The following is a 72,089-nucleotide window of genomic DNA, read 5'->3' as shown; positions in this document are numbered from 1 at the left end:
TGCGTTTCTTAAGAGTTGACTGCGCCAAGTCCTGGAATATGGTGATAGTGTTTTCCTCCCACTCAACAGAGCTAGAATTTCTAGCATTCGCCAGTATGGCTTCTTTTACAGGGAAGTGTAAAAATTTACATATTACATCTCTGGGGGGCTCATTCGCTTGTGGTTTAGGCCTGAGAGCTCTATGGGCCCTTTCAAGCAGTACCTCATGTGCAGATTCAGGCCCCAGAATTTTCAGGCATATCTGAATTATTGTTTCAGGAATGTCCATGGTTGAGATAGTTTCCGGAATGCCTCTAAAGCGCAAATTGTTGCGCCTGCTTCTGTTGTCCTGATCCTCCATGGCTGTGTATAAGGAGTGAATGTGGCATTGAGCCAGGGACAGGCAAGATGAGACTTCTGACTGGTGCTGCAGGATCGCGGCCTGGGTTTCCTCTAAAGCCTCCACCCTCCGGACTATGTGCTTGACGTCCTCTTTTATTGAGGAGATATCCAAACTAAGGGGACCCAGTGCTTCTGCTAAGGCCTCCTTTAGGAAAGCTTTAGATAAGGGCAAGCAGTCCGCATCGCTGGGATTATCCCCTACCTTGTCACCGCCGGACGCTGCTGATAGCTTGTGTGCTGAGCGTGGTGTGCCGGGCGCCATCTTGGGTTCGCGGCTCACTGCCGCAGCGGCTGTCTTTTTAACATATGTCTCCATTTCCCCAGCTTGATTCTGGGAGCGATTGTTGCCCGATTGCTCTGTGGGCTTCTGGCCCCCAATTTTAACCATTGTGGGATCCAGTGGGCTTATAATATGGTGCTGTGAGGGTTATGCAGGCAGGAGAGCTGTCCTTCACACGTCCATTCACCTCAAGCATCGGCTCCGCCCCCCAAAAAGCCCTTTTTAGGGCTGGTACATCAGTCTGCTTTTATTTATTTTTTCTATATATATATTGCAGTTGCCTGCCCGTGTGTGAGAGGCCACAGGCCCACAGACTGTACTGTGTGCACACCACTCATATAGGGTGGCACAGTACCTTGCAGATAAAAAAGTCATACATTTTTTTCTCTGTAATATAATTGCAGTTGCCTGCCAGTGTGTGTCAGGCCCACAGACTGTACTGTGCCCACTGCCCACCACTCATATAGGGTGGCACAGCACCTTGCTGTTAAAAAATTCATTTAATTTTTCCTCTGTAATATAATTGCAGTTGCCTGCCAGTGAGTGTCAGGCCCACAGACTGTACTGTGCCCACTGCCCACCACTCATATAGGGTGGCACAGTACCTTGCAGATAAAAAAGTCATTTAATTTTTCCTCTGTAATATAATTGCAGTTACCTGCCAGTGAGTTTCAGGCCCACAGACTGTACTGTGCCCACTGCCCACCACTCATATAGGGTGGCACAGCACCTTGTTGTTAAAAAATTCATTTAATTTTTCCTCTGTAATATAATTGCAGTTGCCTGACAGTGAGTGTCAGGCGCACAGACTGTACTGTGCCCACTGCCTACCACTCATATAGCGTGGCACAGCACATTGCTGTTAAAAAATTCATAAAATTTTTCATCTGTAATATAATTGCAGTTGCCTGCCAGTGAGTGTCAGGCCCACAGACTGTACAGTGCCCACTGCCCACCACTCATATAGGGTGGCACAGTACCTTGCATGCATAGTACCACTAATCTACAAAAAAATGACAGGCAGAGGCAGGCCACCCCGCAGGGGCCGTCGTGGTCGTGGTGCTGTGATTTCCTTTGGCCCTAGAATAATGCCCAGTGTTCAGAGGCCACGTACCCTGAACTCTAAAAATTCTGAGGACATTGTTGACTGGCTTACACAGGACACCCAATCTTCTACAGCTTCCGCTCGGAACCTTGAAGCATCATCCTCCTCCAGCTCAGCTTCGGGCACCTCTCAAGTTACCACTCGCCTGCCTGCCGCCACCACCAACACTAGCACCACAGCCGCTTCACTTGATCTGTCAGAGGAGTTATTTACACATCAGTTGGAAGAAATGAGTGATGCGCAACCATTATTGCCAGAGGATGTAGATAACAGGGATATGTCTCAGTCAGGCAGCATTACACACATGGACGTACGGTGTGATGATGATGATGTTGTACCCGCTGCTGGTTGCTTTGCTGAATTGTCAGATACAAGTGAAGCGGTTGATGATGACGATGTGTCCGTGGATGTCACGTTGGTGCCCGCTCAAAGAGAAGAAGAACAGGGGGAAAGTTCAGATGGGGAGACAGAGAGGAGGAGGAGACGAGTTGGAAGGAGGGGAAGGTCATCGCAAGGAGCTAGTGGCACAGTCAGACAGCATGTATCGGCACCCGGGGTCAGCCAGACAGCACGCCAATCAACGCATGCTGGTGCCACCACCAGAATGCCGTCATTGCAAAGCTCAGCAGTGTGGCATTTTTTTTGTGTGTCTGCCTCTGATAACAGCGATGCCATTTGCAACCTGTGCCAAAAGAAACTGAGTCGTGGGAAGTCCAACAGCCACCTAGGTACAACTGCTTTGCGAAGGCACATGATCTCACATCACAAACGCCTATGGGATCAACACATGAGTACACGCAGCACACAAACTCAAAGCCACCATCCTCCTCATGGTCCAGCATCTTCAGCCACGTCAACCACTGCTGTCCTCCTTGCCCCCTCTCAACCACCCCCCTCTCCGCCTCTCACCTTGAGCAGTTCCTGCTCATCTGCCCACAGTCAGGTGTCTGTCAAGGAAATGTTTGAGCGTAAGAAGCCAATGTCACAGAGTCACCCCCTTGCCCGGCGTCTGACAGCTGGCTTGTAGGAACTCTTAGCCCGCCAGCTTTTACCATACAAGCTGGTGGAGTCTGAGGCCTTCAAAAAATTTGAAGCTATTGGGACAACGGTCAAATTTTTCTTTCACAAAAGGCAATCTCCAACCTGTACTCTATTGTGGAAAAGGAAGTCATAACATGTCTGGCACACAGTGTTGGGGCAAGGGTCCATCTGACCACTGATACCTGGTCTGCAAAGCACGGTCAGGGCAGGTATATCACGTACACTGCGCATTGGGTAAACCTGCTGACGGCTGCCAAGCATGGAATGCGTGGCTCTGCAGCGGAGTTGGTGACACCGCCACGACTTGCAGGCAGGCCTGCTGCCACTTCCTCTACTCCTCCTACTCCATCCTCTTCGCTAACCTCCTCGGCTGAGTCCTCTTCTGCTGCTGCGTCTTGCTCCACATCAACTGCACCCCCCCCAGCTCCCCAGGGGCTATTACACATCCCAGTGTCACACTGTCTTGGGGTTGACTTGCCTGAAAGCAGAGAGTCACACCGGACCAGCACTCCTGTCCGCCCTGAATGCACAGGTGGATCAGTGGCTGACCCCGCACCAACTGGAGATCGGCAAAGTGGTGTGTGACAATGAAAGAAATCTGTTGGCGGCATTGAATTTGGGCAAGTTGACACATGTGTCGTGCATGGCACATGTGTTGAATATGATCGTACAACGCTTAAGTACCCAGGCTTACAGGACGTCCTCAAGCAAGCCAGGAAGGTGTGTAGCCATTTCAGGCGTTCCTACACGGCCATGGCGCACTTTTACGATATTCAGCGGCGAAACAACATGCCAGTGAGGCGCTTGATTTGCAACAGCCCGACATGTTGGAATTCAACACTCCTAATGTACGACCGCCTGCTCCAACAAGAAAAAGCCGTCAACGAGTATTTGTATGACCGGGGTGCTAGGACAGCCTCTGCGGAGCTGGGTATTTTTTTGCCACATTACTGGACACTCATCTGCATGTATCCTTTTGAGGAGGTGACAAACCTAGTCAGTCGCACCGAAGGCACCATCAGCGACCTCATCCCATTTGTTTTCTTCCTGGAGCGTGCCCTGTGAAGAGTGCTGGATCAGGCCGTAGATGAGCGTGAAGAGGAAGAGGAAGAGTTGTGGTCACCATCACCACCAGAAACAGCCTTATCATCATTGCTTGCTGGACCTGCGGCAACGCTGGAAGAGGAGTCAGATGAGGAATGTGGCTTTGAGGAGGAGGAAGACCAACCACAGCAGGCATCCCAGGGTGCTCGTTGTCACCTATCTGGGACCCATGGTGTTGTACGTGGCTGGGAGAAGAACAGACCTTTAATGAGATCAGTGAGGATGAGGAACGGGACATGAGTAGCTCGGCATCCAACCTTGTGCAAATGGGGTCTTTCATGCTGTCATGCCTGTTGAGGGACACTCGTATAAAAAGGCTGAAGGAGAACGACCTGTACTGGGTGGCCACGCTACTAGCCCCCCAGTATAAGCAGAAAGTGGCTGAAATGTTACCGAATTACCGGAAGTCGGAAAGGATGCAGCAGTTCCAAAACAAGTTAAAAAGTATGCTTTACACAGCGTATAAGGGTGATGTCACAGCACAACGGGAATCTAACAGGGGAAGAGGTGAAAGTCATCCTCCTCCTACCACTCCGGCAAGGACAGGACGCTTTACAGATGTGTTGTTGATGGAGGACATGCGGAGCTTTTTAAGTCCAACGCATCGTCACAGCCCTTCGGGGTCCACCCTCAGAGAACGACTCGACCGACAGGTAGCAGACTACCTCGCCTTAACTGCAGATATCGACACTCTGAGGAGCGATGAACCCCTTGACTACTGGGTGTGCAGGCTTGACCTGTGGCCTGAGCTATCCCAATTTGCGATAGAACTTCTGGCCTGCCCCGCTTCAAGTGTCCTGTCAGAAAGGACCTTCAGTGCAGCAGGAGGTATTGTCAATGAGAAGAGAAGTCACGTAGGTCAAAAAAGTCTAGATTACCTCACCTTTATTAAGATGAATGAGACATGGATCCCGAAGAGACTGACAGTGGGGGATGCATTTGACTAAAAAAGGCCTAATGATATGCCTTGGGCTAAAAATGGTCCCCACACTGCTGTATTTAATCTCTGCATGCCGGATAACTTGTGTGACTTCTCCGCCACCAACTAGGGTTCAAGCCGCAATGTTTTAGTACACTTGCAGCGGCTGCAACAATACCTAATTTTTCAGGCATGTGTACATGCCTAATTTTTCTGGCCTCTGGTGCTGCACTGTGACTGAAAAAACAAAGCAAAAAAAAAAGGCACATACATGTGTCAATTCCCCTTCGTGATCGTTACCTTGTTGTGGTGAAGGGGCTTGCGTATCACAATGAAGCGATCACCTCTATGAGTGTGTTGGCACACCCCAGATGATAAGGTCGTTGCTTCATTGTGAACAGACCAAAATCGATCGGCTGGATAATTTTTCATAGAAAAATCATTAATTTTCTTTGTGATCATCTAAGGTGATCATTAAAGCCTACTAGGTCAACCATGGGCCCACACTGCAGAATCATTGTCAGCACGACCATAGGCTTTGAAAAACCGCCATCGCCTGCAATCTCCCGAACGTGCGCACGAGCAGAGTCATCACTACCCCAAGATTGATGCATAGAGGAATAAAATGTATGTCATGAGTGTGTCAACTATTGACGACAACTCTTTGCGGTTGTTTGCGGTGCGTTAAACGGGGAGTTTGGTCTGTCACTGTGAAGCGGGCGTAACCCTTACACTACCTGATCGATACAACATCATACCTGATCGTATACACACACTGGATGTTTTAAAGCACGTTATTCCAAACAATTTAGGAATGTTAGGTGATTTATGCACTTTATGGATTAAAATCCGACTCTGCGTCAACTACGTAATTTTCCATGGGAGTTTCGCCATGCATCCCCCTCCGGCATGCCACAGTCCAGGTGTTAGTCCCCCTAAAACAACTTTTCCATCACTATTGTGGCCAGAAAGAGTCCCTGTGGGTTTTAAAATTCGCCTGCCTATTGAAGTCTATGGTGGTTCGCCAGGTTCGCCCGTTCCCGAACATTTGCGTAAATTTGCGTTCGCCGTTCGCAAACGGAAATTTTATGTTCGCGACATCTCTAGGAAGCAGGTATATCGTACCCCTCAATCAGTATTTTGTGGAAGCAGGTATATAGAACCCCTTAATCAATATTTGGTGGAAGCAGGTATATCAAATTCCTCAATCAGTATTTTGTGGAAGCAGGTATATCACACCCCTCAATCAGTATTTTTTGTAAGCAGTTATATATAACCCCTTAATCAATATTTGGTGGAAGCAGGTATATCGCACCCCTCAATCTGTATTTTGTGGAGGCAGGTATATCAAACCCCTTAATCAGTATTTTGCGGAAGCAGGTATATCGTAGGCCTCAATTAATATTTGGTGGAAGCAGGTATATCAAATCCCTCAATCAGTATTTTGTGGAAGCAGGTATATCACACCCCTCAATCAGTATTTTTTGTAAGCAGTTATATATAACCCCTTAATCAATATTTGGTGGAAGCAGGTATATCGCACCCCTCAATCTGTATTTTGTGGAGGCAGGTATATCAAACCCCTTAATCAGTATTTTGCGGAAGCAGGTATATCGTAGGCCACAATTAATATTTGGTGGAAGCAGGTATATCAATCCCCTTAATCAGTATTTTTTGGAAGCAGGTGTATCTTAGGCCTCAATCCAGGGGCAGACATAGACAGCAGAGGGCCACTGTGCAAAGAATGTGCCTGCCCTACCCCCCCCCCCCCCCAAGTCAAATTCTCAACATAATCTATTCTGTCCTAACATTACTTATAACAATACAAAACATACAGGTTAAGGCTACTTTCTCACCTGCAGCACTGCATCACTACGCTCTGGCCACCTGATCCGGCAGAGAATGCATGGAATTGGCAGGACACAAACTCAGGCATGCAGTGGTTTGTGTTCCGCTGATTCTCTGCATTTCTACCAGATTGTGGACAATCTCTGCCAGATCCCATTATAGTTAATGTGGCCCGCGGACATTCTGTCTGCATTCAGCAGTGCTGGAGCATTCCGGCAGGCTGTTCTTTGCTGGAATAGCCTGCCAGAATAACTAACTACTCAGATGTGAAGGTAGCCTATTACAGGTCCACATACCTCTTACATCCAGGGACGTCTTCTTTGATGTAGATGTTCTCTGTCCTCATCTTCTCCTTTCAAACCACACCGCCATGATGATTTCTTTCAGTCATCTCTTCTCTCTGCAGGGTTTGACAGACAGACATCTTAGTTTCCTAGTTTTCCATCATCCTCCCACCTAATCAACACCCCTCTAATACTGTGCCTGCTGTGCTCCCTATAAAAGTTACACACTGATAATTCCCCTTCAATAATTATTGGCACACAGTGTCCTAAAAAATAACTGTGCCCAGGAAACAGTGTCCCTGACACTAATAGTGTAAACATAATGTTCCCCAAAAATAATTGTGCTAAGCTGATTCTGTGCCAGGGTGCCCCCCCCCCCACCACAGTAACAGTGCTCCCCAAAATTCCACCAATAGAAATAATTATCTACCAGACAACACGTAGTAGTAATAGTGCCCCTACAGTAATAATGACCCCACTGTGTCCCAGAAGTAATAATGCTCCCATAGTGCTCATACTAGTAATCAAGTTCCTCATAGTCCCTCAACTGTAATAAAGCCCACCATAATGCCCCAGTAGTAATAATTATCTTTATAATGTGTAAATTCCCCCTTATAATGTGCGCCAGTATATAAAACTGCCCTGTTGTGTGGCAGTATAAAAAATACCTCCTCATAGTTCCCCCTATAGAGCCAATGTCCCCATTGTACCCTCATAATGTGTTCCAATGCCCCCTACTGTGAGCCCAATAAACCCTCTTGGTACCCCCAGTTGAGCCAAGGTCCCCATTGTGCCCTATAATAAAATACTCCTATATCGTGTGCCTGTCACGACCGCTATCCCAGCAGCAGTCGTGTCGCACCAGACGGAGGGGAAGGGGGACCCTTATCTATGGATGGGAAATAGAATGGCCACCCCTGACTAACCCTAAGCTGGCACCTGTCTGCCCTGATACCCTAGACGGGGTGTGAACCCGTGCGGCGAGCAGGATGCCTAAACCCTCAGTCGCCCTAACAAGACTGGACTGGGGAAAGGCCGATGGGAGCGCTAGTCACCATCACTCACGTCTAGGAAAACAACAGGGGAAGACAGCAACAAACAAACAACAGCAGAGATAGACTTATCCAGTCACGAGCAGAGAAGGCAATCCCAAACACGACAGTCCACGCCGGACAAGAGCTCCACAGCAACACCATCAAACGATCTCCTTCCAAGGTCAGAGTAGCACTGGAAGTAAGGACTATATCTGGCAATGACTGCAAGTGAAACTGAAACTAATATAGTAGCTGGGAGTGGCAGACAGGACTCACCTGAGAAGGATGCCTACAAACTCCCAGTCAGGACAAAAAGGTTCACAAGGCAAAACCCAGATGACATACCCTGAACCACGGAGCAAACTCACAAGCTATCGCGAGTAGCAAGTCGCTGCAACCTTCTCCTCCCAGACCTGTCTGGATCAGTCACAGTCGTGACAGTGCCCCCCTTGTCCCCATGGTGCCTGACAATGTGCCAGTATAAAATGCCCCCATAATGTGTGTCAGTATATAAGATAGGGTCACCAGTAGATGCCCCCATAGTGCTACTTCCTCTTCTCCATAGTTCCCCCTATGTGTGCTAGCATATAAGATAGGGCCCCCATAGTGCTACTCCCCCTCCATAGTGCCCCCCATGTCTGCCAGTATATAAGATAGAGACCCAGAAGATGCCCCCATAGTGCTCCTATCCCCCCTTCTCCATAGTACCCCCCATGTGTGCCAGTATATAAGATTAGGTCCCCATAGTGCTCCTCCCCCTCCATAGTACCCCTCATGTGTGCCAGTAACTAAGATAGGGCCCCCATAGTGCTCCTCCCCTCCATAGTGCCCCCCCATGTGTGCCAGTATTTAAAATAGGGCCCCAATAGTACTCCCCCCATCCATAGTGCCACCCATGTGTGTCAGTATTTAAAATAGGGCCCCCATAATGCTCCTCTTCCTCCATAGTGAACCCCATGTGTGCCAGTACATAAGATAGGGCCCCAGTAGATGCCCCCATGAGTGCCAGATAGGGCCCCTAGTAAAGTGTAAATAAAAAACTAAATAAACTCACATACTTACAGTCAGGTCCATAAATATTGGGACATCACCACAATTCTAACATTTTTGGCTGTATACACTACCACAATGGATTTGAAATGAAACAAACAAGATGTGCTTTAACTGCAGACAGTCAGCTTTAATTTTAGGGTATTTACATCCAAATCAGGTGAACAGTGTAGGAATTACAACAGTTTACATATGTGCCTCCCATTTATTAAGGGACCAAAAGTAATGGGACAGAATAATAATCAAACTTTCACTTTTTAATACTTGGTTGTAAACCCTTTGCAGTCAATTACAGCCTGAAGTCTGGAACGCATAGACATCACCAGACGCTGGGTTTCATCCCTGGTGATGATCTGCCAGGCCTCTACTGCAACTGTCTTCAGTTCCTGCTTGTTCTTGGGACACTTTACCTTCAGTTTTGTCTTCAGCAAGTGAAATGCATGCTCAATCGGATTCAGGCAGGTGATTGACTTGGCCATTGCATAACATTCCACTTCTTTCCCTTAAAAATCTCTTTGGTTGCTTTTGCAGTATGTTTTGGGTTATTGTCCATCTGCACTGTGAAGTGCCGTCCAATGAGTTCTGAAGCATTTGGCTGAATATGAGCAGATAATATTGCCCGAAACACATCAGAATTCATCCTGCTGCTTTTGTCAGCAGTCACATCATCAATTAATACAAGAGAACCAGTTCCATTGGCAGCCATACATGCCCATGCCATGACACTACCACCACCATGCTTCATTGATGAGGTGGTATGCTTAGGATCATGAGCAGTTCCTTTCCTTCTCCATACTCTTCTCTTCCCATCACTCTGGTACAAGTTGATCTTGGTCTCATCTGTCCATAGGATGTTGTTCCAGAACTGTGAAGGCTTTTTTAGATGTCATTTGGCAAACTCTAATCTGGCCTTCCTGTTTTTGAGGCTCATCAGTGGTTTACATTTTGTGGTGAACCCTCTGTATTCACTCTGGTGAAGTCTTCTCTTGATTGTTGACTTTGACACACATATACCTACCTCCTGGAGCGTGTTCTTGATCTGGCCAACTGTTGTGAAGGGTGTTTTCTTCACCAGGGAAAGAATTCTTCGGTCAACCACCACAGTTGTTTTCCGTGGTCTTCCGGGTCTTTTGTTGTTGCTTAGCTCATTAATGCGTTCCTTCTTTTTAAAAATGTTCCAAACAGTTGTTTTGGCCGTGCCTAATGTTTTTGCTATATCTCTGATGGGTTTGTTGTGTTTTTTCAGCCTAATGATGGCTTGCTTCACTTATAGTGACAGCTGTTTGGATCTCATCTTGAGAGTGGACAGCAACAGATTCCAAATGCAAATAGCACACTTGAAATGAACTCTGGACCTTTTATCTGCTCATTGTAATTGGGATAATGAGGGAATAACACACACCTGGCCATGGAACAGCTGAGAAGCCAATTGTCCCATTACTTTTGGTCCCTTAACAAGCGGGAGGCTCATATGCAAACTGTTATAATTCCTACACCATTCACCTGATTTGGATGTAAATACCCTCAAATTAAAGCCAACAGTCTGCAGTTAAAGCACATCTTGTTCGTTTCATTTCAAATCCATTGTGGTGTTGTACAGAGCCAAAAATGTTAGAATTGTGTCGATGTCCCAATATTTATGGACCTGACTGTACCTCCTTGCTGCTTTCAGCGATGCGATGCAGGCCTCTTCCCGCCTGTGTTCCGCGCTGTACGGCTCAGGCGGCATGATGACGCCATTGCGCCGCCTGCGCCGCCCTCTGATAGGTTTTAGGCCTAGTGCCTGTAGCCTATAAGAGGACTGGGGAAGGGAGACGCCTCTCCCCTGCCCCGCCGCAGCATCCATCTGTATCGCTGTCCTAAGGAAGGCGATACAGATGAATAGAGATGAGTGCTTCCACAATGGAAGCGCTCATCTTCCCCTGCTGCCGGTAAGAAGGGGCCCCCTCCTGCTCTGGGCCCCTGTGCAGCCACACCATCATTAGCTAAGCATGTCATTTTGTCAGGTTTTTGCTTAGTATGACTCAATTGACATAGTACAAGATACAAGGTGTCCCTACAGAGCCCCTGTACTTCTACACAGTTTGTATATGCCATATCTGCCCCTACCAATACTAGATCCTGTTAATGTCTAATATTAGGCAATAGGAGTCAAAGGAAAGAAAATTCTGAAAATCACTTCCTCTTACTGTAAAACCAAATACCACAATGCATCATAAAATACTGCCCCATAAGTGCAAAATACCTCCCCAAAAACTATACTTCTGTGTTAGCCAGTGCCAGCTGCCATGTTCTGTCCTCCTACTCCAGTTGCCTCAGGATCGCAATTTGGTTCAATTCAAGAGTTAGGAGGGGAGCATCAGATCATTACTTACTTAGGCCTCATGCACACGACCGTGGTGTGTTTAACGGTCCGCAAATCGCGGATCCGAAAAACACAGATGGCGTCCGTGCGTGTTACGCAAATTGCGGAACGGCATGGACAGCCTTCAAAATAAATGCCTATTCTTGTCCGCAAAGCGTGGACAAGAATATGACATGTTATATTTTTTTTAGCGGGGCCACGGAACGGAGCAATGGATGCGGACAGCACACGGAGTGCTGTCCGCATCTTTTGTGGCCCCATTGAAGTGAATGGGTCCGCATCCGAGCTGCCAAAACGGTGGCTCGAATGCGGACAAAAACAACGACCGTGTGCATGAGGCCTTAGCTTAGGGCGCAGAGACAGTGGGGCGGAAAAATTAAACTTTTTTATTTAAATAAATCACTTGCGCCCCCGGCCTCTGTGAGAAGGTACGCTGTCCCACCACCCCCGGACCCACCTCCACCCATCTGGGCCTGGCGCTGCTTTCTTGCTGTGATCTCGCGCCGGGTCTCGCGGGATCCTGTGACGCATGCTGTAAGACAGGATTGTGGGAGGCTTCGAGCGAGAGCAACACGGCTGGAGCGGAGCAGTTTCACTCTCGGAGCGAGGTAAGTAATTTTTTTTAGCTGTGCACACTGCTGCCTGGCTTCATAACTCACACAGGGGGGCACCGCACCTGGCATGGCACTATATGGCAGGCACCAACAATTCCTTCACAGGGCCCGGCCTCTGGGGCAAAAATATATGGCACTGGCAATAAGTAAACTAAGCAAAAAATGAAAAAAAAAATATATAGATACAGAGGGGGCAAAAATGAAATATACACTGCGTGCAGAATTATTAGGCAAATGAGTATTTTGACCACATCATCCTCTTTATGCATGTTGTCTTACTCCAAGCTGTATAGGCTCGAAAGCCTACTACCAATTAAGCATATTAGGTGATGTGCATCTCTGTAATGAGAAGCGGTGTGGTCTAATGACATCAACACCCTATATTACGTGTGCATAATTATTAGGCAACTTCCTTTCCTTTGGCAAAATGGGTCAAAAGAAGGACTTGACAGGCTCAGAAAAGTCAAAAATAGTGAGATATCTTGCAGAGGGATGCAGCACTCTTAAAATTGCAAAGCTTCTGAAGCGTGATCATCGAACAATCAAGTGTTTCATTCAAAATAGTCAACAGGGTCGCAAGAAGCGTGTGGAAAAACCAAGGCGCAAAATAACTGCCCATGAACTGAGAAAAGTCAAGCGTGCAGCTGCCAAGATGCCACTTGCCACCAGTTTGGCCATATTTCAGAGCTGCAACATCACTGGAGTGCCCAAAAGCACAAGGTGTGCAATACTCAGAGACATGGCCAAGGTAAGAAAGGCTGAAAGACGACCACCACTGAACAAAACACACAAGGTGAAACGTCAAGACTGGGCCAAGAAATATCTCAAGACTGATTTTTCTAAGGTTTTATGGACTGATGAAATGAGAGTGAGTCTTGATGGGCCAGATGGATGGGCCCGTGGCTGGATTGGTAAAGGGCACAGAGCTCCAGCCCGACTCAGACGCCAGCAAGGTGGAGGTGGAGTACTGGTTTGGGCTGGTATCATCAAAGATGAGCTTGTGGGGCCTTTTCGGGTTGAGGATGGAGTCAAGCTCAACTCCCAGTCCTACTGCCAGTTTCTGGAAGACACCTTCTTCAAGCAGTGGTACAGGAAGAAGTCTGCATCCTTCAAGAAAAACATGATTTTCATGCAGGACAATGCTCCATCACACGCGTCCAAGTACTCCACAGCGTGGCTGGCAAGAAAGGGTATAAAAGAAGAAAATTTAATGACATGGCCTCCTTGTTCACCTGATCTGAACCCCATTGAGAACCTGTGGTCCATCATCAAATGTGAGATTTACAAGGAGGGAAAACAGTACACCTCTCTGAACAGTGTCTGGGAGGCTGTGGTTGCTGCTGCACGCAATGTTGATGGTGAACAGATCAAAACACTGACAGAATCCATGGATGGCAGGCTTTTGAGTGTCCTTGCAAAGAAAGGTGGCTATATTGGTCACTGATTTGTTTTTGTTTTGTTTTTGAATGTCAGAAATGTATATTTGTGAATGTTGAGATGTTATATTGGTTTCACTGGTAAAAATAATTGAAATGGGTATATATTTGTTTTTTGTTAAGTTGCCTAATAATTATGCACAGTAATAGTCACCTGCACACACAGATATCCCCCTAAGATTGCTAAAACTAAAAACAAACTAAAAACTACTTCCAAAAATATTCAGCTTTGATATTAATGAGTTTTTTGGGTTCATTGAGAACATGGTTGTTGTTCAATAATAAAATTAATCCTCAAAAATACAACTTGCCTAATAATTCTGCACTCCCTGTATACACAGAGGACAAATGATTATGGAATATATACAGAGGGGGCAAAATGGATATATACAGGGCCCCTGTATATATTTAATTTTGCCCCCTGTATATATATCCATTTGCCCCCTCTGTATATATTCAATTTTGCCCCCTGTATATATATCCATTTTCCCCCCTGTATATATTCCATTTTGCCCCTGCATATATATCCATTTGCCCCCTCTGTATATATTCCATTTTGCCTCCTGTATATATATCAATTTTGTCGCCTCGGTATATATTCTATTTCATACCCTGTATATATATATCCATGGGATTCTGGTGTTAGGGGGAGTTCTGGGGGGGCACCAAAATGTAGCTTCGCTTGTGTTGGCAAAAATCCTTGCACTAGCCCTGCTTTGATGGTGGCTGTGAGGAGGGCCAGTCCACCCCTGCAGCCAAGGCCAGGGAGTACAGGAGACCCAGCAGTGGGATGAAGCTAAGTATGCTTCCTTTTGCAGTTCTGCCCAGGAGAGGAGGTTGCAAAAACCCCACAAAAGATGTCCAACCCTTTTAAAGATGTAATTGTGCTAGAGAACAACTCTGCATGTGTGACCTCCAAGATGTTGGAGGTTCTAGAAGCATCTCAGCAATCACTTCTTTCTAAAAAGTGGTCAACTTCATGTAATCTAGTAAGCAGCAGTATAAAGAGCTGGATTCACTTTTTAATATTCCTTTGCAGCAGGTGGTTTATTGAGCATGTGTGCACATCTTCACATCATCTGTCTTGTAGAGGTTCAATACCCTTGAACTTTTAGTTTGACAATTTATGTGTATACCACCAGAAATAAATGGTGTCATATCAGAATCTCTAAAGCCTGGGCATATCCTAAAGTTAGATTTTAGAGTGCACAGGCTTACTTTACTAAACAAAAGGTCAAATTAACTTCAACAGGATTTGAAAGATTTCCTTAGAGAAGTCTAACCAAGCTGTCACTGGTGAGATCATGCTCGGCATCTGCATGGTGTTGTGTTCTCAATGATTAATGACCAGGACCATTACGGTCTTTGCATTTGAATATACTAAGGTGTTGACAGTTAAAAGGCCACCCAGATTTACAAAATATCCTTTCCCTACCTGCTCCCCTCCCTGCTTCACAAAGTCTGAATAGATCGCCTGCCACAAAAGTCAAAATTTTCAAGACATATTCATTTCCAACAGAAAACCTGACTTGGTTTAATTCTACAGAACTGTCAGCATGAGAACAAATGAGAATTATCAAGACAAGCACAGAGGCAGTCAAGCATTGCCTGACTTATAACTTAGCCGGAATGTAAACAGTAGTAGACTGATGAATCCTATACATTACAGGTGTTTTCCATTGTAGAAAAAATCCTTTCCATGAAGGGATTACCACTCGGAAGCAGTTTCCTTTCCTCCTAGACATGCATCTTATACTTTCCTGCTGCCTACTTGAAGTTGAACTTTTAGAGAAGAGCGAATTTTTCCAAAATTCGATTCGGAAGGTTCGCCGAATTTTATGAAAAAAATTGTTTTGATCCGAATTTATTCGCGGGGATTCACTTTAAAAAACTGCTATTTTCTGGCCACAGAGAGCCTTTATAGTGGTGTAGAACACTGTGCCTTGCAGTAACACGCATAGGAAGTCTGCTGTGGTAGTGAAATAATACTGTGAGTCAGTATGACATGCAGATGACAGACATCGCTTTTAGAATCACTGCACACTTCACTTATTTGGGCAGTCACGGGGCCAAAACTTACCAAATAACTCAAGTATGAACTCAGCATTACAGGTCGATGTTAGCGTCAAGAAGAAGCGAACTCCTTTTATACCATCGTTATTCCACATAGATGTCTACAGAACCTGCTCTATTGAATGCTTATAAGAGTAGAGCCCCCCGACAGAGTGGAGAGGGTGTAAGCAGTAAGTTTGTGTTGACGTCACTGATTATTTTGCCCTTCCTCTGATCCGTCAGTACAATAACCCCCCAAAAAACTGATCCTGTCTGTGGAGCATCCGCCTTCACTCGTTCAGCATTTGGTCAGTAATCCATCAGTATTGTTAATGCCAAAAAAAAGTGGATCCAAAACAGAGATGACACGTGAATGGAATATTTGAATTTCTTCTGTGTTTTGTACCCACTCCTGCTTTTGGCTACAAAATCACAAGCCAATTCTGATGGGACCATACAGGCCTTACATCTGCTACACAGACAGGATCCATTGTGCGTCTCATTTTTCCTTCCTTCTGACAGATCAGAAGAAGGGTCAAATAAATGATAATGTAAGCCAGGCCGAAAGCCAAAATAGTGGCCTAGTCATGGAATGGGGAGGGTTGGAACAGCATGAGAAGTCCACAGAGTGGCCCAATGACATAGTAGTGAGGTGGAAGCAGCATCAGGAGGCCACAGAGTGGCAAAATGACAGTGTAGAGGTGGCGGCAGTATCAGGAGGCCACAGAGTGGCAAAATGACAGTGTAGAGGTGGCGGCAGTATCAGGATGCCACAGAGTAGCAAGTAGTGTTGAGCGCGAATATTCGAAAAGCAAATTTTTATCTCAAATATCGCAACTTCGAGAATTTGCGAATATTTAGAATATAGTGCTATATATTCGTTTTTCGAATATTCGTCATTTTTTCCATCTGAAGTCATGATTCCTCCCTGCTTAAATTGCTTTTGGGCCAATGACTCATTGGCCCACAAGCAAGAAGCAGGGTGGAATCGTGTTCAGATGGAAAAAATGATGAATATTCAAAAAAATGAATATATAGCACTATATTCTATAGTGCTATATATTAGTTTTTAACTCACGCCTGTATTGATCGCGTAATATTCGCGATCATTACCTTGCCAATTTTCGAGTAAAAAAAAGAATGTAGAATATAAAAAATATTCAAATTCGCTAATATTCTACAAAATATTCAAGAAATATTGTGATTTCGAATATTGCCCCTGCCGCTCATCATTAGTGGCAAGGTGACATAGCGTGGAGGTGGCAGCAGCATGAGGAGGCCACAGAGTGACAAGGTGACATAGAGTAGAGGTAGGAGCAGCATGAGGAAACCACAGAGTGGCAAGGTGACATAGTTTGGAGGTGGTAGCAGCATCAGCAGGCCACAGAGTGGCAAGGTAACATAGAGTGGAGGTAGGAGCAGCATCAAGAGACTACAGAGTGGCAAGGTGACATAGTTTGGAGGTGGCGGAAGCATCAGGAGGCCACAGAGTGGCACAATGACAGAATGAGGAGGTGAAAGCAACATGAGAAGACCACCAAGTGGCAAGGTGACATAGTTTGGAGGTGGCGGCAGCATTAGGAGGCCACAGAGTGGCTAGGTGACATAGTGTGTAGGTGGTGGCAGCATCAGGAGGCCACAGAGTGGCAAGGTGCCATAATGTAGAGGTAGGAGCAGCATCAGGAGACCACAGAGTGGCAAGGTGTCATAGTGTGGAGGTGGCAGCAGCATCAGAAGGCCAAAGAGTCGCAAGGTGACAAAAAAGTTTGAGTTCTGGACCTGAACTTGACCCGAACTTGACCCCGAACCCGAACCCCATTGAAGTCAATGGGGACCTGAACTTTTGAGCACTAAAATAGCTCTAAAAATGTCACGGAAAGGTCTAGGGGGCTGCAAATGCCAGCAAAATGTGGTTAAGAGCATGACTAGTGCTCTGCAAGCAAATGTGGATAGGGAAATGACTTCAAATAACATCAAATATGTAAAAATTAATAACTAATAATCTTGATCTAGGAGGACGAGGTCCATATGGATTAGGAGGTTGAGGAGGCGGTGGATGTGGCGGTGTAGGTGGAAGCGGCGGTGGAGGTGGAGGAGGTAGCCTACACTGCTTTTTTGTTTAAAATTTATTTTTATTTTTTTAAATTCGGGTACACACCAAAACATTGGGAAATATAACTTGTGATAATCTCCTCCAGTCGTGCTAAACACACGTTTAGACAATACACTGGCTGCAGGGCAAGCTTAGGCCGTGTGCCCAATTTGGAGACCCAGAAGTTGCAGGGGGCAGAACCATCAGTCAGTTCGTGTAGACGTGTGCAAACATACTGCCCACCATGTCGCACGTCTCCGTGATGTTCACGATCCAATTGGATATTTTCTCTATCAACTTTCAATGTTCTTTTCTGCGCCTACCATGTTGATCACTGTTAGCGGCGAATCAGGGTTCCACCCTGGAAAGGGAGCGTGAGAAAGAGACCATATCCAAGGGAAATGAATGCATGAAATTTAATTGTGATCGAGCGGAAATGTGGGAGAAGCTATTAAAACGGAAGAATTGAAGGAAAGGAGGGGGCGCGCGGCAATTACCCACTCCCGACTTGGTAGTGACGATAAATAACAATACAGTACTATTAAGATGCCCTGTTATTGGAATGATTAATAAAAAATTATAGGGAATGTCACTATGGTATTTTGGATTTGGAAACGTTAGCCAGGAGAGGCCCGTATGCCGCTTTGTTGACACTAGATAACCTCTGCCTGATCGCACGTCCCTGTGACGTCCATTTGGATATCTTCTCTATCAACTTTCCATGTTCTTTTCTGAGCCTTCCATGTTGATCACGATTATCGGCGAATTAGGGTTCCACGCCGGAGAGGGAGCGTGAGAAAGAGAGACCACATCCAAGGGAGATAAATGGATGACATTTTATTTTAATTGAGCGGAAATATGGGAAAAGTTATTGAAGCGCAAATGTGGGACAAATTATTGAAGCGCAAATGTGGGACAAATTATTGAAGCGCAAATGTGGGACAAATTATTAAAGCGCAAATGTGGGACAAATTATTAAAGCGCAAATGTGGGACAAATTATTAAAGCGCAAATGTGGCACAAATTATTGAAGCGCAAATGTGGGACAACTTGTTAAAGTTTAAGCATTAAATGAAAGGAGGTGGCGCGCATCAATTAAAGAAGAATTTCTGAAATTTTATTCCCTGTCACCTATGCAGAGCAGGGGTTTATTCACGTCCAAAATTGTAAAATGTCAATCCAAGAATGTAACAGAAAAATTAGTGAAATTTATTAACCTGTCTACTTGATAGAGCAGGGTTCTATGACAGAAAAAAATTGTTTAATGTCACCCGAAAATGTAAAAGAAAAATTTGTGACCACAAAGTGGCAAGGTGTCATAGTATGGAGGTGGCAGCAGCATCAGAAGGCCACAGAGTCGCAAGGTGATATAGTGTGGAGGTGGCAGCAGATTCAAGAGGCCACAGATTGGCAAGGTGACATAGTGTAAAGGTGGCAGCAGCATCAGGAGGCCACAGAGTGGCAAGTTGACATAGTATGGATAGCAGCATGAGGATGCCACAGAGTAGCACGACGACGAGAGATTGTGGAGGTGGCAGCAGCATGAGGAGACCACAGAGTGACCCGGTGACAGAGTGGGGAGGTGGGTGGCAATACGAGTAACAGCTGAAGAGAATGGGTGAAAGAAGAAGCACTTGGCAACAGATGTGTGGCATCAGGCGGGTTGCAGCATCAGAAAAGTAGCTGAGGCAGTTAGCCAGAAGAAACTGGTCTCTTTTGTCAAAGTGTTGGTGTGGCACCATGGATGATCTAGTCTGATGCATCAGGCATTGGTGGGTGGAAATTCTGGCTCATCCATGCCTGATTCATCTTGACAAAGGTCAGTCTCTCCACTTTTTGGGTGGACAGGCGAGTACTCCTTGGGGTAACTATGGCCCCCGCCACACTAAACACCCACTCTGATGCCACACTACTGGCCGGGCAGGGCAGCTTTTCCAGGGCAAACTCTGCAAGTTGCAGCCAAAAATCCAGTTTGGCTGCCCAGTAGTCCAGCGGATCTTCAATGTGGGGTTGCAGGGTGCTGTCCAAATATGCCACCACCTGCTGGTTCAGGTCATGCTCTATGTCTAGCTGCTGGTGAGTAGTTTCTTCACTATGCAGGTGAAGAAAGCTGCTCTTCAGCGACTCTAGACTCTAGGCTGCTGCTGATGAAGCTAGTACTGCTCCTGCCACCCCCCCTTCCTCCCCAGCAGCCATGGCAGTGGAACGTGAGCGCAGAGGGCCCCCGGTCAGACCTCCGAAAGGATGGACGATATCGCAGATAAGTAGAAGCCAACTGACTACATAGGATGTCTCTGTAGTAGTTCAGTTTGTCCTCCCTCTCAGTGGGTGTAAAAAAGGTCCCCATTTTGGACCGGTAGCAAGGGTCCAACAAGGTGGAGAGCCAGAAGTAATCCTTCTGCCGAATGGTGACAATTCAGCTGTCACTAAGCAAGCAAGTGAGCATGCATCGGACCATTTGTGCAAGTGACTCGGAGGGACTCCCTGCCTCCATATCCACTGAATACTACCACGGTGTGTCTGGGTCCTCTGCCTCCTCTTCCTCATCGCCCTATAACTCCTCTGGCTGCTTCAGCTCCTACTCTCCTGTCACCTGTGTATAAAATCCAGCAATTTCGCTACACATTGCTTGCGCTCCAATGCCCTCCTCCTCCTCCAGTTGATACCCCACAGGGCTCATGTGGCCGTAAGATCTAGGCGCCAGATCTCCAGTACCCTGACCAGCCAGATTTGCCAGCATCTGTTCCAGGACATGAAGCAGTGGAATTACATTGTTCATTCTGTAGTCCTGGCGACTTACTAATAACTGGGCCTCCTCAAAGGGCCTGAGCAAAAAGCAGGTGTCACACATGAGCTGGGGTGTCTGATGTCACTTGCGACAATGTTGAAGATCAAGTCAACTATTCAAGAACTGCTGGGTTGCTGGTCAAGACACGACCGCTAGCTGACACTAGGAGCTCAGGCCTCTCAAAGTGACCCCTGCTGCCATGGCCCATAACTCTGCTGCTGAACGTCAAATATATTTTTATTTTGCCACCAATACACGCCACAAAAGGCTTTAGAACATATAACTTCACCGCTGAACGGCAAATATATTTTTATTTTGCCACTAATTCACGTTACAGAAGGCTTTAGAACATATAACTGCACAGCTGAACGTCAAATATATTTTACTTTTGCCACTAGTACAGGCCACAAAAGGCTTTAGAACGTATAACTGCACCGCTGACGGCACATATACTTTTCTTTTTCCACTATACACCACACAAAGGCTTTAGAACATATAACTGCATTGCTGAACGTAAAATATATTTTACTTTTGCCACTAATACAAGCCACAAAAGGCTTTAGAACATATAACTGCACCGCTGAACGGCAAATATATTTTATTTTTGCCACTATTACATGACAAAAAAGGCTTTAGAACATATAACTGCACCGTTGAACGGCAAATATATTTTTATTTTGCCACTAATTCACGCTACAGAAGGCTTTAGAACATATAACTGCACAGCTGAACGTCAAATATATTTTACTTTTGCCACTAGTACACGCCACAAAAGGCTTTAGAACGTATAACTGCACCGCTGACGGCACATATGCTTTTCTTTTTCCACTATACACCACACAAAAGGCTTTAGAACATATAACTGCACTGCTGAACGTCAAATATATTTTACTTTTGCCACTAATACATGCCACAAAAGGCTTTAGAACATATAACTGCACCGCTGAACGGCAAATATATTTTTATTTTGCCACTATTGCATGACAAAAAGGGCTTTAGAACATATAACTTCACCGCTGAACGTAAAATATATTTTACCTTTGCCACTAATACAAGCCACAAAAGGCTTTAGAACATATAAATGCACCGCTGAACGGCAAATATATTTTACTTTTGCCACTATTACACGACAAAAAAGGCTTTAGAACATATAAGTGCACAGTTGAGTGGCAAATATATTTTTCTTTTGTCACTAATACACGCCACAAAAGGCATTAGAACATTTAACTGCACCGCTGAACGGCAAATATATTTTACTTTTGTCACTAGTACACGCAACAAAAGGCTTTAGAACATATATCTGCACCGCTGAACAGCACATATATTTTTATTTTTCCACTTATACATGCCACAAAAGGCTTTAGAACATATAACTGCACCTCTGAACGTCAAATATATTTTTCTTTTTCCACTTATACATGCCACAAAAGGCTTTAGAACATATAACTGCACCACTGAACGGCAAATATATTTTTATTTTGCCACTATTACATGACAAAAAGGGCTTTAGAACATATAACTGCAGCTCTGAACGTCAAATATATTTTACTTTTGCCACTAATACACTCCACAAAAGGCTTTAGAACATATAACTGCACCGCTGAATGGCAAATACACTGCTCAAAAAAATAAAGGGAACACAAAAATAACACATCCTAGATCTGAATTAATTAAATATTCTACTGAAATACTTTGTTCTTTACATAGTTGAATGTGCTGACAACAAAATCACACAAAAATAAAAAAATGGAAATCAAATTTTTCAACCCATGGAGGTCTGGATTTGGAGTCACACTCAAAATTAAAGTGGAAAAACACACTACAGGCTGATCCAACTTTGATATAATGTCCTTAAAACAAGTCAAAATGAGGCTCAGTAGTGTGTGTGGCCTCCACGTGCCTGTATGACCTCCCTACAACGCCTGTGCATGCTCCTGATGAGGTGGCGGATGGTCTCCTGAGGGATCTCCTCCCAGACCTGGACTAAAGCATCTGCCAACTCCTGGACAGTCTGTGGTGCAACGTGACGTTGGTGGATAGAGTGAGACATGATGTCCCAGATGTGCTCAATTGGATTCAGGTCTGGGGAACGGGCGGGCCAGTCCATAGCATCAATGCCTTCGTCTTGCAGGAACTGCTGACACACTTCAGCCACATGAGGTCTAGCATTGTCTTGCATTAGGAGGAACCCAGGGCCAACCGCACCAGCATATGGTCTCACAAGGGGTCTGAGGATCTCATCTCGGTACCTAATGGCAGTCAGGCTACCTCTGGCGAGCACGTGCGGCCCTCCAAAGAAATGCCACCCCACACCATTACTGACCCAATGCCAAACCGGTCAAGCTGGAGGATGTTGCAGGCAGCAGAACGTTCTGTCACGTCTGTCACATGTGCTCAGTGTGAATCTGCTTTCATCTGTGAAGAGCACAGGGCGCCAGTGGCGAATTTGCCAATCTTGGTGTTCTCTGACAAATGCCAAACGTCCTGCACGGTGTTGGGCTGTAAGCACAACCCCCACCTGTGGACGTCGGACCTTCATATCACCCTCATGGAGTCTGTTTCTGACCGTTTGAGCAGACACATGCACATTTGTGGCCTGCTGGAGGTCATTTTGCAGGGCTCTGGCAGTGTTCCTCCTGTTCCTCCTTGCACAAAGGCGGAGGTAGCGGTCCTGCTGCTGGGTTGTTGCCCTCCTACGGCCTCCTCCACGTCTCCTGATGTACCGGCCTGTCTCCTGGTAGCGCCTCCATGCTCTGGACACTACGCTGACAGAGACAGCAAACCTTCTTGCCACAACTCGCATTGATGTGCCATCCTGGATAAGCTGCACTACCTGAGCCACTTGTGTGGGTTGTAGACTCCGTCTCATGCTACCACTAGAGTGAAAGCACCGCCAGCATTCAAAAGTGACCAAAACATCAGCCAGGAAGCATAGGAACTGAGAAGTGGTCTGTGGTCACCACCTGCAGAACCACTCCTTTATTGGGGGTGTCTTGCTAATTGCCTATAATTTCCACCTGTTGTCTATCCCATTTGCACAACAGCATGTGAAATTGATTGTCACTCAGTGTTGCTTCCTAAGTGGACAGTTTGATTTCACAGAAGTGTGATTGACTTGGAGTTACATTGTGTTGTTTAAGTGTTCCCTTTATTTTTTTGAGCAGTGTATATTTCACTTTTGCAACTAATACACGACAAAAAGTGCTGTAATTTTAGCACTTCACCACACAACGGCTAATAAGTAGAGTTGAGCGGACACCTGGATGTTCGGGTTCGACGGGTTCGGCCGAACTTCACAAAAAAGTTTGAGTTCTGGACCCGAACTTGACTCCGAACCCGAACTCCATTGAAGTCAATGGGGACCCGAACTTTTGAGCACTAAAATAGCTCTAAAAATGTCACGGAAAGGTCTAGGGGGCTGCAAATGCCAGCAAAATGTGGTTAAGAGCATGACAAGTGCTCTGCAAACAAATGTGGATAGGGAAATGACTTCAATAACATCAAATATGTAAAAATTAAAACTAATAATCTTGATCTAGGAGGACGAGGTCCATATGGATTAGGAGGTTGAGGAGGCGGTGGATGTGGCGGTGTAGGTGGAAGCGGCGGTGGAGGAGGAGGAGGTAGCCTACACTGCTTTTTTGTTTTAAATGTATTTATATTTTTTTAAATTCGGGTACACCCCAAAACATTGGGAAATATAACTTGTGATAATCTCCTCCAGTCGTGCTAAACACACGTTTAGACAATACACTGGCTGCAGGGCAGGCCAACACCTCCAAGGCGTAAAGGGCAAGCTTAGGCCATGTGCCCAATTTGGAGACCCAGAAGTTGCAGGGGGCAGAACCATCAGTCAGTTCGTGTAGGCGTGTGCAAACATACTGCCCACCATGTCGCACGTCTCTGTGATGTTCACGATCCAATTGGATATTTTCTCTATCAACATTCAATGTTCTTTTCTGCGCCTACCATGTTGATCACGGTTAGCGGCGAATTAGGGTTACACCCCGGAGAGGGAGCGTGAGAAAGAGAGACCACATCCAAGGGAGATGAATGCATGAAATTTAATTGTGATCGAGCGGAAATGTGGGAGAAGCTATTAAAACAGAAGAAATGAAGGAAAGGAGGGGGCGCGCGGCAATTACCCACTCCCGACTTAGTAGTGGGTAGTGACGATAAATAACAATACAGTACTCTTAAGACGCCCTGTTATTGGAATGATTAATAAAAAATTATAGGGAATGTCACTGTGGTATTTTGGATTTGGAAACGTTAGCCAGGAGAGGCCTGTATGCCGCTTTGTTGACACTAGATAACCTCTGCCTGATCACACGTCCCTGTGACGTCCACCATCCATTTGGATATCTTCTCTATCAACTTTCCATGTTCTTTTCTGAGCCTTCCATGTTGATCACGATTATCGGCAAATTAGGGTTCCACGCCGGAGAGGGAGCGTGAGAAAGAGAGACCACATCCAAGGGAGATAAATGGATGACATTTTATTTTAATTGAGCGGAAATATGGGAAAAGTTATTGAAGCGCAAATGTGGGACAAATTATTGAAGCGCAAATGTGGGACAAATTATTAAAGCGCAAATGTGGGGCAAATAATTGAAGCGCAAATGTGGGACAACTTATTAAAGTTTAAGCATTAAATGAAAGGAGGTGGCGCGCATCAATTAAAGAAGAATGTCTGAAATTGTATTCCCTGTCACCTATGCAGAGCAGGGGTTTCTATCCGGAAAAATTTGTAAAATGTCACCTGACAATGTAACAGATGATTTTTTGAAATTTATGCTCCTGTCACCTATGCAGAGGTGCCCACGTGACGTCCACCATCCATTTGGATATCTTCTCTATCAACTTTCGATGTTCTTTTCTTAGCCTACCATGTTGATCACGGTTATCGGCGAATCAGTGTTCCACGCCGGAGAGGGAGTGTGAGAAAGAGAGACCACATCCAAGCGAGATAAATGGATGAAATTTTATTTTGATTGAGTGGAAATATGGGCAAAGTTATTGAAGCGCAAATGTGGGACTTTTAACTTGTTAAAGTTTAAGCATTGAATGAAAGGAGGTGGTGCGCATCAATTAAAGAAGAATTTCTGAAATTTTATTCCCTGTCACCTATGCAGAGCAGGGGTTTATTCACGTCCAAAATTGTAAAATGTCAATCCAAGAATGTAACAGAAAAATGAATCTGTCTATGACAGAAAAAAATTGTTTAATGTAACCCGAAAATGTAAAATAAAAATTTGTGAAATTTATTAAGCTTTCAACAAGGTAGAGGAGGGGTATATGACACCCAAAAATTGGTGAAATTGGTAACAGACAAATTAGTGGTTTTTTTTAACTGTCTACTAGGTATAGCAGTGGTACATCACACCCAAAAATTGGTGAATTTCAGCAGAAAATGTAACAAATTAGTGAATTTTATTAACCTATTAGGTATAGCAGTGGTACATCACACCCAAAAATTGGTGAATTTCACCAGAAAATGTAACAGACAAATTAGTGAATTTTTTTAACCTGTCTACTAGGTATAGCAGTGGTACATCACACCTAAAAAATTGTGAATTTCACCCAAAAATGTAACAAACAAATTTGTGATTTTTTTTTAGCCTGTCTACTAAGTATAGTAGTGGTACATCACACCCAAAAATTGGTGAATTTCTCCCAAAAATGTAAAAGACAAATTTGTATATTTTTTTAACCTGTCTACTAGGTATAGCAGTGGTACATCACACCTAAAAAATTGTGAATTTCACCCAAAAATGTAACAAACAAATTTGTGATTTTTTTTTAGCCTGTCTACTAGGTATAGCAGTGGTACATCACACCCAAAAATTTGTGAATTTCACCCGAAAATGTAACAGACAAAGTAGTGAAATGACATCAAATAAAATACGTACAAATAAAAATATTTTTTTATTTATGAGGTGGAGGTCTATATGGAGTAGGAGTTTGAGGAGGCGGTGGACATAGCATTGTAGCTGGAAGCAGCTTTTGAGGAGGATGAAGAAGCCAACACTGGTTTTTGGTTTTAAATTTTTTTTTTAATTAGGGTACACTCCAAAATGCAAGAATGAGCAATTGCGCTGTAGTATAACTATGGCTGGTTAAGGCCAGTATACATGTCTATTCTGCACAAGGTACGGACAAGTCCTGTGGGATCCATGCCTGGTTCATTTTAATGAATGTGAGCTTGTCCACATTGGCTGTGGAGAGGCGGCTGACATTGTCTGTGATAACGCTCCCTGCCGTGCTAAACACACGTTCAGATAATAAACTGGCTGCAGGGCAGGCCAGCACCTCCAAGGCGTAAAGGGCAAGCTCAGGCCATGTGCCCAATTTGGAGACCCAGAAGTTGAAGGGGGCCGACCCGTCATTCAGTATGTGTAGGCGTGTGCACATATACTGCTCCACCATGTTGCTGAAATGCTGCCTCCTGCTAAGACGCTCCATATCAGCTGGTGGTGCTGGTTGTTGTGGCATGCTGACAAAGCTTTTCCACATTTCGGCCATGCTAACCCTGCCTTCTGAGCTGTTGGCGGTGCCCCAGCTGCGTTGGCGACTTCTTCCTCTTCCTCTGCCTTCGCCTTGTTCTTCCACTGTGCCCACGCTGTCAGGTGGGAATGTCACCAGCAGCGCGTCTACCAGCATGCGCTTGTACTCACGCATCTTACGATCACGCTCCAGTGAGGGAATTAATGACGGTACATTGTCCTTGTAACGGGGATCCAGCAGCGTGGCCACCCAGTAATCAGCACAAGTTAGAATGTGGGCAACTCGGCGGTCGTTGTAGAGACACTGCAGCATGTAATCACTCATGTGTGCCAGGCTGCACAGAGGCAACGAAAAGCTGTCCTCTGCGGGAGGTGTATCGTCTGTGTCCTCTGTATCCCCCCAGCCACACACCAGTGATGGCCATGAGCTGGTCTGGGTGCCACCCTGCTGTGAACAAGGTTTCTCCTCCACCATCTCCTCCTCCACCTCCTCATCCTCCAGAACTGTGCCCTGGCTGGAAAATAGTGTACCTGGCGTTTGTGGCTGCAGAAAGCCACCCTCGGAGCCACTTGTGAATGACTGGCCGGAAACCCTATGAAATGATCCCTCTTCCTTCTCCTCCTCCTGTGCCACATCCTCTTCCATTATCGCCAGCAGCGTTTTTTCAAGGAGGCATAGAAGTGGGATAGTAACGCTGAGAAAGGCATTATCGGCACTGGCCATGTTGGTGGAGTACTCGAAACAGCGCAACAAGGAACACAGGTATCGCATGGAGGCCCAGTCATTGGTGGTGAAGTGGTGCTGTTCCGCAGAGCGACTCACCCGTGAGTGCTGCAGCTGAATCTCCATTATCGCCTGCTGCTGCTTGCACAGTCTGGCCAGCATGTGCAAGGTGGAGTTCCGCCTTGTGGGCACATCGCATGAGAGGCGGTGAGCGGGAAGGCCGAAGTTACGCTGCAGTGCTGACAGGCGAGCAGCAGCAGGGTGAGAACGCCGAAAGCGTGCACAGATGACTCGCACTTTATGCAGTAGCTCTGACATATCGGGGTAATTTTTAAGGAATCTCTGCACCACCAAATTCAGCACATGCGCCAGGCAAGGGATGTGCGTCAAACGGGCTAGTTCCAGAGCTGCTACGAGATTTTGCCCATTATCGCACACTACCAGGCCGGGCCTGAGGCTCACTGGCATCAACCACTCATTGGTCTGTTGTTCAAGGCCCGTCCACAGCAACGGTGCGGTGTGGGGTTTGTCCCCCAAACAGATAAGTTTTAAAACTGCCTGCTGTCGTTTACCCCTGGTTGTGCTGAAGTTGGTGGTGAAGGTGTTACGCTGACCGGATGAGGAGCCGGTAGAGGATGCGGAGTAGGAGGAGGAAGCAACAGGAGGCAAACTGAAGCGCCCTGCAATCCTCGGTGGTAGAAGGACATGCGCCAAACTGCTATCCGCCTCAGGCCCAGCCGCCACTGCATTTACCCAGTGTGCTGTTATGGAGATATAACGTCCCTAACCGTGCTTACTGGTCCACGTATCCGTAGTGAGGTGCACCTTGCCACAGATGGCATTGCGCAGTGCACACCTGATTTTGTCCCCCACTTGGTTGTGCAAGGAAGGGAAGGCTCGCCTGGAAAAGTAGTGGAGGATGGGCACGATCTACTATGGAACAACCACTGCCATAAGGCCTTTAAAACTCTCCGTCTCCATCAGACGGAATCACAGAGGCTAGTAATTTAGAAATGCTGGCATTCAGGGCCAGGGATCGCGGGTGGGTACGGGGGGGGTACTTCCTCTTCTGCTCCAGTGTTTGGGAGATGGAGAGCTGAACGCTTTCGTGGGACATTGTGGAGATGCTTGGTGACCCAGGTGGTGGTGTTGCTGGAAGATCCTCTGTTTGCGGGGTGGCGGGTGGCACTGTCACTCCAGAGGTGGATAAAGAGGCCGAGACTGCAGCAGAAGAGAAAGTAGGAGGAGCCAGAGACCTTTCTTGGTTTTGAGGTGTCTACTCCACTGTAGCTCGTGCTTTGCACTTAAATGCCTGGTCATGCAGGTTGTGCTCAGGTTGAGAACGTTTATACCTCGTTTCAGGCTCTGATTGCACAGCGTGCAAACCACTTGTGTCTTGTAGTCAGTAGGGATGAGCGAACCCGAACTGTATAGTTCGGGTTCGTATCGAATTTTGGGGTGTCCGTGACATCGACCAGAACCCGAACATTTTCGTAAAAGTCCGGGTTCGGGTTCGGTGTTCGGCGCTTTCTTGGCGCTTTTTGAAAGGCTGCAAAGCAGCCAATCAACAAGCGTCATACTACTTGGCCCAAGAGGCCATCACAGCCATGCCTACTATTGGCATGGCTGTGATTGGCCAGTGCACCATGTGACCCAGCCTCTATTTAAGCTGGAGTCACGTAGCGCCGCACGTCACTCTGCTATGATCAGTATAGGGAGAGGTTGCAGCTGCGACGTTAGGGCGAGATTAGGCAGATTAACTCCTCCAAAAGAGTTCATTCTGTGATCGATCTGCAGCTGTGGATCATTGAAGTGCTATTATTGACTTGCTCACTTTTTTGAGGCTGCCCAGAGCGTTTTTAGATCACTTTTTTTCTGGGGTGATCGGCGGCCATTTTGTGACTTGTCATGCGCCAGCACGAGCTATCACCAAGTGTATTTAACCATCGATAGTGTGGTTATTTTGTGCTATATCCTACATCAGCTGCAGGCTGAGCCTGTGTCACCGAAGTGCATTTAACCATCAACAGTCTGATTATTTTTTGGCCATATACTACATTAGCTGCAGGCTGAGCCTGTGTCAAAGAAGTGCATTTAACCATCAACAGTCTGGTTATTTTTTGGCCGTATACTACATCTGGTGCAGGCTGAGCCTGTGTCACCCAAGTGCATTTAACCATCAACAGTGTGGTTATTTTTTGGCCATATATTACATCAGGGGCAAGTTGAGCCTGTCACCCAGCGCCTAAAAAATAGACCTGACATTTCTATTCAACCAAATCTGCACAGTTTTAGCTGGTCAAGTTATTTGTAGTGACCGTAAAAGCAGACTTTTTGTTCTGGGTTGAAAAAGCATTCCCAAATTTGCCATTCTGAAAATAACTAGTTTGTGGTATTTGAGGCCTACTTAAAATCTATCCCAAAAAGAAAATCTTACATTGAAGGTATTGATAGTGTGATTCAGAAAAACCTAAGACACACGCTAGCGTGCTGATAGAAGTGTCATTCTGTGATTAAACCTATAACTGTCACACAGCGCAAAAAAAAAACAGGTCTCACATCTCTATTCAACCAAATCTGCACAGTTTTAGCTGGTCAAGTTATTTGTAGTGACCGTAAAAGCAGACTTTTTGTTCTAGGTTGAAAAAGCATTCCCAGATTTGCCATTCTGAAAAAAACTAGTTTGTGGTATTTGAGGCCTACTTGAAATCTATCCCAAAAAGAAAATCTTACATTGAAGGTATTGATAGTGTGATTCAGAAAAACCTAAGACACACGCTAGCGTGCTGATAGAAGTGTCATTCTGTGATTAAACCTATAACTGTCACACAGCGCAAAAAAAAAACAGGTCTCACATCTCTATTCAACCAAATCTGCACAGTTTTAGCTGGTCAAGTTATTTGTAGTGACCGTAAAAGCAGACTTTTTGTTCTGGGTTGAAAAAGCATTCCCAAATTTGCCATTCTGAAAATAACTAGTTTGTGGTATTTGAGGCCTACTTGAAATCTATCCCAAAAAGAAAATCTTACATTGAAGGTATTGATAGTGTGATTCAGAAAAACCTAAGACACACGCTAGCGTGCTGATAGAAGTGTCATTCTGTGATTAAACCTATAACTGTCACACAGCGCAAAAAAAAACCAGGTCTCACATCTCTATTCAACCAAATCTGCACAGTTTTAGCTGGTCAAGTTATTTGTAGTGACCGTAAAAGCAGACTTTTTGTTCTGGGTTGAAAAAGCATTCCCAAATTTGCCATTCTGAAAATAACTAGTTTGTGGTATTTGAGGCCTACTTGAAATCTATCCCAAAAAGAAAATCTTACATTGAAGGTATTGATAGTGTGATTCAGAAAAACCTAAGACACACGCTAGCGTGCTGATAGAAGTGTCATTCTGTGATTAAACCTATAACTGTCGCACAGCGCAAAAAAAAACAGGTCTCACATCTCTATTCAACCAAATCTGCACAGTTTTAGCTGGTCAAGTTATTTGTAGTGACCGTAAAAGCAGACTTTTTGTTCTGGGTTGAAAAAGCATTCCCAAATTTGCCATTCTCAAAATTGTTGTGAACGGGAACAATGAGGAAAACATCTAAATAAGGGACGCAGACGTGGACATGGTCGTGGTAGTGTTAGTGTACCCTCTGGTGCTGGGAGAGGACGTGGCCGTTCTGCCACAGCCACACGTCCTAGTGAACCAACTACCTCAGGTCCCAGTAGCCAGCAGAATTTACAGCGATATTTGGTGGGGCCCAATGCCGTTCTAAGGATGGTAAGGCCTGAGCAGGTGCAGGCATTAGTCAATTGGGTGGCCGACAGTGGATCCAGCACGTTCACATTATCTCCCACCCAGTCTTCTGCAGAAAGCGCACAGATGGCGCATGAAAACCAAGCCCATCGGTCTGTCACATCACCCCCATGCATATCAGGGAAACTGTCTGAGCCTCAAGTTATGCAGCAGTCTCTTATGCTGTTTGAAGACTCTGCTGCCAGGGTTTCCCAAGGGCATCCACCTAGCCCTTCCCCAGGGGTGGAAGAGATAGAATGCACTAACGCACAACCACTTATTTTTCCTGATGATGAGGACATGGGAATACCACCTCAGCACGTCTCTGATGATGACGAAACACAGGTGCCAACTGCTGCGTCTTTCTGCAGTGTGCAGACTGAACAGGAGGTCAGGGGTCAAGACTGTGTGGAAGACGATGCAGGGGACGATGAGGTCCTAGACCCCACATGGAATGAAGGTCGTGCCACTGACTTTCACAGTTCGGAGGAAGAGGCAGTGGTGAGACCGAGCCAACAGCGTAGCAAAAGAAGGAGCAGTGGGCAAAATCAGAACACCCGCCGCCAAGAGACTTCGCCTGCTACTGACCGCCGCCATCTGGGACCGAGCACCCCAAAGGCAGCTTCAAGGAGTTCCCTGGCACTTCTTCAAACAATGTGCTGACGACAAGACCCGAGTGGTTTGCACGCTGTGCCATCAGAGCCTGAAGCGAGGCATTAACGTTCTGAACCTTAGCACAACCTGCATGACCAGGCACCTGCATGCAAAGCATGAACTGCAGTGGAGTAAACACCTTAAAAACAAGGAAGTCACTCAGGCTCCCCCTGCTGCCCCTTCTGCTGCTGCCGCCTCGGCCTCTTCTGCTGCTGCCTCGGCCTCTTCTGCTGCTGCTGCCGCCGCCTCGGCCTCTTCCTCTGCCTCTGGAGGAACGTTGGCACCTGCCGCCCAGCAAACATGGGATGTACCACCAACACCACCACCTGCGTCACCAAGCATCTCAACCATGTCACACGGCAGCGTTCAGCTCTCCATCTCAGAAACATTTGAGAGAAAGCGTAAATTCCCACCTAGCCACCCTCGATCCCTGGCCCTGAATGCCAGCATTTCTAAACTACTGGCCTATAAAATGCTGTCATTTAGGCTGGTGGACACACACAGCTTCAAACAGCTCATGTCACTTGCTGTCCCACAGTATGTTGTTCCCAGCCGCCACTACTTCTCCAAGAGAGCCGTGCCTTCCCTGCACAACCAAGTGTCCGATAAAATCAAGTGTGCACTGCGCAACGCCATCTGTGGCAAGGTCCACCTAACCACAGATACGTGGACCAGTAAGCACGGCCAGGGACGCTATATCTCCCTAACTGCACACTGGGTAAATGTAGTGGCGGCTGGGCCCCAGGCGGAGAGCTGTTTGGAGCACGTCCTTCCGCCGCCAAGGATCGCAGGGCAACATCCTTTGCCTCCTGTCTCCTCCTCCTCCTACTCAGCTTCCTCCTCCTCTTCTTCCACCTGCTCATCCAGTCAGCCACACACCTTCACCACCAACTTCAGCACAGCCCGGGGTAAACGTCAGCAGGCCATTCTGAAACTCATATGTTTGGGGGACAGGCCCCACACCGCACAGGAGTTGTGGCGGGGTATAGAACAACAGACCGATGAGTGGTTGCTGCCGGTGAGCCTCAAGCCCGGCCTGGTGGTGTGCGATAATGGGCGAAATCTCGTTGCAGCTCTGGGACTAGCCGGTTTGACGCACATCCCTTGCCTGGCGCATGTGCTGAATTTAGTGGTGCAGAAGTTCATTCGTAACTACCCCGACATGTCAGAGCTGCTGCATAAAGTGCGGGCCGTCTGTTCGCGCTTCCGGCGTTCACACCCTGCCGCTGCTCGCCTGTCTGCGCTACTGCGTAACTTCGGCCTTCCCGCTCACCGCCTCATATGCGACGTACCCACCAGGTGGAACTCCACCTTGCATATGCTGGACAGACTGTGCGAGCAGCAGCAGGCCATAGTGGAGTTTCAGCTGCAGCACGCACGGGTCAGTCGCACTGCGGATCAGACACACTTCACCACCAATGTCTGGGCCTCCATGCGAGACCTGTGTGCCCTGTTGCGCTGTTTCGAGTACTCCACCAACATGGCCAGTGGCGATGATGCCGTTATCAGCGTTACAATACCACTTCTATGTCTCCTTGAGAAAACACTTAGGGCGATGATGGAAGAGGAGGTGGCCCAGGAGGAAGAGGAGGAAGAGGGGTCATTTTTAGCACTTTCAGGCCAGTCTCTTCAAAGTGACTCAGAGGGAGGTTTTTTGCAACACCAGAGGCCAGGTACAAATGTGGCCAGACAGGGCCCACTACTGGAGGATGAGGAGGACGAGGATGAGGAGGAGGTGGAGGAGGATGAGGATGAAGCATGTTCACAGCGGGGTGGCACCCAAAGCAGCTCGGGCCCATCACTGGCTAGGGGGAAACACAGGACGATGACGATACGCCTCCCACAGAGGACAGCTTGTCCTTACCTCTGGGCAGCCTGGCACACATGAGCGACTACATGCTGCAGTGCCTGCGCAACGACAGCAGAGTTGCCCACATTTTAACGTGTGCGGACTACTGGGTTGCCACCTTGCTGGATCCCCGGTACAAAGACAATGTGCCCACCTTACTTCCTACACTGGAGCGTGATAGGAAGATGCGCGAGTACAAACGCACGTTGGTAGACGCGCTACTGAGAGCATTCCCAAATGTCACAGGGGAACAAGTGGAAGCCCAAGGCGAAGGCAGAGGAGGAGCAAGAGGTCGCCAACGCAGCTGTGTCACGGCCAGCTCCTCTGAGGACAGGGTTAGCATGGCAGAGATGTGGAAAAGTTTTGTCACCACGCCACAGCTAACTGCACCACCACCTGATACGGAACGTGTTAGCAGGAGGCAACATTTCACTAACATGGTGGAACAGTACCTGTGCACACCCCTCCACGTACTGACTGATGGTTCGGCCCCATTCAACTTCTGGGTCTCCAAATTGTCCACGTGGCCAGAGCTAGCCTTTTATGCCTTGGAGGTGCTGGCCTGCCCGGCGGCCAGCGTTTTGTCTGAACGTGTATTCAGCACGGCAGGGGGCGTCATTACAGACAAACGCAACCGCCTGTCTACAGCCAATGTGGACAAGCTGACGATCATAAAAATGAACCAGGCATGGATCCCACAGGACCTGTCCATTCCTTGTGCAGATTAGATATTAACTACCTCCCCTTAACAATATATTATTCTACTCCAGGGCACTTCCTCATTCAATACTATTTTTAATTTCATTTTACCATTATATTGCGGGGCAACCCAAAGTTGAATGAACCTCTCCTCTGTCTGGGTGCCGGGGCCTAAATGTGTGACAGTGGCCTGTTCCAGTGGTGGGTGACGTGAAGCCTGATTCTCTGCTATGACATGAAGACTTATTCTGTGCTGACATGAAGCCAGATTCTCTGTTACGCGACCTCTCTCCTCTGCCTGGGTGCCTGGGCCTAAATATGTGACAGTGGCCTGTTCCAGTGGTGGGTGACGTGAAGCCTGATTCTCTGCTATGACATGAAGACAGAGTCTGTGCTGACATCAGGCCAGATTCTCTGTTACGGGACCTCTCTCCTCTGCCTGGGTGCCTGGGCCTAAATGTGTGACAGTGGCCTGTTCCAGTGGTGGGTGACGTGAAGCCTGATTCTCTGCTATGACATGAAGACAGATTCTGCGCTGACATCAGGCCAGATTCTCTGTTACGGGACCTCTCTCCTCTGCCTGGGTACCTGGGCCTAAATGTGTGACAGTGGCCTGTTCCAGTGGTGGGTGACGTGAAGCCTGATTCTGTGCTATGACATGAATACAGATTCTGCGCTGACATAAGGCCAGATTCTCTGTTACGGGACCGCTCTCCTCTGTCTGGGTGCCGGGGCCTAAATGTGTGACAGTGGCCTGTTCCAGTGGTGGGTGACGTGAAGCCTGATTCTCTGCTATGACATGAAGACAGATTCTGCGCTGACATAAGGCCAGATTCTCTGTTACGGGACCTCTCTCCTCTGCCTGGGTACTTAGGCCTAAATGTGTGACAGTGGCCTGTTCCAGTGGTGGGTGACGTGAAGCCTGATTCTCTGCTATGACATGAATACAGATTCTGCGCTGACATAAGGCCAGATTCTCTGTTACCGGGACCTCTCTCCTCTGCCTGGGTGCCTGGGCCTAAATATGTGACAGTGGCCTGTTCCAGTGGTGGGTGACATGAAGACTGATTCTGCGCTGACATAAGGCCAGATTCTCTGTTACGGGACCTCTCTCCTCTGCCTGGGTGCCTGGGCCTAAATGTGTGACAGTGGCCTGTTCCAGTGGTGGGTGACATGAAGCCTGATTCTCTGCTATGACATGAAGACAGATTCTGTGCTGACATCAAGCCAGATTCTCTGTTACGGGACCTCTCTCCTCTGACTGGGTGCCTGGGCCTAAATGTGTGACAGTGGCCTGTTCCAGTGGTGGGTGACGTGAAGCTTGATTCTCTGCTATGACATGAAGACAGATTCTGCGCTGACATAAGGCCAGATTCTCTGTTACGGGACCGCTCTCCTCTGTCTGGGTGCCGGGGCCTAAATGTGTGACAGTGGCCTGTTCCAGTGGTGGGTGACGTGAAGCCTGATTCTCTGCTATGACATGAAGACAGATTCTGTGCTGACATGAAGCCAGATTCTCTGCTATGGCATGAAGAGACTGATTTTGTGCTGACATGAAGCCAGATTCTTTGCTATGGCATGAAGAGACTGATTCTCTGCTGACGTGAAACCAGATTCTCTGCTATGGGACCTCTGTCCAATTGATATTGGGTCATTTTTTTTTTTTTTTTAATTCATTTCCCTATCTACATTTGTTTGCAGGGGATTTACCTACATGTTGCTGCCTTTTGCAGCCCTCTAGCTCTTTCCTGGGCTGTTTTACAGCCTTTTTAGTGCCGAAAAGTTTGGGTCCCCATTGACTTCAATGGGGTTCGGGTTCGGGTTCGGGACGAAGTTCGGATCGGGTTCGGATCCCGAACCCGAACATTTCCGGGAAGTTCGGCCGAACTTCTCGAACCCGAACATCCAGGTGTTCGCTCAACTCTAGTCGTCAGCACATTGTCTGGAGAACTGCCACGCCAAGGAACTCCTTGGAGCTGGCTTTGGTGTGCTCGGTTCCTTGCTGCGGTTGGCAGTAGCAGGTGTACTGTCTAAGGGACGGCTGCTCCGCTTTTGCACCCTGTTCCCTCTTCTGCTGTGCTGGTGGCTCTGTGCGACCACCGCCTCTTCCTCCGAACTACACAGGTCACTTGCATGACCTTGATTCCATGTAGGGTCGAGGACCTCATCGTCCTCCACATCATCTTCCACCCAGTCTTCACCCCTGCCCTCCTTGTCAGTCACCTGTATTTCGTCATCATCCGAGACGTGCTGCGATGGTCCTCCCATGTACTCATCTTGAAACATAAGTGGTTGGGCATCATTGCACCCAATCTCTTCCACTTCTGGGGCAGGGATAGGTGGATGGCCCTGGGAAACCCTGCTAACAGAGTCATCAAAAAGCAGAAGAGACTGCTGCATGACTTGGGGCTCAGACTGCTTGGCTGATTTGCAAGGGGGTGAGATGAAAGACTGATGGACATCAGCTGCAGGTGCCAACTCTGATCTTTCAGCAGGCGACTGGGTGGGAGACAATGTGAAGAAACTGGAGGCACTGTCAGCAACCCAATTTACTATTGCCTGTACTTGTTCTGGCCTTACCATTCGTAGAGCCGCATTAGGCCCGACCAAATACCGCTGCAGGTTCTGTCGCCTACTCGCACCTGAGGAAAGCTGGCACAGATTGACCACGTCCTCTCCCTGCAATAGGAGCTCCACCAGCAGCACCACGACCTGGGCCACGTCCCTTATTTGACTCTCTCCTCATAATTCTGAAATTTAGGATCTTGCCGAAAAAGGGTGTTTTATTAATAGCAGAATAGAACGACAGTATGTAAAGGTTGTATCTCACACGTACATATGCAGACTAGGCCGCAATTAAAGTTTTTTGCCCAAAATGGTTGTTTTATTAATAGAAGAATATAACCACAGTATCTAAAGTGTGTATCTCACATGTACAGATCCAGACTAGGCCGCAATTAAAGTTTTTTGCCCAAAATGGTTGTTTTTCAAATAACTGAATAGAACCATAGTATCTAAAGTGTGTATCTCACAATGACATATGCAGCAAAGGCTGCAAAATTTCGTTTTTTGCCGAAAATGGGTGTTTGTTTAATAACAGAATATGACAGCAGTATATAACCCTTGAATTTCACACGTGCAGATGCAGCAAGGGCTGTAAAATAGTGTATTTTGCCCAAAAAGGGTGTTTTTAAAAATCCAGAAAATGAAAGCTGTATTTCTAGCTTAAATTGCATACTGACTAATCCTGCAAAGGCACCAGATGTTGGATATTGCCAAAAATGTGTGTTTTTTCAAAGCTAGAAAATTATTGAAGTTTTTAAAACTTGTTTTTAACAATCATAGATGCAGCAAGGGCTGCAATATTAAGTTTTTTGCAAAAAAATTGAGTTTTTTTAATAACAGAATATGAAAGCTGTATATAACGCTTTCTATTCACAAGTGCAGATGCAGCAAGGGCTGTAAAATAGTGTATTTTGCCCAAAAAGGGTGTTTTTAAAAACCCAGAAAATTATAGCTGTTTTTCTAGCTTAAATTGCACACTGACTAATCCTGCAAAGGCACCAGATGTTGGATATTGCCAAAAAATGGGTGTTTTTTCAAAGCCAGATTATTATTGCAGCATTTCAAGCTTGGATTTGAATGTCACAAAAGCACAGATGCAGTGCTGGCGCACTGAGCTTGCATAAAATGGCTGCCGCCGCCCACCTAACTAACAGACGGATAAAAGTTGTTTTTCTCTGGCACTGGGCTCTGGGCAGGGTAAAAAGATTGTGCACTGCACCCACACAACTAAATCTATGTAGATCGCTGAGTTCATTTGGAGTTCTGATAACAGATTCTGTCCTATTCTCTCCCTCACAGCAGCAGCAGCAACATCCTCTCCCTACACTAAGCACAGCAGAGTGACGTGCATCGCTACGTGACTCCAGCTTATATAGAGGCTGGGTCACATACTGCACTGGCCAATCACAGCCATGCCATTAGTAGGCATGGCTGTGATGGCTTCTAAGGTCACACAGTTAAACGCTTGCTGATTGGCTGCTCTGCAGCCTTTCAAAAAGCGCCAAGAAATCGCCGAACACCAAACCCGAAGTTTTACTGAAATGTTCGGGTTCGGGGTCCAAAAATCCTAAAGTTCGGTACGAACCCGAACTTTACAGTTCGGGTTCGCTCAACCCTACTAATAAGCCCTTTTTTTCCCACTAATACAAGCCAAAAAATGTTTTAGAACATATAACTGCACCACACTAGGGCAAATAAGACGTAGAAATATTTCCTTGTAATAAGCCCTGTTAATGGCTGTGACAAACAGCACTTGCACCCCAATAACAAGAACGGTTTGCTGGAATTACAGTGCTGTATAATGGCAATTTGGGTCCCCAGTCAGGGCAGCAAAGTGTAATAGGATTGTTCCTATTACCCAGGCTGTAACCTCCCCTACTAACCCCTGTTTAACATAAATGCTGTGGAATGATTCCTCCCTATCCTTTCCCTACACCTTGAATAATCTTTCACTGCACTTGTAAATCGTTTTTTTTATCACAATTACGTTTTTTCTAGCACTGTCCCTAGCGCCTGCTGATGTCTCTCCCTGCACTAAGTACACTGGAAAATGGCAAAATCCAAGATGGCTGAGGCTATTTATAGGGCTGTGACATCACAGGGCAGGCTGCTGATTGGCTGCATGCATGGCATTATTGGTGATCCCGCCTTCCCAGAGTTCCTTGCTCCATGTCCTCACACGTGCAGCAGCCATTTTAGGAAAAAATGGTATTCGTTACCACGAAATGAGAGGAAATTCTGAGTGAATCAAATTTTTCATCTCTAATAACTTTACTCAAAAGAAAATATTCATAGTGAGTGTGGGGTATTAAAAGGCAGATTAATTTATTATCATGAGCTACAATGCTATTAATATTATTATTATCATTATTATCTACAATACTACTATTATTATTGACTGGATAACCCTTCAAGTCCCTGGAGTTTACTAGGTTCATTACTACCAGAGCAATTCATGATCTACATAGGCACCTATCTTGCAATTTCTAATTTATATTTGCCTATGGCTAACCATTTGAGCACCAGAAAATGTTCCTAATATTGTCTTTTTTTTATTACCATGCATTTTTATTTTTAGGTTAATGTGGCTGTACAAAGGCCTTTCTTTTGGTAAGATGAGCATTTTCTTGAGTATATACAATGAAAGAATTTTACAATAGGCAATTTTTCTGAAAAGATAACTATATTTTCATGCAGACGAAAGCCTCTTTCACATGTCAGTGTTCCACGGACATGTGCTATATTTGATCTCCACTAACAGCACACTTCCGCATTTATTTTAATGTGTGTATTCAGACATCAGTGTTTTATCAGTCCGTGGGTCCATGTTTTTAGCACGGATGCATGCTCTGTATTGTTCATGTTCACAGATCCATCACACCCATTATAATCTATGGGTTTGTGAAAGCCATGGATGCAACACGGATGACATCTGTGTTGCATCCATGTTTCGCGGATCATTAGGAAGAGTTGCTTTGAAATAAATTTTTCAGCTTTGCAGGGTCAGTGAAGCATAGATGGCACACGGACTGCAAAAAATGGACACACGGACCACACACCGAGCCTTCACGGACTGCTTCACGGATGCATCACTGACCACCTTCTTACAGATTTGGGCATGGACACGGATGTGTGAATGAGGCTTTAGATACTACAAGAGGGTCTCCCAGGGGGCCCAGGCTCTGACACAATACTGGGTCCATAAGGACGTATTTTTTTTAAAATAATTATGGCTAACAAAATGAACTACCCATCTTTTACTTTACCTTGGTTTGTGTATTACATGTTTTCTAAGACTTTGGTTGCTTTACGCTGGACCTGAGCGTACCGAAGGAACGCTCTGTATGCGCGATTGTATTGCGCGTTTACAGACGCGGCTCCGGCAACAAGCAACGCCCATAGTCGCGCGTTCCCGGAAGTCTATGTACGGGAACGCGCGAGACTACACCCCAAAGAAGCTCATGAACTTCTTGGCGATCGTACGTGCTGTAAAACGCCCAGGTGAGAACCATGCCGATAGGGAAGCATTGGTTTCTCCTTGTTGAGCGTTTTACAACGCGCAGGAACGCGCTGTAAAACGCTCAGGTCTGAACCGGCTGTGATGGTTCTTTTTTCTCAGAACTGATGCCCAGTTATGAAGAAAACAGCTCTATTTGGTGCTCAATTTGGAGTCAGTCCCCTCCCAGTAAGGTTTATTATTTGTTAATGAATAACCAGTTAAAGCCTTACAATTGCACTCATCTCCTGCCTAGTTCCTGAAGGTAAGTTTTCTAAAACAAGCATAAAAATTTGATATTTATTAAACTATATGCATCACCAATCATCTTAAAGGGGTATTCCCATAGGATATGCTATCAATGTCTGATATGTGCATGCACAGCTTGCAAAGAAAAAAAAAAGGGGTTAGTCAGCACATCCCAATGCGCAGGTGCACATTGCCATGGCTGAAAGCACAAATCCAAAAACAAAGACAATGCACCAGCACTCTGCTAACACAAAGTAAATACATTAGTGCCATACTCACTATAGAAAATGTACTAATGCTACGTTATAAATGTTAGATTCTTAGTAAATACTTTTTGTGCAACATCATTTGTGAATGTCCGCCAACGACAAGGTGATCTCTTTAGAACAGGAACCTACCCTAAATTCTACCTCCTCTGGTGCAATACTGGCCTTCATTAAATTCAGGGAATGCAAGTTCCACATGCATGCTGAGACCACACTGTATGATACCTCTTTTGGTGACTCCAATTAAATTCAGGGCATGCAGGTTCCACATGCATGCTGAGCCCACACTATAATTTACCTCTCCAGGTGCCAAATGGCCTCCATTAAATTCAGTGAGAGCAGGCTACAGCTTTATACTTGCACTAATGAAAATCAGCCTATGGGACAGATAGGCTAAAGTTTACATGTGGAGCCTGCATTCCCTGAATTTAATGGAGGCGAGTATGGCACCAGCGGAGGTAGTATTTAGTGTAGTTTCTTGCCCTAAAGTGATTGCCTTATTGTTGGCGGACAGGCACAAATAATTTTGTACAAAATGTATTTGCCAAGAATCTCACATTTATAACGTAGCATTAGTACTTTTTCTATAGTGAGTATGGCACTATTGTACTTTCTTTATTATTTATGTGTTTGCATTGTGTTTGTTTTTGCTTGCATGCACAACTTGTTTTCCATTCACAAAGGGGCCCCATTGTTGAAATAGAAGGCGGTCCTAGAAGTGGAAACTGCACTTATTAGACATTTATGAAGTAGAACCCCTTTAAGGAGGAACAATAACCAGAATCAATATTTAACATTCTTCTGTACAGAAAATAGTCAGCAGAGTATTTCTGTGTAATGTCTGCACCGTATTTTTCGCCCCATAAGACGCACTTTACCCCCCCCAAAAAATGGGGCGGAAATGTCCTTGCGTCTTATGGGGCGAATGCTGACATTTTTACATCGCAGGCTGCGATGTATGAGCGAGCGAGGAGGGACTGGAAGGAGGAGCTGGGGGCCGGCAATTGCGGCGGGGATGGTGCAGTCACTGTACTCCGGCCCCGCCGCTCCAGTGCTGCACTATACAAATATAAAATGTCTTATTCAATTAAAACTGATTAAACATGCCCCCCCACTTTTAATATTACCGTACACCCTAACAGCTTCTGTAGAATGCAGGCAGGCCGGGCGGGCGGCAGCGTAACTCCCTGATGTCACGTGCCTGCGCCGCCTACTTTATGAATGAAGCAGGCGGCGCAGGCATGTGACGTCAGTGAGTGACGCGCCGGCCGCCCGGCCTGCCTGCCTGCCTGCGTTGTACAGAAGCTGTTAGGGTGTACGGTAATATTAGAAGGGAGGGGCATGTTTAATCATTTTTTATTGAATGAGACATTTTATATTTGTACACTGTAGCACTGGAGCGGTGGGGGGGGGGAATCTGTGGGTGACAGTTTTATGAGGGACATCTGTGGATGGCACTGTTAAATAGTGGGGGGTCTGTGGATGGCACTGTTATGGGCTGGGGGGTCTGTGGATGGCACTGTTATGGGCTGGGGGGTCTGTGGATGGCAAATATATAACAGTGCCATCCACAGATCCCTCATAACAGTGCCATCCACAGATCCCCCATAACAGTGCCATTCACAGATCTCCCATAACAGTGCCATCCACAGATCCCCCACAACATTGTCAGCCACAGATCCCCCCTGTAACAGTATCCTTCACAGATCCCCCCATAACATTGTCCGTCACAGATCCCCCCATAACAGTGCGTCATCCTCAGATCCCCCATAACAGTGCGTCATCCACAGATTCCCCTATAACAGTGCGTCATCCACAGATCCCCCCATAACAGTGCGTCATCCACAGATCCCCCATAACAGTGCCATCCCCAGATCCCCCATAACAGTGTCCTTCACAGATCCCCCCATAACAGTGTCCTTCACAGATCCCCCAGTAATAGTGCCATCCACAGACCACCATTAGCTCCAAACCCACCAAAAGCACACCTTTTGGCTAAAAATGTTTTTTTCTTATTTTCCTCCCTAAAAACCTAGGTGCGTCTTATGGGCCGGTGCGTCTTATAGGGCTAAAAATACGGTATGTGTCTATTAATATAATGTAGCAAACATATGAAATGTGTGTGCACTCAGAGATGTAACTTGTAGATAGAAGTTGGTAGGCCCAATGCAACATATGCAACAGGACCCCTAAACTGTACATGCATTTTATAGTTCTGGAAGCTGAGGACCCATTGAGTACTTACACACCTGATAGTTGCATACAGTGATGTCACTATGCAGAATTTCTTTAATTATCTTATCACAGGTTTTATAAACACAATGATGCCACAACATAGAAAAAAATAGTCACGGTGATATCACGACACAGAGATAAACATGGCCCAAGTTATTGTCACAATGATGTCATTATTCAGAGGTGATGCAAGGAGTGAACATGGTCACAGTGTGTTACAACACAGGAATAACATACAACGTCCCCCACAATGCCCAAATCCATGATACTGACAGTACTTACCTGGTCCAGGATGCTGGTTTCCTTCTGGATCGCTCCACGGCAATCTTTGCATCCATCCCGCATGCAAATAACAACATCCGTCAATGCAGCCAATAGCAGGTCACAGCGCTGACCTGCTCCCATGATGTAAGGGGAGAAGGTCAACGCTTGGCCAGCAATTGGCTGCATCCCCCGCCTACCCCATTGACAGATGTCATCTGCACAAAGGGTGTTGGTCAGTGTTGGATAACCCCTTTAAGGATAAGGAATTCAAAACTGTGACAATCAATGATGTCGTAGTTTGTGGATAATAAGCATAGTAAAAATAAGGCAAAATAAATATAGTGATATCACATCTAGTTGCTAAGGACCGTTGTGATGTCACAGAAATTGAATAATAAGTGAGCACCATGGCTTTCCTAAACAGCTGATTGGCAGAGGTGCCCAGAGTTGGACCCCCATTGATCTCATATTGATGACCTACAGTATCCTGAATGAAAGGTCATCAATATGTAAATCCCAGAGAACTGTGATTTCATTGAATGGGAATAATACAAACAAATGTGTCATAGAACAAGCTTAATAAACAAAATTGTATCACAGTGATGTCGCAGAACGGGTACAGTGGATATGAAAAGTCGACACACCCCTGTTAAAATGTCAGGTTTCTGTGATGTAAAAAAAATGAGACAAAGATAAATCATTTCAGAACTTTTTCCACCTTTAATGTGACCTATAAACTGTACAACTCAATTGAAAAACAAACTGAAATCTTTTTAGGTAGAGGGAAGAAAAAATATAAAAATAAAATAATATGGTTGCATAAATGTGCACACCCTTAAACTAATACTTTGTTGAAGCACCTTTTGATTTTATTACAACACTCAGTCTTTTTGGGTATGAGTCTATCAGCATGGCACATTTTGACTTGGCAAGATTTTCACACTTTTCTTTGCAAAAACACTAAAAATCTGTCAGATTGGGATGGCATCTCCTGTGCACAGCCCTCTTCAGATCACCCCACAGATTTTCAATCTGATTCAGGTCTGGGCTCTGGCTGGGCCATTCCAAAACTTTAATCTTCTTCTAGTGAAGCCATTCCTTTGTTGATTTGGAAGTATGGTTTGGGTCATTGTCATGCTGAAAGATGAAGTTCCTCTTCATGTTCAGCTTTCTAGCAGAAGCCTGAAGGTTTTGTGCCAATATTGACTAGTATTTGGAACTGTTCATAATTCCCTTTAGCTTAACTAAGGCCCCAGTTCCAGCTGGAAAAAAACCAGCCCCAAAGCATGATGCGGCCACCACCATGCTTTACTGTGGGTATGGTGTTCTTTTGGTGATGTGCAGTGTTGTTTTTGCGCCAAACATATCTTTTGGAATTATGGCCAAAAAGTTCAACCTTGGTTTCATCAGACCATAACACCTTTTCCCACATGCTTTTGAGAGACGTGTTCAGATGTGTTTTTGCAAAATGTAGCCTGGCTTGGATGTTTTTCTTTGTAAGAAAAGGACTTTCTTCTTGCCACTCTACCCCATAGCCGAGAGATATGGAGAATACGGGAGATTGTTGTCACATGTACCACACAGCCAGTACTTGCCAGATATTCCTGCAGGGCCGGCAATTGCGGCGGGGCCGGTGCAGTCACTGTACTCCGGCCCCGCCGCTCCAGTGCTGCACTATACAAATATAAAATGTCTCATTCAATTAAAAGTGATTAAACATGCCCCCCCACTTTTAATATTACCGTACACCCTAACAGCTTCTGTAGAATGCAGGCAGGCAGGCAGCTCCTTTAATGTTGCTGTAGGCCTCTTGGTAGCCTCCCAGACCAGTTTTCTTCTTCTTTTCATCAATTTTGGAGGGACGTCCAGTTCTAGGTAATGTCACTGTTGTGCCATATTTTCTCCACTTGATGATGACTGTCTTCACTGTCTTCCATGGTATATCTAATGCCTTGGAAATTCTTTTGTACCCTTCTCCTGACTGATACCTTTTAACAATGAGATCCCTCTGATGCTTTGGAAGTTCTCTGTGGACCATGGCTTTTGCTGTGGGATGCAACTAAGAAAATTTCAGGAAAGACCAACTAGAGCAGCTGAACTTTATTTGGGGTTAATCAGAGGCACTTTAAATGATGGCAGGTGTATGCTGACTTCTAATTAACAGGATTTTGAATGTGATTGCTTAATTCTGAACACAGCTACATCCCCAGTTATTGTTTTCTTCCCTCCACCTAAAAGATTTCAGTTTGTTTTTCAATTGAGTTGTACAGTTTATAGGTCACATTAAAGGTGGAAAAAGTTCTGAAATGATTTATCTTTGTCTCATTTTTTACAGCACAGAAACCTGACATTTTAACAGGGGTGTGTAGACTTTTTATATCCACTGTATAATCCAAATGAAAGATAGTCGGCATACAATTTAGGACATCTTCATTTTGTCACATGGTTCAAATTAATGTAATCAATTTTTTTAAAGGGACTGTCCAACTTATTCCAAAACCTCCCCAAAGACGCTTGGGCTACATTCACATGAAAAACCACTGTTAAAGCTGATAAACTGTCCATTTTTAATGAATGTCTTTTTCACTGATGCCTTTCTGAGAAACAGACGTTAAAGTGGTTCCCTTCAATTGTATAGTGGTTGTTGGTCTGTAAAAACGACAGGATAGAACATGTTCTATTTTTTAATGTCTGGTATTCGCTGGCTTACAAATAAAACTGCCATGTGAATAACGCCATAGACTAACATTGTTCTTAAAATGGACGTGTGATGGGCATTAAAAAAAACGTCTGTCACACGTCGTGTATATGTAGACTAAAGGTGTTAAAATTATAAAAGATCATATGCTTGCCAATGAATACACCACTGTTTCCAGCTATGCCGCCCCGCTCTTCAACTCTGGCCTCTGTTTACATGGCTGCAGTGGTCACATAGCCATATAAGACACGTGACCACTGCAGCCAATCATTGGCCACAGAGTTCTTGTTCTATATATAGCTATGTCACTGCTGCAGCCGTGCAAACAAAGACACACTGGAGGTAAGGACCGGAGCCGTAGTGCTGGTGATTATTTGGTGAGTAGACAATCTTTTATTATTTTTGCATATTTAGGAGCTTTGGGTAGATTTTGGAATAAGTTCGGACAACTCCTTTAAATATTAAACATTTTAAATACTCCTATCAAAGACTAGACCTAATATAGAGGTACATCCAAGGGAATCAAACAAACCTACAAAGAACATAGGTGTAGATGCCCATAACAGAAACAGCCACAGGAAATAAAAATGTATATCCTTTATTGAATACTATTAAATTACATGCAAAATAAAAAAATTTGAGGAATCCACACCACAGTAGGGACAGAATGGTTATCCTGTTAGGGACAACCTCAATGCAGACAAGTGGAAACACACTATAATGTATAGTGTAAATGCTGGGCAGGTACAGTCAGGTCCATAAATATTGGGACATCAACACAATTCTAACATTTTTGGCTCTTTACACCACCACAATGGATTTGGAATGAAATGAACAAGATGAGCCTTAACTGCAGACTGTCAGCTTTAATTTGAGGGTATTTACATCCAAAGCAGGTGAACGGTGTAGGAATTACAACAGTTTGCATATGTGCCTCCCACTTGTTAAGGGACCAAAAGTAATGGGACAATTGGCTTCTTGGCTGTTCCATGGCCAGGTGTGTGTTATTCCCTCATTATCCCAATTACAATGAGCAGATAAAAGGTCCAGAGTTCATTTCAATTGTGCTATTTGCATTTGGAATATGTTGCTGTCAACTCTCAAGATGAGATCCAAACAGCTGTCACTATCAGTGAAGCAAGCCATCATTAGGCTGGAAAAAAAAAAAAAACATCAGAGAGATAGCAAAAACATTATGCGTGGCCAAAACAACAGTTTGGAACATACTTAGAAAGAAGGAACTCAGCTCAGCAACACCAAAAGACCTGGAAGATCTCGGAAAACAATTGTGGTGGATGACCAAAGAATTCTTTCCCTGGTGAAGAAAACACCCTTCACAACAGTTGTCCAGATCAAGAACACTCTCCAGGAGGTAGGTGCATGTGTGTCAAAGTCAACCAACAATCAAGAGAAGACTTCACCAGAGTGAATACAGAGGGTTCACCGCAAGGTGTAAACCATTGGTGAGCCTCAAAAACAGGAAGGCCAGATTAGAGTTTGCCAAACGACATCTAAAAAAGCCTTCACAGTTCTGGAACAACATCCTATGGACAGATGAGCCAAAGATCAACTTGTACCAGAGTGATGGGAAGAGAAGAGTATGGAGAAGGAAAGGAACTGCTCATGATCCTAAGCATACCACCTCATCAGTGAAGCATGGTGGTGGTAGTGTCATGGCGTGGGCATGTATGGCTGCCAATGGAACTGGTTCTCTTGTATTTATTGATGATGTGACTGCTGACAAAAGCAGCAGGATGAATTCTGAAGTGTTTCAGGCAATATTATCTGCTCATATTCAGCCAAATGCTTCAGAACTCATTGGATGGTGCTTCACAGTTCAGATGGACAATGACCCAAAGCATACTGCAAAAGCATCCAAAGAGTTTTTTTAAGGGAAAGAAGTGGAATGTTATGCAATGGCCAAGTCAATCACCTGACCTGAATCCCGTTGAGCATGCATTTCACTTGCTGAAGACAAAACTGAAGAGAAAATGCCCCAAGAACAAGCAGGAACTGAAGACAGTTGCAGTAAAGGTCTGGCAGAGCATAACCAGGGATGAAACCCAGCGTCTGGTGATGTCTATGCGTTCCAGACTTCAGGCTGTTATTGACTGCAAAGGATTAGCAACCAAGTATTAAAAAGTGAAAGTTTGATTTATGATTATTATTCTGTCCCATTACTTTTGGTCCCTTAACAAGTGGGAGGCACATATGCAAACTGTTGTAATTCCTATACCGTTCACCTGATTTGTATGTAAATACCCTAAAATTAAAGCTGACTGTCTGCAGTTAAAGCACATCTTGTTCGTTTCACTTCAAATCCATTGTGGTGGTGTATAGAGCCAAAAATGTTAGAATTGTGTTGATGTCCCAATATTTATGGACCTAACTGTATAAGTTAAATTAAGGGGAGCCAAATACAATAGCAAAAAAATAATAAAGTGCAATTGCAATGTCGCGTTAATAAATGTGGCGCAAAAGCGTCCACCATTAAGTAGATCTACACATGGCCCAGCACAACCGGGCCAAAAAAGGTAGCCGAGTGAAGACAAAATACCAGCATAAACAAAGTCTGCATGAGGAGCTTTCACTTATCCAACACGTCGGGGGAAGGAACCATTCAACTTTAAGTGGAACACGTTGGATAAGTGAAGGCTCCTCATGCAGACTTTCTTTATGTTGGTATTTTCTCTTCCCTTGGCTACTTTTTTTTATTCCTTGTGGCTGTTTGTGTTATTGGCATCCACACCACTGTTCTTTGTAGGTTTGTTATATAAAACATTTTGTAAGGGTATACATTGTAGACTGGCATTCTTACCTTGACGGTCAATTGTCTTCACAAGCCACTGAGCACAAACAAGTTTAAAAAAAAAAAATACTGGCAAACTAAACAGAAAAAGTGATTGCCAGCAAGAGAACACTATAACACAACTATGATTTCAATCTTGCTTATTTGCTATAATATGTAGCAGAAAGATATATACTTTGTTAATTGTAGCCAAGAGGGAGAAAGCAGCATGGCACAACTTAATTGTTCCTAATTATAATATCACTGAGGTAATTACAATAGATTTTGATTTTGATTGTCTCATTTTCACACCAGAGGAGGGCACAATCCTAGATTCTCTGTTAATATGTATTTGTTTTAAAAGAAGATCTGACAAGTGCACTAATTGTAGTCACAGCTTGACACTTACTTTCTTTTTAAAAAGCATAATGTACTCGCTTCCACCTAGGACATGTTCACCTACTCTGCTTTCCGAGGTGCAAATTAAAGGCATATTAATAGTCATGCAAACCATGTTAGCAGACAATCTCTTTGTCTCACTCACTAAACAATTCAGATTCATTAAGTCATGTGATCGATAGGCAGATGCAATATTGTAGAATTTTATCACAATGTACTGATTTGCAATAAAGGGCTATTATTTATGATTCATTTAATTATTCTTATTTAGTTTTTTTTATTCCTAAGAATAAGCACTCTTGACCAACCTGTGGCTCTACATTTCCTAAGGAAATATATTTTCATCATTTCACCCCACCTTGTACTTGAAAAATCATTAAAGGGGAAATAAAGTCAGAATGATTTTCTGATGCACATGATGGGTTACACATACATAGGGCCACATTGATGAAGGGTATAATCAGAGGGCAGCGGACAGGCCGCTTGCCCTGAGTACAATTGGGGAAAGGGAGCTGGATGTGTGTCTTTGTAGATTCTGCTTTTCCTTCTCCTACCCATGTTTCATTTATGTCTGAGATTGGAATACCTATGTCCTGCAGAGACCAGGGTGGCCAGAGTTCAGAGACAGCCAATGGGGCAATGCTCCGTCCTTTCTGAGTAGTTTTGATTGAAGCCATGATGCTGTAATGGATCCAATAGACTACTCTGCAATGGATCCAACTCTACAATGAACTGCACAGTGGATTTTGTTAGCAAATTTTGTCAGGGATTCCACCCAAAAAATCTCAGCAGCTTCTACGCGGTTACAGCCTCCAATTGTTTTCACCGGGAGTCCAAGCCGCCACTCATGAATTATTTCCACATGGTTTTCCAGACTTAACCCAAAAACAACATGTCCAATTTTTGTGCAGCATCTGCACGGACTCTGCTGGGACCGGCCGTAGTTTGGGGATTTATCCCATAGAATGGGGCTAAAGCCACTGGTGGATATGTCACATTCAAATTGCAAACTCTCAGGTTTCTGCCACGGAATCCATGGCGGCTTATGCCATTGGAATAATCTGCCATATAGACCACATTTCCCTCTCGTTAAGTGCAATTTGGAATCTTGAGGGATGTATGAAACTTAAAGATAAACTGATCACAGCCCAGATTTTCTATTGGACCACGATAAGTATTCTACTTGCATCATAGATAGGATCACTTGTGTATACCAGGCAAGCTCTATTTCTGTGAGGTGTGCAACATGGGTGAAAGTATTAAAGTGCTACTGGGCTGTCATCGGTAGGTATTAAATAATTACGATATTTACTGTGTAAGCAGTTGTGGCATGGAAATTGACAGACATGATATAAACACAGATGCAAGCTTTTTTGTTCCTCACACATAAGAATAATAACAATATAATTTCACACGGCTAAATAATTCAACATCCCCTTTGCCGAGCATTTGGCTCATTAGCAAAATGAAAAGAGGAGATCTGAAAAAAAAAAAAAGTAAAATATAAAGGTGAATTCAACAAATCTCATATCACAGACAGGAACAGTGTTTCCTAACAATACAAAAACATGGCATAATTATCAATTATTTAGAGGCTGTAACATACTGTCATTGTTTTTCCATATGAGCAAGATTATCACATTAAATAAGTAATGACAATATAAAGCAATAGCTTTATGTTATTTCATATATAGATGTTAGTACAACTATATCTACGAATGGACTTATATTCTTATTGAGTAGAGTTACGACTCACCAACATGTGGCTTTGGTAAGTCTACATTTCTTTACATCTATTTACTTATATATATGGTTTTATTGTATACATACATATTTATCTATCTATCTCTCTAATCAATCATAATATATATATATATATATATATATTTGCTCCAATTTGTTTGACAGCTGTCTTTTTTTAAACCCTTCAGAAACATGATCCCCAATGCCATTTTTCAGATGCAAATGTACGCAGTCGATAATATGCATAAACTCACCCATTGTCCTTTCTGTTCTTTTCTGAGCATCTCACACGGCAGCAAACAGTGCTGAGACGAGCGGGCATCCACACATTTTACATACTGTATTAGTTAATTAGCAATTCTTACCAAACAAAGACAATCGTTCCTTCTTGGAGCTGATTGGGGCATCTATTAGACATATTTACGGGAAAAGTCAATGGAGAAAGACATTAGAGGCCAACCACAAAGTCAGAGAGAAGCAACCACAGACCAGAGAGAAGTGCTTTATTAGCCAAGAATTGTTTGGTTATTGATCCTGGTCTGTATATTTGTTCCCTGTAGCACTTACGCTAATTCTTCTAGTGTAAATATAAGTAAATTTTGAATGGGTGTTGCCCTAAACAATCCGCACGTTCACATTCTGCGGTTTGCTCTGTAATTGTAGTTACGGGAAGATTCAATATCTGGAGCATCGAGAGGAGACAGGGCTGTGGCAGGGTAACCACAAATTTGAAACATCTACTACATCCCTTTATGAGAAGTTATTAAAGTGTCTCCACCTATCATTTTTCTTGCTACTGTACATGAACCACATGGATGCTCAGAAGGAAGACGGCTGAATGAAAAATGAGAAGAGGAAATGTTCTACTTTGAACTGCTTGATATTTCTGGCTTTTGTTTTTATAGCTTTCCTTATCTGTCTCTCTTTTTTTTTAGCATGATTATTTGGAACGTGCAATGCTACTTGCTCATCCAAGGCACTGAAGAGGTTAATCACTGGTTTATTTTCAGCTGCAGTTATTGATTATTAGTGTTAGTTTTTCCTATCATTGGAAGCTTTGCATGTTTGTGATTGTAAGCACATCTTTTCTGAAACAAAAAATTAGGCTACTTTTACACTGCCGACAGATGTTTCGGCAGGCTTTTCTGGTAGAGAACAGCCTGCAGGAGCTCTCTGGATCCAAGCCCAGAAGCTTGAGGAGGCCAAAAGACCATTGTGGTACATAAAAAGACACTGGTATGAAAGTGCATGCTGGTAAAGTTACACCACTGGCTGGAGGGAAGGGGTTAGGTCAAGAATTTGAAATGGATGGGGGGGGGGGGGGGAATAACACCCCGGAGTGGTGTTGCTATTCTTTCACTCCACTACCATCTTGTATTGTGAATGCCTATGTCATCTGTGTATTTATTTGCAGGTCCTTCTCAAGTGTGCATTGATATTATTGTTATGCAACTGTTTTGTACATGTAATATGCCTGGTTCACCAGCAGGTGGCAGCATATATGGCATAGAGAGATCTCTAGATGGAATGAAACTCACCATTATATTATTCTTCCCCCTTTGGGCAGAAGTGGGCCAGTCCTGCTTCCTACCAAAAGGAGGGGTTGCAGTTCTAGTTTGTTCCAGTTGACACTCGATAGTGGAGCTGAGAAGACCGGAAAGATGTAGCAGTAAGGGGAAAATTTTATCCAGCTGCGGCAGGAGTCTCTCCAAAGGGAAGTAGCTCTTAGAGCACCAGGACTCCATGCTAATGTCAGAAGGGGGACAACAGCCAAAGGCACCCCAATCCAAGGATACCAGAATCGACCAGAACCAAGCTGAGTTTAGCACAGCAGAGAGAAAGAAAGCAGAGTTATCAAGTGTGCCTGCCAGCCCAGCAGAGAAAGAGAGAAGGCAGAGTTATCAAGTTTCTCTGCCAGTTTATGCCAAAGCCCTCTGGAACCAAGAGAAAGCCTGAATGTAAGAAAAGTCTGAATATTGTCTAGAATCAAGTTTACCCACTTAAAGCTGCTGTTTACCAAGGTCTGGACTTAAGTTATTTTTCATCTCTTCATCCCCTAACTCAACAACCCCCCCCCCCTTATTTCCTTTGGAGCCTAAGCCTGGGGTCCCTCTGTATCCAGGTAGGAGCACTGTTACACATATAGGTCGCACCACACCACTCGGTATTCCACTTAACCTGGGACGCGATACGGCCCGGGGGTACGGCACCTTGTAGGTGCCATTTTAATTTTTGCCTCAGGCAGCATGAAGGCCATATGCTTCCCTGCCCCTGGTCCCAAAGCACTGAGGGGGGCCCAAGCTGAACCTTTGCACCAGCGCCCATAATCCTTTAGCTACGCCCCTGGCTGGCCAGTACCATAATGCCCGCTAACCCCAAATACTCCTGCCAGCAGTTGGCAGAAGTCTGAAAGAAGCCTTAGGGGTTTGGCCCCAAATGATCTACAAATACTATGGGACCCCGTTTTAGCAGTGAGGTGGCCATGGAATTAAAGGGTATATAAAAAAAGTTTAGTAAGGCTTGTACTCACATCACACTATGTAAACGTATAGACACATATGCAGAACACAGCTGTAGACACCCCATTCAACCAATAGAGGCCAAAAGAGAGTCCCATTGGCCTACATGGGGTGGTATGTGTCGGTATATCAGTTTTTTTTTCTAGGTAAAGAGAAACATTCAATGCATTTTTCATACATACAGTCCTAATCAAAAGTTTAAGACCACTTGAAAAATTGCAAAAAATCATATTTTACATTGTTGGATCTTAACAAGGTTCCAAGTAGAGCTTCAACATGCAACAAGAAGAAATGAGAGTGAGACAAAACATTTTTTGAGCATTCAATTAATTGAAAATAATGATTAAACTGAAACAGGCTGTTTTTCAGCTGATCCAAATTTTAGGACCACATGCCTTTAAAAGGCCAAATCTGTGCAAAGATGTGGATTCATTGTCATTTTCTGTCAGGTAGTCACACGTTGTGATGGCAAAGGCAAAAAAACTCTCCCTTTTTGAACGTGGTTGGGTTGTTTAACTGCATAAGCAGGGTCTCTCACAGCGCGCCATCGCTGCTGAGGTGGGACGCAGTAAGACAGTCATTTGGAATTTTTTAAATGATCCTGAGGGTTATGGAACAAAAAAGTCAAGTGGAAGACCCCAAAAAATTTCATCAGCACAGAGGCGGAGGATCCAATTTGCTGTCCGTCAAGACACTGGACGATCCTCGACCCAAATTAAGGCCCTTACTGGTGCTGACTGCAGCCCCATAACCATCAGATGGCATCTGAGACTGAATGGCTTCAAAAACAAAAAACGTCTTCAAAGACCTCATCTCCTTGAACGCCACAGAACTGCTCGTTTGGACTGTGCAAGAGATCACCAAACATGGGACATTCAAAGGTGTAAGAAAGTTTTATTCTCTGATGAGAAAAAATTTAACCTTGATGATCCTAATGGTTTCCAACGTTACTGACATGACAAGCAGATCCCACCTAAGATGTTTTCTACGCGCCACAGTGGAGGGGGCGCCATAATGGTCTGGGGTGCTTTTTCCTTCAGTGGAACAATGGAGCTTCAAGAAGTGCAGGGGCGTCAAACGGCCGCTGGCTATGTCCAGATGTTGCAGAGAGCATTCCTCTTGACTGAGGGCCCTCGTTTGTGTGGTAACGACTGGGTTTTTCAACAGGACAACGCTACAGTACACAATGCCTGCAGGACAAGGGACTTCTTCCAGGAGAATAACATCACTCTTTTGGCCCATCCTGCGTGTTCCCCTGATCTAAATCCAATTGAGAACCTTTGGGGATGGATGGCAAGGGAAGTTTACAAAAATGGACAGCAGTTCCAGACAGTAGATGGCCTTCGTGCGGCCGTCTTCACCACTTGGAGAAATGTTTCCACTCACCTCATGGAAACTCTTGCATCAAGCATGCCGAAACGAATTTTTAAAGTGATAAACAATAATGGCGGAGCTACTCATTACTGAGTTCATGTTTGGAAGTTGGATTTCTGTTTTGGGGGGGGTTTAGTTTTTTTTGGAGGTGTGGTCCTAAACTTTTGATCAGCTGAAAAACAGCCTTTTTCAGTTTATTCATTGTTTTCATTAAATTGAATGCTCAAAAAATGTTTTGTCTCACTCCCATTTCTTCTTGTTGCATGTTGAAGCTCTACTTGGAACCTTGTTAAGATCCAGCCATGCTAAATATGATTTTTTGCCATTTTTCAAGTGGTCTTAAACTTTTAATCAGGACTGTATTTATAAGTCTAGAAGATGTAGGTCAGGGGAAACATACATACGGCTGTTTCACACCACTCGCTATTTTCACTGTATAGGAAAGCACAGCAGACTGCACTTTCCCATACAGTAGGCCACAACAAAACATTATAGTATACCATGCAGTATACTGTGGCCAACAATCAATATATGCCATTGCATGGCAATAGAGTGGAGTCAAGCGTCTGAGGTATGCATCGCATATTACGTTTACCTGTCCAATGTATATCCATAGCGTGAGAATATAATTTGCACTTTCATTTATGGTGTAGAAATGGAATTGGAGCTTAGAATTGACCCAATATCTAATGGCTTTTAATTATAATATATATTTTTACATTTATATATTTTTTCCACTTAAAGGGAATCTGTCACTAGCAATTTACCAATTTTTTTTTTTCATGAATCCATGTTTAACAGAGTACCTTTTTTCCATCTGTCTGATTCTTTTGATTGTCCGTCTTGTCATTTCTTTAAAAACTCGATTCTTATGATATGTAAATGAGGCTGTAAGGAGCCCAGAGGGGCGTTCTTCTTTCTCCACGGTGCCCAGGAACGCCCCTCTGAAGTGCCGTGCCCGGCAAAATTTGAAAACTAATAACGCCTCCAAGTTCATCTAAATCCCCTCCCAGAGGCGCGGCTAAGTTCTCAACACCCCCCCTCCTCAGCGCCGCGCTCTGCGGCAAACACCCCGATCCTCCTCTCGCCGGCATCCCAAATCCCGCGCAGGCGCAGTGCCTTCACTCATCTCATCATAGCGCAGGCAATCGCCGGCACTGCGCCTGCGCAGGATTTGGGATGCCGTCGAGAGGAGGATCGGGGTGTTTGCCGCAGAGCGCGGCGCTGAGGAGGGGGGGGGTGTTGAGAACTTAGCCGCGCCTCTGGGAGGGGATTTAGATGAACTTGGAGGCGTTATTAGTTTTCAAATTTTGCCGGGCACGGCACTTCAGAGGGGCGTTCCTGGGCACCGTGGAGAAAGAAGAACGCCCCTCTGGGCTCCTTACAGCCTCATTTACATATCATAAGAATCGAGTTTTTGAAGAAATGACAAGACGGACAATCAAAAGAATCAGACAGATGGAAAAAAGGTACTCTGTTAAACATGGATTCATGAAAAAAAAAAAATGGTAAATTGCTAGTGACAGATTCCCTTTAAGCAAGCATTTGAATAAAATGAAAGGAGTTTTTTGGGAGGTCAATACTGATGATGTATACTCCGGATAGGTCATCAATATATAATTGTGGGGTCCGACTCCCAAAACCCCTGCCCATCAGCTGTTTGAAGAGGCCATGGCACTTTTGTGACCGCTGCAGCCTCTTCCCAGGCCAGTAATGTCACATTCATCAGTCACATGGTCTATGTGCAGTTCTTTCCCAGTAAATGGGTCTTGTATCAATAATAAGCGCAGCCACTATACAATGTACAGGACTGTGCTTAGTACGCCCCTGAGAAGGCCACCACACTCACTGGAACGGCTGACAGGCAGGGGTGTTAGGAGTCAGATTCCCACCGATCAGATATTAATGACCTACCCTGAGGGTAGGTCATCAATATTGAACTCTTGTGAAACCACTTTAATGGTTATTTTCATGTGAATAAGATGTCTTGTTAATTAACCCTTTCCCGACCGCCCAACATAAATTGGTATTTTTTAAATTTCACCCCATTTGAAATTTTTTTCGAGCTTCCCACCACCTTTTATGCAACTGTATATGGTACCATTAGAAAGTGCATCTTGTCCCGCAAAAAACAAGTCCTCATATGGCTATGTGAATGAAAAAAAAAAAAAAGGTATGGCTTTGGGAGGGCTGGGAGTAAAAAATGAAAATGAAAAAAAAAAATTCCTGTTCAAGGGCTAAAGGATGTAATTTGCACAGAAAAAGATCCACCATGGAATATGCGGTGGATCTGCTTGTTTTTCTATGAATTTGCTACAGATTTCAACCTGTACATTGGAAATGTTAAAATCTGTATCGGAAATCTGCCACATAGATTGATATGGTGTGGATTTAAAATTTGCACCACAGATCAATTTATACTGCAGATTTTCCTGTGGTGTGCGGATGAAATTTGATAATTTTACTGCATGCAAATCCTCATAATTTCTGTTGCATGTGAATGTACCCTACAAACACAGCGTTTGATACTGTGTTGAATGTTCATGAACTAGCTGCATGAACCTCTTTCAAAGCTCTGTTCTTAGGTTTGTATGAAAGGGGTTAAAGAGGCTTATCTTAAAGTTAGTGGGCTCTGATGCAAAATCCTCCAACAATAACACTGTCTACTTACACCAATAAGCCATAACATTAAAACTAGTGAAGGAAACAACATTGACTATTTTGTTACAAGAACATTTGTCAAAGGGTGGGATATAATAGAAGGCAAGTGAACAGTTTTTGAAGTTGATGTTATGGAAAATAGAAAAACGGGCAAATATAAGGTGCAGAGCATCAGTGACAAGGGCCCAATGGGCCAGAGGATCTCCAAAACTGTCGGTCTTGTAAGATGTTCCTGGAATGTGATGGTTAGTACTAGTGTTGATCGAGGACTAAAGTGCTGCTCGAGTAGAACACTTTGGGATGCTCGGGTGCTCTACAAAGCACCCGAGCACAATGGAAGTCAGTGGGAGAACCCAAGCATTAAACCAGGCACGCCCTGCTCTGAAGAGGGTGTCTGGTTCATAGGAAAAGGTCAGAAATTGATGTAAATACCACTGAAATGGTTTTGTAGCAGGGGTCGAGAAGGGTGAACAACCAGTAATCGATGTTGGCCAAAATGCATATAACGCAAGGGTCACGGGAAAGGCAGCATAGCATAAAAGGCAGCAATGTGTGCCAGAGTCCCAACAGTCAATACTTTGCTGTCCTCGTCAGGAGGATGACTCTCAATCAAGTTTAGCGGTAGGACCCACGCCACACTGAGATACCTTGACGGGGTGCGCAGGGCTCCGATATGTTCCTGACTGGAATATATTGGCTAAAGCATTTCCTCCCATGTTGGCCACTTTATTCAGTGATTTTTCTTTACATGTATTGAATGTGCTAATGTTTGTCATTGGTAACATTCTGGTGCACCTGGTAGCCTGTATCACATGGCCTGTTATAGGTGGGGCTCGCACCCTCCTCCTCCATCCCATTGTATTAGTGATCTTACTATGGAGGTATGTAGGAGCTTGGCTGTGAGTCGATCCTTAGCACCTATCAGACTGTGTTCACACACTATAGGTAGTTTGGCGGTAGGACCCACGCCACACTGAGATACCTTGACGGGGTGTGCAGGGCTCCAATATATTCCTGACTGGAATATATTGGCTAATGTCTCAGCTTTTAACATCAGCGTAAGGGTCTAGCCAGTATGGTCAGTCGCATATTAATTGTGGTGCACCTTTTTTCTGTGATTTATGTATTCTAATATTTTCATCCACATATTATTTCATCTTGTGTAGGATGTTTTTGTGGTGCAAGTGGTCCACTGCCGGCATTCTCCATTGTATGCATTTTTGCTGGTGATTGCCGTTAGCAACGGATCACTTGCAGAGGAATTGCTCCCCTGATTATAAACACGCTACAGTGCTTGGGGTTGAGAATTTCCTCTCATTTAGGCAACTTTATTCAGTGATTTTTCTTTACATGTATTGAATGTGCTAATGCTTGTCATTGGTAACATTCTGGTGCACCTGGTAGCCTGTGTCACATGGCCTGTTATAGGTGGGGCTCACAGCCTCCTCCTCCCTCCCATTGTATTAGTGATCAAACTATGGAGGTGTCTAGGAGCTTGGCTATGAGTCAGTCCTTAGCACCTATCAGACTGTGTTCACGTGAGATACCTTGACGCGCTGAGAAAACAAACTGAGGGTGGTCTGGCTATCACCCTGTGTACTGTCTTCCCCCATTTCCACCTCTTCCACATTTAAAGTGTCTGCCTTCATTGTGAGCAGCGAGCGTTTCAGTAGACACAGAAGTGGGATGGTTACACTGATAATAGCGACATCGCCGCTCACCATCTGTTTTGATTTCTCAAAGTTGTGTAAAACCTCACAGAGGTCAGACATCAATGCCCACTCGTCGCTTGTGAAGAGTGGAAGCTGACTGGAAAGGTGACGACCATGTTGCAGCTGGTATTCCACTACTGCCCTCTGCTGCTCACAAAGCCTGGTCAACATGTGGAACGTGGAGTTCCAGCGCATGCTCACGTTGCACAACAGTCGGGGAGCTGGCAATTGCAAGCGCTGCTGCAGTGTTGCCAGACTGGCGGCAGTTGTAGATGACTTGCGGAAATGGGCACACATGCGGCGCACCTTCACCAATAGCTCAGGCAAATTGGGGTAGGTTTTGAGAAACCGCTGAACCGCTAAGTTGAAGACGTGGGCTAGGCATGGGATGTGTGTGAGCTTGCCGAGCTCCAAAGTCGCCACCAAGTTACGCCCCCATTATCAGACACAACCATTCCTGGATGTAGGTTGAGTGGTGAGAGCCACTCTTCGGCGGTGTGATGTTTGTCACCTAAGCAAATTAGTTTCAGCACAGCCTGACTGTGGATACTCAAGAGTTTGGGAATCAGTGCACAAGATCTCCTCATGTCCCTCTTCAAGCGGGCTTGTCGAGAGGGCCAAATCAAGGAATCGCGATGAAAAGAGCTCCTCTGAATATCTGAGTGTTTGATTACTTGTTTGCCAAGACTCTCCATGGTGGGAGGATGCCTTCATCCTCAGGATGAGGATTCAGGATGAGGATTCTGTTGACCAGACTCTAATGGCTACTGAGACTGGACTTTGTAGAAGACAGGGTGGTGCTTAACCGACTGGAAGCATTATCTGCTGCAATCCAACCGACCACCTGGTCGCACTAGTGTGACTTCGAGAGTGGTTTCCTGCGCCGCCCTGCAAACATGGACATGAAGATAGGTATCGTGGATGAGTGTGTTTCTTGTGCTCTGGCATCAGGCACAGTTTTACCGCTCCCAGGGCCACGGCCTTTGCGTGTACCATCATCAGCATGGCCACTTCCCCGTCCCTTAATTTATTTGCGCATACACTTAAAATACCTGTACGTGTAACATACTTGCGAGCATATATACCATTTAATATGCTCAAGGCGAGCATATTAAATGGTATATATGCTCGCAAGTATGTTACACGTACAGGTATTGTAAGTGTATGCGCAAATAAATTAAACTGAATGTCACAGATATTTAGGATGCTCAAACATTATACAGGAGATGTAGCGCAGGTAATGTCGCTGTCACCAGCGGCAAAAACATTAAACTGAATGTCACTGATATTTAGGATGCTCAAACGTTATACAGGAGATGTAACGCAGGTAATGTCGCTGCTGTCACTAGCGTCTAACGTTATACAGGAGATGTAGCACAGTTGATATATATCGCAGCCAGATAAAACAATAGTCCTTAAAAGGACTGTTGGGTCTCTAACACCTTTCAACACTCAAAACTCCCAACAAAATATACACAATTCCTCTTCCTACACTATCTGTCACTTCTCCTGCAGCTTGCCCTGACTATGTCTGAGCCGAACCACGTGTCATCGGGTGCTATACAGCACCTGATGAAGCGTTTCGGTCAGCTAATCACTGTAATGCCAGTAACCAACATGGCTATGGCATTACAGTGAGTGACACTACTTCCCTGCATGTTTATTGGCTGCGTAGCAGGCAACAAACGTGCGGGGAGGAGACTCGAGCATCGCGCTCGAGCATACGCGATGCTCGAGTGAAAAAGGTGTTTGGCCAAGCATGCTCTCCCAACACTAGTTTGTACCTATTGAATGTGGTCCAAGAAAGGACAACTAGTAAACTAGTGAGAGGGTCATGGGTGTCCAAGGCATATTTATGACATGGCTATTCTCAAAAGACTGACTGTAGAACAAATTGCAATAAAGGTTATTATTGGCTAGAAAGATGTTATGTTCTAGCAAGGGTCCTATCCATATCTCAGGCAAACAAACACAAGGCAAGCAATCAGACAAGGCAAAGGCCAACAAAATTTCTTTATTCAAAGAGATCTAGACTGGCAGTAACTGGACCAGCAGGTTAAGGGACGAGTGGCTCGTAATAATACTGTAATAATTCTGTGCCATGTTCACCGGTTGACTTGGGGCCAAACCCAGAGGGCAGAGACTGAGTGAGCCCAGTTCTTCACAGAGCCCCTGATGATGGGGATGAACTTAACCAAGGCTCACTGGTCGCACCTCCAGGATGGTCCCGGTGAACTTGGCCACTTACCTGCATAGACTGACACAAACATAAGGACAGGAACCTCAGGTACATTAACTGGAACCCAAACATAACTGCACAGGACACAGTTCAGACAAGAAATGACGGGAACTAGAACACAAGCAGATTCCTGGACCTGGAACAACACATGGCAGTCACAGGCAGAAATGCACACATAGACTAGATGTCCTCCCTCCAGAAAACCCAGGAGCCCTCACACTGAAGACATTGACTCAGACTAGCAGATGCCTGTTCCCCATACAGAGTTAGTCCATGGGCACACTGACAGCTGCACCACAAGACACAGAACCAGACAAAGTGACCTTAATGCCTCACTATGTAACCACACAGACAGGGCAGATGGAATATCCCCAGGTCAGGTGCATAGCTCCTGCACCCAGCAAAGCTGGAGACAGACTGCCCCGAACCCACAGCACACAGGATATTATAGCAGGGTTACCCAAATCAAACCATTAACCTCACAAGAACCAAACAGGGAGGGGAGCATGCATCAACAGAGAAAAGTACACACACAGGCTGCCATTACTACACGTCACCCCTAGCAACCAGCCTACACGAAATCCACCGTAGTCAGTATGTCAGAGCACTAACGTGAGCAATAGGGCAACTCCTGTTACCGTGAACCACACTGTGACAAAAGGTGTCAGAACACACAGTGCATTGCACCTTGCTAAGTATTTGGCAGTGTAGCTGCAGACCGTCAGAGTACCCATGTTGACCCTTATCTACCTCCAAAGGGCAATAAAATAAAGAGGCCTGCTCTGATGAATCCTATTTTCTTTTACATCATGTGGATAGCAGGCTAGCAGGCTGAGGCAATGTGATGCTTAGAAAATTGCGTATTTGCAGTCATCTGAATTTTGCTTTAAAAAATATCTCCTAACTACATACTGTTACAGATAAAGTATATGCCTTCATACCTATTCCATAATGGCACTAGCTTCTATCAGTAGGTCAATATGCCCTGCCACACTGAAATAATTGTTCAGCAATTATTTGAGGAATATGAAAAAGGATTCACATTGTTGACCTATTCGATAACGGTGGTAGCCTCTTTCAATAGGTTAAAGGGGTTCTCCGAGAATTAAGAAAATGAAAATATTCTAATATTACTTTTTTTAAAATATATTCTCAAGTACTTTTCATTAGTTATAATGGCTTGTTTTGTCTGGGGAGGAATTATCAGGGGAAACAAAATGACCGCTGTCCCAGCAGTTCACACAAAACCTGTCCTGATCACACAAGTAACTTTACAACACTGAGGTAAAGAGCTGCCTCCTCCTCCTCCTCCTTCCTTCTTCTCTTTACTTGTCAGGGATTCTGATCCTGAATACAGATTATAAGAACTTTAGCTGAATCTCCAGGAAATTTAGTTTAAGAGAAGGCATGAAGTACAGAGAGGACAGATAATACAGACTGTGGTAATGTGTTGCTGTGGTAATGGAGACTGTAAACAAGTGCTGCTGCTCCTTAGCCACACCTCACCCTCCTCTCATGTCTCCTCATCATCTCCATTACCACAGAGATTTACTTGTATTCAGGATCATGATTCCTGACAAGCAGAGCAGAGAGGAGGATGAGGCAGCACTATGGCTCATTGTGGCGAAGCAACTTTTCCTGCTGTGTGATTAGGACAGGTTTTGTGTGTACTGATAGGATGGCGGCCATTTTATTTCTCCTAATGATTGCTCCCTAGACAAAACAAGCCATTCTAAGTAATAAAAGGTATTTGTGAATATATTTATTATAAAATAATATTTATGTATTTAAAAAATATAGATATTCCTGGAGAACCTCTTTTTAACCACTTCCCATCTGGGCCCTTTGCCCCCTTCCTGACCAGGCCAAATTTTGCAAAACTGACATATCTCACTTTATGTGGTAATAACTTTGGAACGCCTTTATTTATCCAAGTCATTCAGAGATTGTTTTCTCGTGACACATTGTACTTCATGATAGTCATAAATTTGAGTCAAAATATTTCACCTTTATTTATGAAAAAATCCCAAATTTACCCAAAAATTTGAAAAATTCGCAATTTTCTAAATTTCAATTTCTCTGCTTTCAAAACAGAAAGTGATACCTCATAAAATAGTTATTATTTAACATTTCCCATATGTCTACTTTATGTTGGCATCATTTTGGAAATGTCATTTTATTTTTTTAGGACGTTAGAAGGCTTAGAAGTTTAGAAGCAATTCTTCAAATTTGTAAGAAAATTGCCAAAACCCACTTTATAAGGACCAGTTCAGGTCTGAAGTCACTTTGTGGGGCCTACATAGTGGATACCCCCATAAATGACCCCATTGTAGAAACTACACCCCTCAAGGTATTCAAAACCGATTTTACAAACTTTGTTAACCCTTTAGGCGTTCCACAAGAATTAAAGGAAAATGGAGATCAAATTTTTAAATTTCACTTTTTTGGCAGATTTTCCATTTTAATCAATTTTTTTCTTTAACACATCGATGGTTAACAGCCAAACAAAACTCAATATTTATTACCCAGATTCTGCGGTTTACAGAAACACCCCACATGTGGTCGTAAACTGCTGTATGGGCACACGGCAGGGCGCAGAAGGAAAGGAACTCCACATGGTTTTTAGATGCCATGTCCCATTTGAAGCCCCCTGATGCACCCTTACAGTAGAAACTTCCAAGAAGTGACCCCATTTTGGAAACTAGGGGATAAGGTGCCAGTTTTATTAGTACTATTTTTGGGTACATATGATTTTTTGATCATTCATTATAACACTTTATGGGGCAAGGTGACCAAAAAATTGGTTGTTTTAGCACAGTTTCTATTTATTTATTTTTACAGCGTTCACCTGAGGGGTTCAGTCAAGTGACATTTTTATAGAGCAGATTGTTACGGACGTGGCGATACCTAATATGTATACTTTTTCTCATTTATTAAAGTTTTACACAATAATAGCATTTTTGAAACCAAAAAATTATGTTTTAATGTGTCCATGTTCTGAGAGCTATAGTTTTTTTATTTTTTGAGAGATTTTCTTATGTAGGGGCTCATTTTTTGCGGGATGAGGTGACGGTTTTATTGGTACTATTTTGTGGGACATACGCGTTTTTGATCACTTGGTGTTGCACCTTTTGTGATGCAAGGTGACAAAAATTGCTTGTTTTGACACAGTTTTTTTTATTTATTTTTTACGGTGTTCACCCGAGGGGTTAGGTCATGTGATATTTTTATAGAGCTGATTTTTACGGACGCGGCAATACCTAATATGTATACTTTTTTTTATTTGTTTCACTTTAACACAATAATAGCATTTTTGAAACAAAAAAAATGATGTTTTAGTGTCTCCATGTTCTAAGAGCTATAGTTTTTTTATTTTTTGAGAGATTTTCTTATGTAGGGGCTCATTTTTTGCGGGATGAGGTGACGGTTTTATTGGTACCATTTTGTGGGACATACGCGTTTTTGATCACTTGGTGTTGCACCTTTTGTGATGCAAGGTGACAAAAATTGCTTGTCTTGACACAGATTTTTTTATTTATTTTGTTACGGTGTTCACCCGAGGGGTTAGGTCATGTTATATTTTTATAGAGCTGGTTTTTACGGACGCGGCAATACTAAATATGTCTATTTTTTTTTTTTTTCTATTTTTTTTTTTTTTTTTATTCCTTACTTGGGATTTTTTTTTTTTTTTACATGTGAACCTTTTTTTTATTTTATTTTTTCAACACTTTATTTTATTTTATTTTACACTTTTCGTCCCCCATAAGGTCATACAAGACCTCTGGGGGACATTTACTTCACTTTTTCTTTTTTTTTTCACAGTTGATTTCTCCTGTAACTGGGGCTGAGATAGTAGCCCCAGTTACAGGACAAATGCACCCCTAGAGAGGCTGTACAGCAGCAATCCTGCGCTGTACAGCCTCACAGCAGGGCTGATCGAGGTCTCTGAGAGACCTCACACAGCCCCTGCACTCTCCGGTCCCGGCGGTCACATGACCGCCGGGCCGGAACAGGAAGCGCACAGCGCTTCCTGCTCTGCAGACACAGCGCTCGGTGAGCGCTGTGTCTGCAGCGATCGTGAAGGCAGGGACACCTGGGAACTGTCCCTGCCTTATCTCTGGGTTGCCCTGCTGTCACTGACAGCGGGCAACCCGATCAGCAGCTGCACGATTAGCGTGCAGCTGCTATTTCTGACAGGACGTTTTAAAACGTGCTGTCAGAAATAGACGTCCACCCATAGGACGTTTATATCCTATGGGCGGACGTGAGGCGGTTAATGTGCCCTACTACACTGAAGAAATTGTTAACTTTTCTTCCATATTCTCAAAATCTCAGTCTTATTGAGCATCTGTAGGATATGCTGGAAAAAACCTGATCCATCCAAGTCTTGGTCACAGATACCACAGGGGACCTTCAGAGATCTTGTGGCATCAATGACGGTCAGAACTGTGTTAGTAAAAGTAGGGGGACCTACACAATATTATGCAGGTGGTTTTAATGGTATGACATGTAGAAGAGGACACCCCTCAGGCACTAGACCCTGGAGACTGTAAGAATTAGACTACATCTTGCATAATAATAGATATTATGATATTATAAATATGACTTAAAAAGATCAAAATAGACAAATCGCCAGGACCGGATGGCATACACCCCCGTATCCTAAGGGAATTAAGTAATGTCATAGCCAGACCCTTATTTCTGATATTTGCGGATTCTATACTGACAGGGAATGTCCCACAGGATTGGCGCATGGCAAATGTGGTGCCGATATTCAAAAAGGGTCCAAAAACAGAGCCTGGAAACTATAGGCCGGTAAGGGCTCTTTCACACCTGCGTTATTGTCTTCCGGCATAGAGTTCTGTCGTCGGGACTCTATGCCGGAAGAATACTGATCAGGATTATCCTAATGCATTCTGAATGGAGAGAAATCCGTTCAGGATGCATCAGGATGTCTTCAGTTCCGGTACGGAACGTTTTTTGGCCGGAGAAAATACCGCAGCATGCTGCGCTTTTTGCTCCGGCCAAAAATCCTGAAGACTTGCCGCAAGGCCGGATCCGGGATCAATGCCCATTGAAAGGCATTGATCCGGATCCGGCCTTAAGCTAAACGTCGTTTCGGCGCATTGCCGGAGCCGACATTTAGCTTTTTCAGAGTGGTTACCATGGCTGCCGGGACGCTAAAGTCCTGACAGCCATGGTAAGTGTAGCGGGGAGCGGGGGAGCAGTGTACTTACCGTCCGTGCGGCTCCCCGGGCGCTCCAGAGTGACGTCAGGGCGCCCCAAGCGCATGGATCATGTGATCACATGGATCACGTCATCCATGCGCATGGGGCGCCCTGACGTCATTCTGGAGCGCCCCGGGAGCCGCACGGACTGTAAGTATACCGCTCCCCCGCTCCCCGCTCCTACTATGGCAACCAGGACTTTAATAGCGTCCTGGGTGCCATAGTAACACTGAAAGCATTTGGAAGATGGTTCCGTCTTCAAATGCTTTCAGTACACTTGCGTTGTTACGGATCCGGCAGGCACCTCCGGCAACGGAAGTGCATGCCGGATCCCAACAACGCAAGTGTGAAAGAGGCCTTAGTTTAACATCTGTTGTGGGTAAACTGTTTGAAGGTTTTCTGAGAGATGCTATCTTAGAGCATCTTAACGGAAATAAGCAAATAACGCCATATCAGCATGGCTTTGTGAGGGATCGGTCATGTCAAACTAATTTAATCAGTTTCTATGAGGAGGTAAGTTCTAGACTTGACAGCGGCGAATCAATGGATGTCGTATATCTGGACTTCTCCAAAACATTTGACACTGTACCACATAAAAGGTTAGTATATAAAATGAGAATGCTTGGACTGGGAGAAAACATCTGTAAGTGGGTAAGTAACTGGCTCAATGATAGAAAACAGAGGGTGGTTATTAACGGTACATACTCAGATTGGGTCACTGTCACTAGTGGAGTACCTCAGGGGTCAGTATTGGGCCCTATTCTCTTCAATATATTTATTAATGATCTTGTAGAAGGCTTGCATAGTAAAATATCAATTTTCGCAGATGACACTAAACTGTATAAAGTAATTAACACTGAAGAGGACAGTATACTACTACAGAGGGATCTGGATAGATTGCAGGCTTGGGCAGATAAGTGGCAGATGAGGTTTAACACTGATAAATGTAAAGTTATGCACATGGGAAGGAATAATGCAAGTCACCCGTACATAGTAAATGGTAAAACACTCGGTAACACTGACATGGAAAAGGATCTAGGAATTTTAATAAACAGCAAACTAAGCTGCAAAAAACTGTGTCAGGCAGCTGCTGCCAAGGCCAATAAGATAATGGGTTGCATCAAAAGGGGCATAGTTTCCCAGTGATAAGAACATAGTCTTACCACTTTACAAATCGCTAGTCAGACCACACATGGAGTACTGTGTACAGTTCTGGGCTCCTGTGAACAAGGCAGACATAGCAGAGCTGGAGAAGGTCCAGAGGAGGGCAACTAAAGTAATAACTGGAATGGGGCAACTACAGTACCCTGAAATATTATCAAAATTAGGGTTATTCACGTTAGAAAAAAGACGACTGAGGGGAGATCTAATTACTATGTATAAATATATCAGGGGTCAGTACAGAGATCTATCCCATCATCTATTTATCCCCTGGACTGTGACTGTGACGAGGGGACATCCTCTGCGTTTGGAGGAAAGAAGGTTTGTACACAAACATAGAAGAGGATTCTTTACGGTAAGAGGAGTGAGACTATGGAACTCTCTGCCTGAGGAGGTGGTGATGGTGAGTACAATAAAGGAATTCAAGAGGGGCCTGGATGTGTTTCTAGAGCGTAATAATATTACAGGCTATAGCTACTAGAGAGGGGTCGTTGATCCAGGGAGTTATTCTGATTCCCTGATTGGAGTCGGGAAGGAATTTTTTATTCCCCTAAAGTGAGGAAAATTGGCTTTTACCTCACAGGTTTTTTTTGCCTTCCTCTGTATCAACTTGCAGGATAACAGGCCGAACTGGATGGACAAATGTCTTTTTTCGGCCTTATGTACTATGTTACTATGTTACTATGTTACTATGACAGTATATAGAAGGAAAACCAGAGTCAACAGATGTGTTGTCCTACCCACATGTCAGCTAGGGTTTTCACTTTTTACAGGAACAGAAGTAATTTTGCTGGTCTGTAGCCATAGCGCACACTCATGACTGTTCACTGGCAAGAACTTTCTTAATTGGTTTCCAACATGTCTATGACCAATTATCAGAAAACTCACACTGAATATATTACTGTGTTAAGTTCAGGCCCTAGACCTTTATCTGTGTTGACTTGTGAGTAATATAGACATTGTATATGACCTGAGTTTCAGCTTTAAAAATGAGTCTTTCACAGAAATCATATATTCTTCATCCCACATGGAAGAGACATCAGTTGCTGCCGAATCGACATATGTTCCATCTTCAGCAAAAAATAACGTCTGAAATAATCAATTACAAGCACCATCATTTTGCACTAAAAAGCAACAGACTCCAGGTCATTTCTAGGCTTGCAAAAAGTCAATTTAGCTTTATGGCTATTGTTGCATGCACTGAATTACTGTATAAAATGTTAGAATTCAGTGTCTTATGTTGGACGTCGGCAATGAAACACAGGTTTTTTGGTTTGGGAAGAACTGAGGCCATGTGTTGAACATGCACAGAACTGCTCTCCCGACAGCTGTACGTCGCTTTTTCTGGATTCCACAGTTGATGTGTTGTGAAGAGAGCCAAATATGTTCTTCCCTTGGCTGGTTTAATGAATTACAGTGTGGATATTTACTAGTAATAATCAGCACTAATTTCAGTAGGCATGGACTGTGCCTAAAAATTGTTATATCATGATTGTTGTTTTATTCAGTAATCAGATCAAGATTTACAACCTGTAATAAATTACATAATTTTGCATACATTATACCAACAAATAAAACACACACAATTCAATGCAACGAGTAGCAGTAAAACAAAAAGAATTACCGCTGTATCTGATTTTATATGCACAGAATCGTACATACCTGGAAACTAAAGTATAAAGGGGAACACACGACACTGGATATATTCTGAGGTGTTTAAAGGAGGTTACCAACCCAATTGGTATTGCAAGGATACTCAGCACACTCAATGTGATTTACATGAGATTTTATTCAAGACATAGGATAATCCAATATGGCAGTAATCCAGTTTTCAGTCATGAAACTTTCATGGTACATAAATGTAATAATGTATAATAAAAGGCACCAGATTACATACACACATATCAGCAAAAAGGTAAGTATCATGGAGAAAAACAGGGTCCCAGCATTTTGATGTTTTCCTTTTTGCTGATACATGTCTTTTACTTTTTTTAAAGTTGTTTATAGTAGACATACTTGACAAGGATTAAAAGGAACCTGTGATGTTGATCATGGTGTCTGATCTACAGGCAGCACATTATAATGTATAGATTTGTGGGAACAGGTTCAGTATAAAAGTATAATATTTTCACTTAAAGGAGTTGTCCCACGAATATTCTACAGTTTTCAAACCAGCACCCACATCCTAATACTTTTGTAATTGCATCTAATTAAAAATATGGCATAGCCACTGAGTTATTCAACTAACTGTATCTGTATAGCGCCACCTGCTGTTTGTTTTCTTATTTCTTTGTGCTGCTCACTGAGAGGGCCGCACATGCTCAGTTTCATTCTTCAACTGCTTCCTGAGCTGTTATAGGGAGAGAGCTGAAGAAGAATGGACATGCCCCCTTAGCTGCAGCAGAAAATACATTCCTGTTGAGATGCCAGCTTGATATAAATCTAGCAGAGCAATGAATGTGGATAGCTCTGGATCCAGGTGAGTTACAGGGCTGATTGCCATATTTTACATTAGTCATGCGATAACCCCTTTAAGGCTAGGTCTACACGGCAACATTTATCACACGACAATAATTCACGGCACACATAGGGCATAACTACACTGCAACATGTGTCGCGCGACATTGATGTCGCACCAATGTTGCGTGACAATATTTATAATGAGAGTCTATGGTGTCGCACTGCGACATGCAACATGCTGCGACAGAAAAATCCATTTAGAATGGATTTTTTTTGACTATCGTGTCGCAGTATGTCGCAGTGCGACACCATATACTATCATTATAAATATTGTCATTGGTGTGACAAAATGTTGCACGACAAATGTCGTCGAGTAGACCTAGCCTAAGTCTCTGCTCATTCTGAGTTTAGGAGTCTAAAGGGTAGTTTATATTCCCAGTCATATAGATAAAGCTGTCAATCAACAAGTATGACCGCCCACTGGACTCCTGAGCTCGGAATGAGCAGAGACTATACACTCACCTAAAGAATTATTAGGAACACCATACTAATATGATGTTGGACCCCCTTTTGCCTTCAGAACTGCCTTAATTCTACGTGGCATTGATTCAACAAGGTGCTGATAGCATTCTTTAGAAATGTTGGCCCATATTGATAGGATAGCATCTTGCAGTTGATGGAGATTTGAGGGATGCCCATCCAGGGCACGAAGCTCCCGTTCCACCACATCCCAAAAATGCTCTATTGGGTTGAGATCTGGTGACTGTGGGGGCCATTTTAGTACAGTGAACTCATTGTCATGTTCAAGAAACCAATTTGAAATGATTCGAGCTTTGTGACATGGTGCATTATCCTGCTGGAAGTAGCCATCAGAGGATGGGTACATGGTGGTCATGAAGGGATGGACATGGTCAGAAACAATGCTCAGGTAGCCCGTGGCATTTAAACGATGCCCAATTGGCACTAAGGGGCCTAAAGTGTGCCCAGAAAACATCCCCCACACTATTACACCACCACCACAAGCCTGCACAGTGGTAACAAGGCATGATGGATACATGTTCTCATTCTGTTTACGCCAAATTCGGACTCTACCATTTGAATGTATCAACAGAAATCGAGACTCATCAGACCAGGCAACAGTTTTCCAGTCTTCAATAGTCCAATTTTGGTGAGCTCGTGCAAATTGTAGCCTCTTTTTCCTATTTGCAGTGGAGATGAGTAGTACCCGGTGTGGTCTTCTGCTGTTGTAGCCCATCGGCCTCAAGGTTGTGCGTGATGTGGCTTCACAAATGCTTTGCTACATACCTCGGTTGTAACGAGTGGTTATTTCAGTCAACGTTGCTCTTCTATCAGCTTGAATCAGTCGGCCCATTCTCCTCTGACCTCTAGCATCCACAAGGCATTTTTGCCCACAGGACT

Source organism: Bufo bufo, chromosome 1 (genome assembly GCF_905171765.1).
Source record: "Bufo bufo chromosome 1, aBufBuf1.1, whole genome shotgun sequence".
Lineage (NCBI taxonomy): Eukaryota > Metazoa > Chordata > Amphibia > Anura > Bufonidae > Bufo > Bufo bufo.
The sequence above is the reverse complement of the archived record's forward strand: the minus strand, read 5'-3'. Positions refer to the sequence as shown.